This window comes from Pristiophorus japonicus, chromosome 14 (assembly GCF_044704955.1).
Source record: "Pristiophorus japonicus isolate sPriJap1 chromosome 14, sPriJap1.hap1, whole genome shotgun sequence".
In the NCBI taxonomy this organism is placed as follows: Eukaryota; Metazoa; Chordata; class Chondrichthyes; family Pristiophoridae; genus Pristiophorus; species Pristiophorus japonicus.
The window spans coordinates 48,211,927-48,284,015 of NC_091990.1; positions in this window are offsets into that span (position 1 = coordinate 48,211,927).

The window sequence follows — 72,089 nt, forward strand, 5'->3', positions numbered from 1 at the left end:
ACTAGCGAGTTTCCTGAGCCCCAGGAAACCCATGCTGAAGGTGTTAAATTCAAATTCCTGTTGAAATCATTTGAAATATGTCTCATTATCATCTGCTAATGATCGACCCACCTCCGGCGAGCAGGTTACCTGCACGCAATTCGTTAAACCCGGGCGTATTCGAGGCGGGTTGCTGTCCTGCTTGTAATGTTTACAATTTTTACTTGATACCCACCTCCAACCCATCCACCCTTGGGGGTTACAATTCACACCTTCAATTAAGTTACCACATATCAAGACAAAGAAAAAATAGAGGTAGCCAGCATGGAATTTAAAAGGAGCGATTACGTTTGAGAAACCTCATGGAATTCTTTCAGTTGCTAACAGACATGGGTGGAATCTAATGGATTTACTGTACATAGGCTTTAGCAAAGCTGTTGACAAGCTACTACACAGGAGATTATTGGAGAAGATTAAGGGATATACAGTTAGGAGCAGGAGAGCAAACTTGATTGAAGAGAGAAAACAAGGATGCTACCAGAAATGCAAGAGTATACATATCAGGAAAGATCTCTTTTCTCTTGAAAAAAGAAGAATGAGGGGTGACGTAATAGAGGTCTTTAAAATTATGAAAGGTTTTGATAGAGTGGATACAGAGTGAGTGTTTCCATTTGTGGGGCAGGGCATAAGGAGAGGCCATCAATTTCAGATAGTCACTATGAAATCCAATAGGGAATTCAGAAGAAAATTCTTTACCCAGAGAGTGGTGAGAATGTGGAACTCGGTCCCACAGGGAGTGGTTGAGATGAATAGTATATATGCATTTAAGGGGAGATTAGGTAAGCATATGAGGGAGAAGGGATTAGAGGATTATGCTGATAGATTTAGATGAGGAAAGACGGGAGGCGGCTCGAGTGGAACATAAACGCCGGCATGGACTTGTTGGGCCGAATGGCCTGTCTCTGTGCTGTATATCCGATGTAATCCTACATAAAACAGAGAGCAGGAGTTAATGGCAGTTCCAGATTCCCAGGAAGTGGTGTTCCATATGGTTCAGTTCTGGTCTATCAATGATTTGCCTATAGTCCTTGAGGTAGTGGTGTCAAAATTTGCAGATAATTCCAAAATGACTTACAATTACATTTACAGCACAGAAACAGACCATTCGACCCAACAGTTCAATGCCAGTATTTCTGTTCCACAAGAGCCTCCTTCCACCTTACTTTCTCTCACCCTATCAGCATATCCTTCAAATCCTTTCTCCCTCATGTACTTCCCCTTAAATTCATATATTCTATTTGCCTCAAACATGTGGTAGCAAATTCCACATTGTCACCACTCTCTGAATTCTTCCTGAATTCCTTACTATATTTCTTAGTGACTATCTTATATTTATGGCCCTTAGTTTAGGTCTCCCCTACAAGTGAAAACATCTTCTCTACATCTACCCTATCGAACCCCATCATAAATTTAAAGGCCTCTGTCAGATCACCCCTTAGTCTTCTCTGTTCCAGAGCCCCAGCCTGTTCAATTGTTCCTGATAGCTGTAGCCTCTCAGTTCTGTTATCATCCTTGTGAATCTTTTTTGCACCGAAATGTCACCCAATGATATGCCAATTTCTCCTCCCCCATACAAAGCTCACTTTTCTAAAGTCCATCACCATGGAGATACTTTTATCTTCTGCTGACACTTGAGTCCTGTTACTATTGGGACTGTCCTATTTATATTGCAGGGGGATTTCTCCAGTGGCTGCATCAACTTTACAATTGCATATGTGAAATCTTGCATGTGCGTATCTCTTCTAACCCATTATTATCTTCAGTGCCCAATGAGTGGGAAAGGTATCTACAGAAAGAAATTGTAAAACTGTTTTGCTGCCTGTACTGAGCTGGGGCAGAATTTCAGCTGCTCGATGCACTGAGGGAGACGTTTCTATTAGTTGTTCTTCCTCGAACAGTCACACTAACATTGAAGGTTGAAGAGGTGATGTTGTTGGAGGCAAGACTAACACCCATGTATTTTGGTATTGTGTGTTGTCTAACAATCCCAGCACTGCTGGATATGTTGCAACTGTTGACAGCACGGTAGACTCGGGGCGAATTTTCCAGAGGGGCGGCAATGGTGGAGGTGAGCGCTTCTGGGCGTGTGGTCAGCTTCCAGCGCCCCGCCGGGGTTTTCCGGGCTGGTTTTGCGGGGGCATGGAGCCGTACCGCCCGGAAGAGTTGAGCGAGTGTGCAACGCCCTGGTTGCAACACCTGCTCTGTTTTTTTGACCCGTGTGCCCCGTACGCCCCCCAGCACGCCCTGTTGGGACCGTCTATGAAAACGGGCGGTCCAACATATACCGACTGCTGTGAGATAAGTAATGTCCACCTTAGGTAAGTGTGATTGTTTTTTCTTTTCATTGTTTTTGCGATTTATGTTGTGGTGGGTGTGGGTTATGTATTGGGAATATTTTTGATGTTTTGTTTCTCCCCAGGCCTCTCTCAGAGCGCTCCCGGGCCAGCTGTTTAGCTCGGAATTTCCGCATGGTCAGCTGGCCTCGCGCCCAAAGAGAGTTGTGCAACGGCTCCCTTACCCCTCCGCCCAAACTCAGGGCCCAGCTGCCCAATTTTGACGACTGAGGTGCAAACTGTTCCCGGGCGCAAACTTTACCGCCCTGCTGCCATTACCGCCCTAAAATCAGCAAAGCCAAAAATCCAGCCCTTAATATAAGTGAGATATGAGATGAAGTGGTGTTAAGATAACTGAAAGTCACTTGGCATCCACCAAATTTCCGTCATTGAATCCAACAAGCAAGGCATAGTATAAAAGTCATGCACTGGACACCTCATTCACCAAGCTTTCTCAGTGAGCCCTTTAGGAACCAGAGCATTTTAAAATCTTACTTCTTCTGTACTCTACTTTTCTAATCAATCAAGAACATGACTTAATAAGTTTATCTTTCTTTGCTGCTCTTTGAAATGAAAGCCAAGTTACAATGCACGCAACGAACTTTGCTGGAGTTCTTTGAGGATGTAACGAACAGGGTGGATAAAGGGGAACCAGTCGATGAGGTGTATTTGGACTTCCAGAAGGCATTTGACAAGGTGTCACATAAAAGGTTACTACACAAGATAAAAGTTCATGGGGTTGGGGGTAATATATTAGCATGGATAGAGGATTAGCTAACTAACAGAAAACAGAGTCGGGATGAATGGTTCATTCTCTGGTTGGCAATCAGTAACTCGTTGGGTGCCGCAGGGATCAGTGCTGGGACCCCAACTATTTACAATCTATATTAACAACTTGGCAGAAGGGACTGAGTGTAACATAGCCAAGTTTGCTGATGATACAAAGATGGAAGGAAAAGCAATGTGTAAGGAGGACACAAAAAATCTGCAAAAGGACATAGACAGGCTAAGTAAGTGGGCAAAAAATTGGCAGATGGAGTATAATGTTGGAAAGTGTGAGGTCATGCACTTCGGCAGAAAAAATCAAGGAGTAAGTTATTATTTAAATGGAGAAAGATTGCAAAGTGCCGCAGTACAGCGGGACCTAGGGGTACTTGTGCATGAAACACAAAAGGATAGTTAGCAGGTACAGCAAGTGATCACGAAGGCCAATGGTATCTTGGCCTTTATTGCAAAGGGGAAGGAGTATAAAAGCAGGGAAGTCTTGCTACAGCTATACAGGGTATTGTTGATGCCATAACTGAAATACTGCGTGCAGTTTTGGTTTCCATATTTACGAAAGGATATACTTGCTTTGGAGGCTGTTCAGAGAAGGTTCACTAGGTTGATTCCGGGGATGAGGGGGTTGACTTATGAGGAAAGGTTGAGTAGGTTTGGCCTCTACTCATTGGAATTGAGAAGAATGAGAGGTGATATTATCGAAACGTATAAGATTATGAGGGGGCTTGAAAGGTGGATGCAGAGAGGATGTTTCCACTGATGGGGGAGACTAGAACTAGAGGGCATGATCTTAGAATAAGAGGCCGCCCATTTAAAACAAAGATGAGGAGAAATTTCTTCTCTCAGAGGGTTGTAAATCTGTGGAATTCGCTGTCTCAGAGAGCTGTGGAAGCCGGGACATTGAATAAATTTAAGATAGAAATAGACAGTTTCTTAAACGATAAGGGGTTATGGAGAGCGGGCGGGGAAGTGGAGCTGAGTCCATGATCAGATCAGCCATGATCTGATTGAATGGCGGAGCAGGCTCGAGGGGCCGTATGGCCTACTCCTGCTCCTATTTCTTATGTTCTTAGGTAAACTGACGCTTTGGTTAGTCTGAAGGGAGGAGCATCTTTCCTTAGGTCAGTGAAATGTAATTTGATGATTTGGGGACACTATTGTACTGCCAGATTGCTTTTCCAGCTACAAATCAGATACACTGGTCAGTGATAATGATACTGCCTCTGGCGACACATCTCAGAGACCATATATAACCAAATGAATGAGTTATCAGAAAGCACATTTAAAAAGGGAGGCACAGCTATCAAAAAGAAAAAAAAGAAAAGGGCTGTGTAGTTACCAGAAATTATTGAGAAGAACCCCATCTGTTTTAAAACACTGTGGGCCTGAAGCAAAGTAAATAGAATGTTAAACACCACAGCTAAAATAATCTCGGCTTCCTGTTTCAGCCTGAGCGCCAATGAATCCATATTAAGGGTTAAGGGGCAAAGGTGGGTCTATGGAGTTAGGTTACAGATCAGCTGTGATCTCATTGAATGGCAGAACAGGCTCGAGCAGCTAAATGGCCTACTCCTGTTCCTATGTTTCCCCCCCCCCCGCCCCGCCGCGCCGCTCCTCCACCTTCACACTTCTGCTGCTGAAAGCTTTGGATGTGTATCTCTGGCACTTCCAGACAACGGGGTAGAGTTTCCGCTTTAGGAGCAATCGGGAAATTGCTGCACTTGAAATGGCACTCGTTCGGTTTCGCTTCAAGTTGCTGCTAAAGGTCATTTGCATAATCACAAATGTAAAATCTACCATTAACCAGCACAATCAGGCAGCATAATAGAATGTATTTTTTTCTGTCTTTCCATGAAGAAGCATTAGTTGATGTATTTAATAGTAACCAGGTGCAGTTTTAGTAATGCAGCTGAAACTGGGTTTATCACAAAACTAAGCACTTTTAAGTAAGGGTATGCAGCCCTCCACCTGTGAGTAATCTGATTTAAAATCAACTGAAAATGACTTAAAAAAATGTACTGAGCCATTTAATAGTTTCATTGGGTGTACACTAGTCAGTTTCTCAGTAAATTCACTATTTCGTGATGTGAAAAAGCTTTTAAAATGTGCCTACTAGTGCCCAAGTGGCTAAGAAAATGAGCGTAATTCGAAGAGCCTTCCCTCACCAGCACAGTCAGTGGAATTTCAACCTGGAGACGTGGCTAGTTGAATCTTGAACCTGCGTAAAAGATCGCAGAAAACACGAACGTAAGGGGTTTTGGGCATAACTCACCTACGTTTAAAATTCCCCAACCTTTTACACTTGGAAGTACAGTTAAATCTTTACATATACCAAAAGGGAATTGCAAAAGGATATTGATAAAATGGGATAGAGAGCGCTAAAAGAAATGGAAGATGGAAATCAATGTCAGAAAGTGTGAGGTGACATACTTTGGTAAAAAAAATACTCGCAGTAATTATTCTGTGAATGGATGTAGGCTTGGTGCTGTTGGAAAGCACAGTGATTTAGGGGTACATCATCATCATAGGCGGTCCCTCGTTCCACATGAGTTCACAGATGTTTCAATGAAGGACCCGATGTTCCAGTCCCGAACTCCAATTGAAGGGGTGGAAGATACCTGTGCGTGGATTTTTTTTAACATGTGGTGACCATTGCACATCAGCCGCCACACGGGCTTAACAGAGCTCGGCCTTTATCCAGTGGCAAGGGTTAACCAGGACGACTGGAAACTTGCTCTGCTGCACGGACCTAGCGCGCACACATATTGCAGTATGGGCTGGCAGAGATTCACAGGACATCAAAGGTAGCATCTCAGGTTGATAAGGCCACACAAACGAAGACTACTTCCAGGTTTTATCGGGGCTGAAATTGTCCCCTTTTTTAAGGTAACGGGTCGGTAAGGCCTTGCTGACCGGGGCAGGCGGAGGGTACAACCCATCCACAATTGCCCCTGGGCCGGGGGCGACAGGAACGGGTTTCCACCGCACCCCGACTTTCCGCCCCGCCTTGCGCTCCGACCCCTTATTGGCCACATGCCGACCCCTTTTCCACCCCACGAGGGAGATTGATCCGCGGGAGCGTGGCCAACGCTGGTTGGTGCCCCTGACAGCATCGCGAGGCGGGAAGCTGCCAGTGGCTGGGTGGTGCGGCCGCCCTTAAACGGGAGGGTGCCATTGTCTTTTAATTGTCAGCAGACTCTGCAGTCGGCTGGCAATGGCGGCCGCGGGTTCGGCCGGACCGCCAACAAGTAGCCCCTTCTCTTGGCCCGGCCCGAACCCTTCCCTGGTGGCCCAGTGGGCGCCACGGGGGCCTCACTCGGCCTCGCAGCATCCCTCCCCTTTAAGTGATGGGGAGGGATGTTGCTACGTGTCAGCACGACGTGGCACGTCTACATCGTGCTGAGATCATCAGCGCCGTGCTGACGTGCTCAATGCAGCACTAAATGACACCGCCCGCCCTCCGCCCTGCTCTCGACTCTCTTCCGCCCTCAAAACCGCCCCATTCATTTTTTACAACATAAGGGCCGAATTTCGATCCATTCTCTGCCCCATCTATTCTGGCGGTAATTCTCCCTTTAATTCGAATTATCCACCCCAACTGGAGCGGAGGACAATTTCCACCCCACTGAATATAAAAGCCAAGAGGTAATGATGAACTTATATAAAACCTTAATACGATCTCAGTTAGTGTGCTGTGTGCAATATTGCGTACCACACTATAGGAAGGATATTGAGACTTTCGAGAGGGTACAATGCAGATTCACGAGGATGTTGCCTAGCATAATCAAATACAGATACAAAGACTTGAAAACTGGAGCGTTTTTCATTAGAACAACATTAATTATGGGAATATATGATATAAGTGTTTACAATTATGAAAGAATGGGACAAGGTAGACAGAAGGAAACTGTTGAAAGAAGTTGAGTGTTGAGATTTAGGGGCCATAGATACCGAGATTAAATGTGAAAGATTTGGAACAGAGGGTAGGAAAATCTTCTTTGCACAGAGAGATGTGAGGCTGAGGAATTCACTTCCAGGGTTACTGGTTGAGGTATTCAAAGTTAGATTGGATAGATGGATAAAGCGAAAGAGGATAAAAGAATAGGGGAACAGGGTGGGAAAATGTTATCAGGCCTCGAGGAGAGTAAAGGCCGACACAGACTGGTTGGGCTGAATGGTCTATTTCCGTCTAGTAACTTATATTTGCTTCTGTGTAAAGAAGGATAATATAAATAGGATGGGAATGAATTTTTGTCTCCCAATCCTCTTCTGCCGCGTTGCTTAATAACGGGGTGAAGTTCCACGGACACTGGCAACTCTCCAATAATGCACCTAAACAGTCATTTTGCATTGCAAGGAAGTATATGCAGGATATTCCACCTAGGGCTGCATCACAGTCAATTCCGGTCCTGTTCTCAATATCCACATATACACACTTTCCAGGGGCCATCTCTGAGCAAGACCAGGAGCTTAAAGGCTGCTATTATTTCTCAAACTAGTCCAGTGGTACAGAGGAAAGTGGGGTAGGGCTCAAATTATTCATTCTTGGGATCTGGGCATCAATGGTAATCTGGCATTTATTGACCATCCCTGGTTGCTCTTGAGACAGTGGTGATGAGCTGCCTTCTTGAACCGCTGCAGTCCATGTGACGTAAGTTAGGGATTTGCAGGATTTTGACCCAGCGACGATGAAGGAATGGCGATATATGCCCAAGTCAGGGTGGTTTAGAGGGGAACCTGGAGGTGATGGTGTTCCCATGCGCTTGATGCCCTGGTCCTTCTGGGTGGTAGAGGTCGCGGGTTTGATGAAGAATTGGAGGTCGACCTCAATCAGCTTACTCAGCACAGTCTGAGGATCAAAGTGGTGGGATCATCTTGGTCTGTATCGCTTTAGTTCCAGTCTGAGCTGTGCATTTATTCACTGAATCAATCAGGGAGATCGAGAATAAAGACGTTAATGTACAAGTAATTTAGTGAAGCTCATTGATTCATTTTAAATATAGAAGTGGAACTGTATTGATCTGTTTAACTGAGGCAAGGAATGCATGTTAATTAAGCTTATTTAGCCAAATGAAAGAACATTGGTTTGAATCCAGAGATAATGGATGCTGCGTACTGAAAGTAAATTGAGGTATTTGCCTGTGGGCAAGAGTAGGCTGACAGGTCAGGTAATCCATAAAAACTCTAAGGGGCCGAATTTGGTCACTGCCCATTTCTCGGCGGCCCCCGGGTGGCAATCTACCTTTTTGCCGCCCGCTGCCACCCAGGTCCCGTCGGGAGCCACTTTCGGCTTCATTGTGTAGGCGTCAGCGGCAGGCAGCGGTAGTTGGAGGCCTCTCCACTCGGGGATCTCCAGTGGGCTCCAAAGCGCATGTGCGACTTCGCGATTTTTTGTTGTTGTAGTTTTTGTCTTCCGACGTGTCGTCATTTCGGCACCCTTTCAGGCTGATTGCTCCACTGTGCATGCGCATAAAGGCACACCACTTTATTCCTCCTGTGAGTGTGAGAGGGGAAAGGAGAGTGTTGGCATTTGAGAGGAGAAAGTTGGAGGTTGGAGAGGGGGCAGTCTGAGTAGCAGAGGGAGCAGTCGTAGAAATTGAGACACACAAACTGTTGAGCAGCCATTCGTTTCATTATTGACGATGAGTGGCCAGAATGAAGACGAGCAAAACCTGGCCCAGAGCTCCCTGGTTTAGTGAGCAGCAATTGGAGGAGCTAGGAATGGAGGTGGAGTGCAGGTACAATGACCTCACCCGGGATGGTTGTGGCAAGCCTCCACCACCCCAATACCGATGCATTTAGAGGGAGGTCGGTGAGATCGTGAGCGCAGTGAGCAACGTTTAGCGGGATGAGGACCAATGCCGGAAACGTTGGAACGATTTGCTGGTGGCAGCAAGAGTGAGTAAAAATGTATTTGCTCCCCTCCTGTTCAACACCAAAAAGGTTATGCGCCAGATGTGTGTGTGTGGGGCGGGGTGTGTGTGTGGGTGTGTGTATGTGGGGGGCATCAGCAAGGGGGCTAAAGGCTGCAACGTTTCTTTGTGCAGAAGAAAAAAAGCATCCAAGGCAGCAAGCCTGCGTGGGACGGGAGGGGGAGCAGCAAAGGTGGTCGAATTGAGCAGGCTGGAGGAGTGTGTGCTGGTATTGGTGGGTGACTGCCACCGTGCAACCACAAATGTTGATGCAGATCCGATGCCACAGCATGGTAAGGTTATACTAATCTCCGGTGTGTGACGCTCATGGCATGAAAGGTCATGCAATGCTAAGGCAGTCACCATTTACCACACACTTTGTTGCCGAGTATTGGTGTGCCCATGTAGAGATGGAACTCCTTGGTGGCAGAATGTGAGATGGCACAGCTGACATCTCAGTTTGACCAGCACCACCCACATCCCCTTGCCCGCAACCCCCCACCTCCTACCCCCACCTACCCCAACACACCATAGACTGAAATATCATCCTATACTTGCAGATGATGAGTCGGACAGCATGGATCAAGGCACACCATCGACCTCTGGCCTTCAGAGAAGCCATCAGACCCCAACATTTCCCACGCTGACATCGCACCCAGCCCAAGACAGCAGATCCCTCCACCCCCCTCCCCCAGATCACCCATTTCCAACACTCCCACTACCTTTGCACAAAAGAAAGGAATTCAATAGAATCCTATTTTCTCTCTTTTTCCCCCAAAGACACGGAAAAGCCACCCAGAGACACGGAGAAGAGGAGAGAGAGGAGGGAGAAGGGCCCGTCTTTGTGGCCCCTGAGCTCGAGGAGCTGGAACAGGGTGACAGCAGCCTCCTGCCATGTGAGCCAACTGTTCACAGAACCTCGGCGCGGCCTCCAAGTTCCAGGGTTTTGGAACGGACTCCATACTAGTAAGCTCAACCAAGCGCAGAGGCCATGGAGCGAAGGCAAGCAAGGCGCCAGAACCCACCAGGTGCGAACAGCCAGCTGAGGATTCACCACGGCTCTCTGCAATTCTGGAGATGGTCCAGCTGTCACGGACGAGCGTGGAGATAGGTCGCGATATGCTCCAAACCATGACTGGGATAGCTGCCAACATGGCCACCTTCACCCAGCAGCAGTTCAAGCCCCTGAGCCCACACCCTCAAGTCAGACAGATCCGGAGGAGCAGGAGATCCCGGCGCCTTCGGTCACGCCTCCTACCTTCTCACCAAGACGCACACGTCTTCAGACATCCCGCTGCCCTCCTGCACAACCTCGTCAACCAGAGGCAGGGAGGGGCAGGGGAGCGGGACGCCGTGGTGTAGGCAGGGAGAGGAAGAGGAGCTTAGGCATTGCTTCAATGGGGGGAAAGGGAGTTGGTGGTGCTGGGTAGAGGGGTGGGTATTGGTGGTGTAAATGTTCCTAAATATAATAATGTTATATAACCTTTGTTATTGTGCACTTGTAAACACACTCACATTGCTGACCCTCTCTTGGTGAGTGTCTGATTTTAATGTCATGTGTGGTGCCTTGTGAGAAACACAGGTCATCTGCTTTATCAGGAATATCTTCCCAACCACATATGACTGCACAGTAGAATGGGTCCTGTCATCAGGCCATCGCAACATGCTTTATGTGCTGTGAGGATTTTTCGTTGTATCAGATTAATTACATCTCTCAGAATAGACTTATGTCCATCACCACAACAAGGCATGCTGGGTACAGGTCTTTTGTGATGAAACAGAACAGATTTTATGAAGTAGTTTCCTTGCAGTACAGAGAAAGACACATTAACAAGGTGATAGTGACAGTCCAATCGTTGAAACCTCAACGGGAGACCACTGAGTCAACGCGCCGCTTGTCTCTTGCTGTGTTCTATTGACCGCAGTCCTTCCTCACTTTGATCTGTAATTGTGCTGCCCCCAAAGTCGAATAGCTGTAACTTCATACCATTTTCCTCCTAGACAAATGTTGTCAGAGTGTGCAGCTGTCTCAGGCTTACACTAGATCATTCTAACCTCTCACCCTCAATGTGATATATAGTGCTTCCTTCAGAACTTCTTGAAGGACTGTGTCACAGAATTAATTAATCGGCTTGGATGGACAAAATGTGAATTCACTTATTCATAATTATTTGGCCACTGGGCTCCTCAATGAAGGTCTTTCAGAAAGGTAAAAAAAAAAAAGTTTCCATCAGCCGGGACACATTTCAGTCGCTTTTATCACATCCAAATTAAACCTGACCATCAGCAATAAAGTAAGGCAACATCCATCTAACTTTTTCCCAGCAGTCCCACTCCTGATGGTCCAGTATCTGCACGATCCCCGCGATGTGCAGCGCTGCAGCACTCGGAGGCCTTCTCCCTGCCGCCCGACTCGCAGCCAGCTCACGACCTGCTTTTTGCCAGCGGTCCTTCTGGCGGACGGCAGGTCGCTCTGATACCAGCATCCCTGACCAAAATGGCCGATTTGGAGCATCCGGCATGGGCGGGCGGCATGACGTCACGCCGGCGGATCTGTCCGCGACCAATCTCGCGCCGGGCGGAACCTGGATGGCAGATGGGCGGTTCCGGAGGAATCGGCCGAAAAACATACATGACCAGCGGATCCTCGGCGGCTGGGGGCGCAACCTGCACCAGATTCGGCCCCTCGAGCTTTCATTCCTTCATCTTCAATTATTCTTTGAAAGGAAAGTTTGTGTACCGTGCTACTCAAAAAGTAAAAGCTCGCGCCAAGATACAAAATGCTCTGTGATCTTATATTAATATTCCTTAAATAAATTAGAAGTTTAGGCTCAATCAAGTTTTTGATCTGGCAGAAAAAAGCTCTCGTCAGTGGCACGGAATGGTTTATTCGCCTCACACACTTACACAGGCCGGGGGAAAGTGACTGCCAACTTGCGCTGTGTTTTTTCGAGAGTAATCTGCTAACAGATGGGCAGGCAAGATGCTTAGTGTGAATGATTGAAATTAAAAATGATAGGGAATGAAATAAGAGGAATTAAAATAGGTGCTTTAATTTTAAAGGGGAGGGGCTTTACCCTGAATTACACATATCCGAAATGGTTCTGAAATTGGCATCTGACTGTATCTCTGCGCAGATGTCACTGTTTGGTGGTGGCTCAGGAGCTTGCCGCAATCCTGCAGCCCTGGTGAAGCTGAAGGTGTGAAGCTGCCTCCTCGAGCTTGTATTTCTTGCCAAAATGCGATCAGTGAGAGATATCAGGATTACACATTCACATTTTTCACAAAACTAAAATCTCACTTGATGTGCACTACAACTACAAAATGACAAATCCTAAAATCTAGCTGCTGCATTAGGTGACACTTTGTTTTATATATAGAAACATAGAAACAAAGAAAATAAGTGCAGGAGTAGGCCATTCGGCCCTTCGAGCCTGCACCACCATTCAACAGGACCATGGCTGATCATTCCCTCAGTACCCCTTTCCTGCTTTCTCTCCATACCCCTTGATCCCTTTAGCCATAAGGGCCATATCTAACTCCCTCTTGAATATATCCAATGAACTGGCATCAACAACTCTCTGCGGCAGGGAATTCCACAGGTTAACAACTCTCTGAGCGAAGAAGTTTCTCCTCATCTCGGTCCTAAATGGCTTACCCCTTATCCTAAGACTGTGTCCCCTGGTTCTGGACTTCCTCAATATCAGGAACATTCTACCCACATCTAACCTGTCCAGTCCCGTCAGAATCTTATATGTTTCGATGAGATCCCCTCTTATCCTTCTAAACTCCAATGTATAAAGGCCCAGTTAATCCAGTCTCTCCTCATATGTCAGTCCTGCCACCCCGGGAATCAGTCTGGTGAACCTTTGCTGCACTCCCTCAATAGCAAGAACGTTCTTCCTCAGGTTAGGAGACCAAAATTGAACACAATATTCCAGGTGAGGCCTCACCAAGGCTCTGTACAACTGCAGTAAGACCTCCCTGCTTCTAGACTCAAATCCCCTAGCTATGAAGGCCAACATACCATTTTCCTTCTTCACCGCCTGCTGTACCTGTATGTCAACTTTCAATGACTGATGAACCATGACATCCAGGTCTTGTTGCACCTCCCCTTTTCCTAATCTGCCGCCATTCAGATAATCTGTCTTCGCGTTTTTGCTCCCAAAGTGGATAACCTCATATTTATCCACATTATACTGCATCTGCCATGCATTTGCCCACTCACCTAATCTGTCTAAGTCACCCTGCAGCCTCCTAGCATCCCCCTCACAGCTCACACCACCACCCAGTTTAGTGTCATCTGCAAACTTGGAGATATCACACTCAATTCCTTCATCTAAATCATTAATGTATATTGTAAAGAGCTGGGGTCCCAGCACTGAGCCCTGCGGTACCCCACTAGTCACTGCCTGCCATTCTGAAAAGGACCCGTTTATCCCGACTCTCTGCTTCCTGCCTGCCAACCAGTTCTCTATCTACGTCAGTACATTACCCCCAATATCATGAGCTTTGATTTTGCACAACAATCTCTTGTGCGGGACCTTGTCAAAAGCCTTTTGAAAGTCCAAATATACCACGTCCACTGGTTCTCCCTTGTCCACTCAACTAGTTACATCCTCAAAAAATCCCAGAAAGTAGTAATTACAAAGAGGCCGAAATTGATGAACTTACTGCCGCCGAATGCCACCCATTGACGCCGATATTCCTCTGCTCGAACCGCCCAGTGCCACTTTCGACGTGGCCTGGAGCGGGCGGGAGGGGATAGCCGCTGGGAAGCACCTGCCGACATTGGCGGATGTGTGTAAGTGACCTCCCGCCCACCGAGATGCCAGATTGGTGCGAGCGGGAGTCGGCGGCAGTATGGCGGTGGGACCTCAGCGAGGAGGCTGCTTTGTCGTGAACGATGAGTGTCAAGATCCTGCAAAAAAGGTAAGTGAAATGTTGTTAAATTATTTCTTTACAGGGACTTACCTGGATGGGGTCCTCTGAAGGTCCTCAGAAGTTTCATTTTTTTTGTTGGTGATGATTTTTATTTTCAGGTCTTCGACCCTCCATGGGCCCGACTCCATCCTCGGCGACACTTGGGCGGCAAGCGCCTCTGCCGCCGAGAATGAGACGTCCCACCCACTGCTGTCCAGATTGGCGGCGGACATCATTGATTTGCCGCCCGCTGACCTTCGAGGGACCTTGGCGATGAAAACCCCGCCGAAAGTACTGTCCGGTATCTCGGTGGCCATCAGCAGCACTTTGGGCGGCACTTAGGTGTCCAGAGGCCTTGGCCAAATTCAGCTCCATAGAATTTTACTGCACAAATACAGGCCATTCGGCCCAATAGTTTTTGTGCTCCACACGAGCCTCCTCCCACTTTACTTCATCTCACCCGAACAACATATCCTGCTATTCCTTTCTCGCTCGTGCACTTATGTAGCTTCCCTTTAATGGTATCTATGTTATTTGCCTCAACCACTCCATGTGCAGCTAGTTCCACATTCTTTGGGTCAGGACATTTCTTCTGAATATTAGATTTTTTACTGACTATCTTATATTTATGGCCCCTCTCTTTCATCTCCATCACAAGTGGAAATAACTCAGCGTCACTTCAGACATGTTCTGCGCTGGTGCACCACTTCCCTTTGACACACAGGGTTAGATTCTGACTTTGTGTGATCGTGCGAGATAGGTGACAGCAAGTTGGTTGCCCGTTTTACATCTGTCCCTATTTTTAGTCCCAGTGAAGCCAAATCGGGAGAGATGTAAAATGGGCTGCCGACTCTCACCTGGTTTACACTATTGCGTGAAGTCAAGATCCATCCCATTGTGTGTTAACTGGGTTGCCAAATTAAGAGATGAGGTGACCTCAAAAACTTGCATGGTTCGTGCGTTTTTCTGTGGCAGTATCATTTCTGTGATTTACAACAATCTTCACTCATTAATATCGCTTAAGACAAATTAAGATTGCATGGCTTATTAATTACTTTCAGGGCCCAAAATTAATGACGGCCTCTGCCCACCCGAGTGCCGATGGCCGCCGAGGTACGTGACGGTTCTTTGGGCAGGATTTTCATCACCCAGGTCCCTCGAGGGTCGGCAGACAGCAAATGAGGGACTTATGTTGCCAATCTGGGTGGCAGCCGGCGTGAGCTGTGGAAAAAAACAAATAAGAAATGTTCTCTAACCTTTTTTCCATGATCTTCCCACTTACCGTCAGGGACAGAGCAGCCCCCAGCCAATGGTCCACCCCCGTTCTGGCGCCGACTCCCATCAACTCCCGCTCGCATCAATATCGCATCTCGGTGGACGGATATTGCAGAGAAATGTCGGCGGCAGTGGGCGGTAAGTTCACCAATTTCGGGCCCTAATTGTTATTTAATTATCTAAAATTTGGATTTTTTTTCAACATTTATTCAATTACTTCTCGCACAAATAATAATAATGCAATTAGTTAGTGAAGCAGGGTATGCCCTAATTGCCAAATCTGTCTGAGTCACTTTCTGTCTGAGTGCTGTGCCTTGTTTTATAGGTACGCACTTTAACTGTGACTATCAATTTAAGAGGCACTGTTTATGCTACCCTCAGGAGCAGATAACCCATGACAAACTCGCAAGAACACAAGAAATAAGAACAGGAGCAGGCCACTGCTCCGCCATTCAATAAGATCATGGCTGATCCAATCATGGACTCAGCTCCACATCCCCGCCCGCTCCCCATAACCCCTTATCCCCTTATCGTTTAAAAAACTGTCAATTTCTGTCTTAAATTTATTCAATGTCTCAGCTTCCACAGCTCTCTGAGGCAGCAAATTCCACAGACTTACAACCCTCTGAAAGAAGACATTTCTCCTCATCTCTGTTTTAAATGGGTGGCCCCTTATTCTAAGATCGTGCCCTCTAGTTCTAGTCTCCCCCATCAATGGAAACATCCTCTCTGCATCCACCTTGCCAAGCCCCCTCATAATCATTACGTTTCCATAAGATCACCTCTCATTCTTCTGAATTCCAATGAGTAGAGGCCCAACCTACTCAACCTTTCCTCATGAGTCAACTCCCTCATCTCCGGAATTAACCTAGTGAATCTTCTCTGAACTGCCTCCAAAGCAAGTATATACTTTGGTAAATATGGAAAACAAAACTGCATGCAGTATTCCAGGTGTGGTCTCACCAATACCCAATATAGCTGTAGCAAGACTTCTCTGCTTTTATACTCCATCCCCTTTTCAATAAAGGTCAAGATTCCATTTGCAGTTTTCCAAGCTGCTGGGACCTCCCCAGAATTCAGGGAATTTTGGTAAATTACAACCAATGCATCCACAATCCCTGCCGCTACTTCTTTTAAGACCCTAGGATTCAAGCCATCAGGTCCAGGGGATTTATCTGCCTTTAGTTCCATTATCTTACTGAGTACCACTTCCTTAGTGATTGCGATTGTGTTACGTTGCTCCCCCCCTATAGTCCCTTGACTATCCACTGTTGGAATATTGTTAGTGTCCTCTACCGTAAAGACTGATACAAAATATTTGTTCAGAGTTTCTGCCATCTCCATGTTCCCCATTACTAATTCCCTGGTCTCATCCTCTAAGGGATCAACATTTAATTTAGCCACTCTTTTCCTAAAGTGTAGGATACCTATAGAAACTATTGCTATCGGTTTTAATATTTTGTGCTAGTTTACTTTCATAGTCTATCTTCTCTTTTTAATCATGATTTTAGTTGTTTTTTGCTGGCTTTTAAAAGCTTCCCAGTCTTCTGCCCTCCCACTACTTTTGGCCACTCTGTATGCCCTTGTTTATAATTGGATACCATTCTTTATTTCTTTAGTTAGCTATCCTTTCCTCCTCACTGGAATATATTTTTCTTGAGAGTTGTGAAATATCTCCTTAAATGTACATCACTGTTTATCAAATGTCCTACACTTTAATCTATTTTCCCAGTCCACTTTCCTCAACCCTACCCTCATACTTCATAGAAACATAGAAACATAGAAAATAGGTGCAGGAGTAGGCCATTCGGCCCTACGAGCCTGCACCACCATTCAATAAGATCATGGCTGATCATTCCTTCAGTGCCCCTTTCCTGCTTTATCTCCATACCCCTTGATCCCTTTAGCCGTAAGGGCCATATCTAACTCCCTCTTGAATATATCCAATGAACTGGCATCAACAACTCTCTGCGGCAGGGAATTCCACAGGTTAACAACTCTCTGAGTGAAGAAGTTTCTCCTCATCTCAGTCCTAAACGGCCTGCCCCTTATCCTAAGACTGTGTCCCCTGGTCCTGGACTTCCCCAACATCGGGAACATTCATCCCGCATCTAGCCTGTCCAGTCCAGTCAGTATCTTACATGTTTCTATGAGATCCCCTCTCATCCTTCTAAACTCCAGTGTATAAAGGTCCAGTTGATCCAATCTCTCCTCATATGTCAGTCCAGCCATCCCGGGAATCAGTCTGGTGAAGCTTCGCTGCACTCCCTCAATGGCAAGAACATCCCTCCTCAGATTAGGAGACCAAAACTGAACACACTATTCGAGGTGGGGCCTCACCAAGGCCCTGTTCAACTGCAGCAAGACTTCCCTGCTCCTGTACTCAAATCCCCTAACTATGAAGGCCAACATGCCATTTGCCTTCTTCACCGCCTGCTGTACCTGCATGCCAACTTTCAATGACTGATGAACCATGACACCCAGGTCTCGCTGCACCTCCCCTTTTCCTAATCTGCCGCCATTCAGATTATAACCGCCAGGCAGTCGGTCGAGGAGGCGGGAGCTCGGAGCAGCGCGAGTCCGGGGTCATCGAGAGGCCTATAAAGGCCAGCGGGAGTCGGGCAGTTCGAGCAGTCGGTCGAGGAGGCGGGAGCTCGGAGCAGCGCGAGTCTGGGGTTGTCGAGAGGCGTACCGGTGCAGCTGCAATGGGGACAGAAGGCAAAAAAGTAAAAGAAATCGAAAGGTGACTTAACAGCCAAGGGGATAAGTGATTGGCTGGTGATTGGTGAGTAGTTTTTCTTTTTCTTTTCTATTTCAGTAAGTAACATTTAGCATTGCTGTTGCCAAATTAAGTTAATCTAGGGGTGATGTCATGGCAGGACAGCTCGGACACGTGTTATGCTCCTCCTGTACTATGTGGGAACTCAGGGACGCTTCCGGTGTCCCTGACGACTACGTGTGCGGGAAGTGTATCCGCCTCCAGCTCCTGACGGTCCGCATTGCAGCACTGGAGCTGAGGGTGGATTCACTCTGGAGCATCCACGATGCTGAGAATGACGTGAATAGCACGTTTAGTGAGTTGGTCTTACCGCAGGTAAAGGGGACACAGCCAGATAGGGAATGGAAGACCAACAGGAAGAGAAGTGCAAGGAAGGTAGTGCAGGGGTCTCCTGCAGTCATCCCCCTGCAAAACAGCTACACCGCTTTGGGTACTGTTGGGGAGAGCAGCAGCAGCCAGGTTCATGGCACCGTGGCGGGCTCTGCTGCACGGAGGGCAGGAAAAAGAGTGGGAGAGCAATAGTGATAGGGGATTCGATTGTAAGGGGGATAGATAGGCGTTTCTGTGGCCGCAACCGAGACTTCAGGATGGTATGTTGCCTCCCTGGTGCAAGGGTCAAGGATGTCTAGGAGAGGGTGTAGGACATTCTGAAAAGGGAGGGTGAACAGCCAGTTGTCGTGGTGCATTTGGGAACCAACGATATAGGTAAAAAATGGGATGAGGTCCTACGAGACAAATTTAAGGAGCTAGGAGCTAAATTTAAAAAGTAGGACCTCAAAAGTAGTAATCTCGGGATTGCTACCAGTGCCACGTGCTAGTCAGAGTAGGAATCACAGGATAGCTCAGATGAATACATGACTTGAGCAGTGGTGTAGCAGGGAGGGATTCAAATTCCTGGGGCATTGGAACCGGTTCTGTGGGAGGTGGGACCAGTAGAAACCGGACGGTCTGCACCTGGGCAGGACCGGAACCAATGTCCTAGGGGGAGTGTTTGCTAATGCTGTTGGGGAGGAGTTAAACTAACATGGCAGGGGGATGGGAGCCAATGCAGGGAGACAGAGGGAAACAAAATGGAGACAGAAGCAAAAGACAGAAAGGAGATGAGGAAAAATGGAGGGCAGAGAAACCCAAGGCAAAAAACAAAAAGGGCCACCGTACAGCAAAATTCTATAGGGTAAAAGTGTAATAAAAAGGCAAGCCTGAAAGCTCTGTGCCTCAATGCGAGGAGTATTCGGAACCCAGGAGAGGGCTCTGAGCTAGTTAGAGTGGGTGAGAGCTCAGATGAACAGGACCCCAAGAAAGAATGCCAAAGGCAGGAGGCAACAGAGCAGAGTAGCACTGGGGTAAGGGTAAACCACAAGGTGATAGGAAGGGACAATATGTATCAATATAAGGAGGCTGTAGGAGGGGTCAAAAGTAAAAATCATGGTTTAAAAACTAGTATTAAAACACTCTACCTAAACGCACGCAGCATTCAAAATAAAGTAAATGAGTTGACGGCACAAATCATTACAAATGGGTATGATTTGGTGGCCATTACAGAAACGTGGTTGCAGGGTGGCCAAGACTGGGAATTAAACATACAGGGGTATCTGACAATTCAGAAGGATAGTCAAAAAGGGAAAGGAGGTGGGGTAGCTCTGTTAATAAAGGATGATATCAGGGCAGTTGTGAGAGATGATATTGGCTCTAATGAACAAAATGTTGAATCATTGTGGGTGGAGATTAGAGATAGTAAGGGGAAAAAGTCACTGGTGGGCGTAGTTTATAGGCCCCCAAATAATAACTTCACGGTGGGGCGGACAATAATCAAGGGAATAATGGAGGCATGTGAAAAAGGAACGGCAGTAATCATGGGGGATTTTAACCTTCATATCGATTGGTCAAATCAAATCGCACGGGGTAGCCTGGAGGAGGAATTCATAGAATGCATACGGGATTGTTTCTTAGAACAGTATGTTACAGAACCTACAAGAAAGCAAGATATCTTAGATCTGGTCCTGTGTAATGAGTCAGGAATAATAAACGATCGCCTTGTAAAAGATCCTCTCGGAACGAGTGTGATTAAATTTGTAATACAGATTGAGGATGATGAAGTAGTGTCTCAAACAAGCGTACTATGCTTAAACAAAGGGGACTACAGTGGGATGAGGGCAGAGTTGGCTAAAGTAGACTGGGAACACAGACTAAACGGTGGCACAATTGAGGAACAGTGGAGGACTTTTAAGGAGCTCTTTCATAGTGCTCAACAAAAATATATTCCAGTGAAAAAGAAGGGCGGTAAGAAAAGGGATAACCAGCCGTGGATAACCAAGGAAATAAAGGAGAGTATCAAATTAAAAACCAATCTGTATAAGGTGGCCAAGGTTAGTGGGAAACTAGCAGATTGGGAAAATTTTAAACGCCAGAAAAGAATGACTGAGAAAGCAATAAAGAAAGGAAAGATAGATTACGAAAGTAAACTTGTAAAAAACATAAAAACAGATAGTAAACGCTTTTACCGATATATAAAACGGAAGAGAGTGACTAAAGTAAATGTTGGTCCCTTGGAAGATGAGAAGGGGGATTTAATAATGGGAAATGTGGAAATGGCTGAGACCTTAAACAATTATTTTGCTTCGGTCTTCACAGTGGAAGACACAAAAAGCATGCCAAAAATTGCTGGTCACGGGAATGTGGGAAGGGAGGACCTTGAGACAATCACTATCACTAGGGGGGTAGTGCTGGACAGGCTAATGGGACTCAAGGTAGACAAGTCCCCTGGTCCTGATGAAATGCATCCCAGGGTATTAAAAGAGATGGCGGAAGTTATAGCAGATGCATTCGTTATAATCTACCAAAATTCTCTGGACTCTGGGACTCTGGAAAGCAGCTAATGTAACGCCTCTGTTTAAAAAAGGAGGCAGACAAAAGGCAGGTAACTATAGGCCGGTTAGTTTAACATCTGTAGTGGGGAAAATGCTTGAAGCTATCATTAAGGAAGAAATAGCGGGACATCTAGATAGGAATAGTGCAATCAAGCAGATGCAGCATGGATTCATGAAGGGGAAATCATATTTAACTAATTTACTGGAATTCTTTGAGGATATAACGAGCATGGTGGATAGAGGTGTACCGATGGATGTGGTGTATTTAGATTTCCAAAAGGTATTCGATAAGGTGCCACACAAAAGGTTACTGCAGAAGATAAAGGTATGCGGAGTCAGAGGAAATGTATTAGCATGGATCGAGAATTGGCTGGCTAACAGAAAGCAGAGAGTCGGGATAAATGGGTTATTTTTGGGTTGGAAATCGGTGGTTAGCGGTGTGCCACAGGGATCGGTGCTGGGACCACAACTGTTTACAATATATATATAGATAACCTGGAAGAGGGGACAGTGTAGTGTAACAAAATTTGCAGATGACACAAAGATTAGTGGGAAAGCGGGTTGTGTAGAGGACACAGAGAGGCTGCAAAGAGATTTAGATAGGTTAAGCGAATGGGCTAAGGTTTGGCAGATGGAATACAATGTCGGAAAATGTGAGGTCATCCACCTTGGGAAAAAAAAACAGTAAAAGGGAATATTATTTGAATGGAGAGAAATTACAACATGCTGCAGTGCAGAGGGACCTGGGGGTCCTTGTGCATGAATCCCAAAAAGTTTGTTTGCAGGTGCAGCAGGTGGTCAGGAAGGTGAATGGAATGTTGGCCTTCATTGCGAGAGGGATGGAATACAAAAGCAGGGAGGTCCTGCTGCAACTATACAGGGTATTGATGAGGCCGCACCTGGAGTAATGCATGCAGTTTTACTGAAGGAAGGATATACTAGCTTTGGAGGGGATACAGAGACGATTCACTAGGCTGATTCCGGAGATGAGGGGGTTACCTTATGATGATAGATTGAGTAGACTGGGTCTTTACTCATTGGAGTTCAGAAGGATGAGGGGTGATCTTATAGAAACATTTAAAATAATAAAAGGGATAGAAAAGATAGAAGCAGAGAGATTGTTTCCACTGGTCGGGGAGACTAGAACTAGGGGGCACAGCCTCAAAATATGGAGGAGCCAATTTAAAACCGAGTTGAGAAGGAATTTCTTCTCCCAGAGGGTTGTGAATCTGTGGAATTCTCTGCCCAAGGAAGCAGTTGAGGCTAGCTCATTGAATGTATTCAAATCACAGACAGATAGATTTTTAACCAATAAGGGAATTAAGGGTTATGGGGAGCGGGCGGGTAAGTGGAGCTGAGTCCACGGCCAGATCAGCCATGATCTTTTTGAATGGCGGAGCAGGCTCGAGGGGCTAAATGGCCTACTCCTGTTCCTAATTCTTATGTTCTTATGTTATATTCTGCCTTCGTGTTTTTGCCCCCAAAGTGGATAACCTCATATTTATCCACATTATACTGCATCTGCCATGTATTTGCTCACTCGCCTAACCTGTCCAAGTCACCCTGCAGCCTCTTAGCGTCCTCTTCACAGCTTACACCGCCACCCAGTTTAGTGTCATCTGCAAACTTGGAGATATTACACTCAATTCCATCATCTAAATCATTACTATATATTGTAAAGAGCTGGGGTCCCAGCACTGAGCCCTGCGCCACTCCACTAGTCACTGCCCGCCATTCTGAAAAGGACCCGTTAATCCTGACTCTCTGCTTCCTGTCTGCCAACCAGTTTATCAGTACATTACCCCCAATACCATGTGCTTTGATTTTGCACACCAATCTTCTGTGTGGGACCTTGTCAAAAGCCTTTTGAAAGTCCAAATATACCACATCCACTGGTTCTCCCTTGTCCACTCTACTAGTTACATCCTCAAAAAATTCTAGAAGATTTGTCAAGCATGATTTCCCTTTCATAAATCCATGCTGACTTGGACCAATCCTATCACTGCTCTCCAAATGCACTGCTATTTCATCCTTAATGATTGATTCCAACATTTTCCCCACCACCAATTTCAGGCTAACCGGTCTATAATTACCCGTTTTCTCTCTTCCTCCTTTTTTAAAAAGTGGTGTTACATTAGCAACTCTCCAGTCTGCTTTATTTAAGCACAGCCTTAATCATTGCATTTTGATGTACCGTACATGTTTTGCTGGATTTTTCACTGACAGGGAACCCATGCAAACACTTTTTGCAACACACTGTTCACTGTAACATTCTGATATATTATGCACTATTTATTAATCTCTCAGTACCAGAAACCTATGTCAGAAATGCTCTATAGCCTGCAACTTCAGTACAGTTGTGTAACGTAACATCCCTTGCTAATAGGGAATCCATGCAAAACATCTTCTTGCCAGTAGCATCACGTTAGGTTTTACCACTTTGACCAAATTTCCACACTGATTACTTTCCCTCTAGTCCTTACCTAAAGACATTTGCAGTATACTGTAATGCAGTCCCAAGGGCAATGCCAATATTCATCTAAGAGTGTTGATAAAACATTCAGGGACGTCACAGCTGAACACTCAACTTCCACTTCTGGCTGGATAGCGAACAAGAGCGAGAACCCTGGATGGTCCCCTCTTCCCCCTCCACCAAACCCTGGGGTGCTGACATCAGTCATCCAGCCAACAGCACAAACTGGAATCTTCCTGCACAACTCAGTTATGAACTAAATGAGCCATCAAGGGGAAGTTTTTTTCTCCTTTGAGAGGCTTCAGGGAAATGGAAGAGAAGCGCAATCAATACTCTGCATTGAAAGCATGTTCAGCTCTGAGAGGTCACAGAAAAAGTCTCACTAGCTCTGGCATCCCATAACGTGATGAGCACAAGTTTACAACAACCAATCGGGAAATTCCTGGCATTTGTGTGCAGACTTTTCAAAGTGTTTTGTACATTATTGACCATTTAATTAAAACTAGATGTCTTTGTAGTGATTTTTTCTGTGCTGATATGCTACCATTTTTATGACAATGCGAAGCGGTTTCAAAGTGTGCATCAACACAAAATTGGTAGGAAAACTTGGAGATCATATCAGCACTTATATCATCATAGGCAGTCCCTCGAAATCAAGGAAGACTTGCTTCAACTCTAAAAGCAAGTTCTCAGGTGACTGTACAGTCCAATACGGGAATTACAGTCTCTGTCACAGGTGGGACAGGCAGTGGTTGAAGGAAAAGGTGGGTGAGGAGCCTGGTTTGCCACATGTTCCTTCCGTTGCCTGCGCTTGGTTTCTGCATGCTGTCGGTGACGAGACTCGAGGTGCTCAGCGCCCTTCCCGATGCATTTCCTCCACTTAGGGCGGTCTTTGGCTAGGGACTCCCAGGTGTTGGCGGGGGATGTTGCATTTTATCAAGGAGGCTTTGAGGGTGTCCTTGAAACATTTCCTCTACCCACCTTGGGCTCATCTGCCGTGTAGGAGTTCTGAGTAGAGCGCTTGCTTTGGGAGTCTTGTGTCAAGCATGCGAATAATGTGGCCAGCCCAGTGGTAAGTGCTTCGATGCTGGGGATGTTGGCCTAATCGAGGACGCTAACATTGGTGCGTCTGTCCTCCCAGGGGATTTGCAGTATCTTGCGGAGATATCGTTGGTGGTATTTCTCCAGCAATTTGCGGTGTCTACTATAAATGGTCCAAGTCTCTGAGCCATACAGGAGGGCAGGCATCACTACAGCCCTGTAGACCATGAGCTTGGTGTCAGATTTGAGGGCCTGATCTTCGAACATTTTTCCTGAGGTGGCCGAAGGCTGCGCTAGCGCACTGGAGGCGGTGTTGAACCTGATAATAGGTTCAACACCGATAATAGGTTCCCGAGGTATGGAAAGTGGTCCACCTTGTCTAGGGCTGTGCCGTGGATCTTGATGACTGGAGGGCAGTGCTGTGTGGCAGGGTCAGGTTGGTGGAGGACCTTTGTCTTACAGATGTTTAGTGTAAGGCCCATGCTTTCGTATGCCTCAGTGAAGATGTTGACTATGACTTGGGAGTTGAGTCTCTGAACATCTAAGCTCGCTAAAGCAAAAGTAATGGGACCAGCTCTCACATCATTTAACTCCAAATCTAGTGTCCATCGTAGCTCCCAGGATCTTTATAAACTCTGCTACAAAATCTTTTTAATGATATGAGAGAAGTTAAGCTTCACTTGACTGTCTCGTAACAGTGAAGATCAGCCAGCCAAGAGTGGAACTCCATGCTTACATTCAAGCATTTCGTGTACAGTACTCCTTTGTAGCTGAGGTCAGTGTGAGGTGGAGACCTGCAGTGTAGCATGGACCTGCAGCCTTTCCACTGCACTGCAGAAATACCAAGCTGAGACCTGTTTCTATGGTATAATGGCATGCACAGCCCCCATGAATGATGTGATTTATCTGAGGAGCTTGACTTATTATGCAATGCTGAATAATACATGCGCACCCTAAGCAGTTTGTAAATGTGGTTTCCTTCTGAAATGCATATGTAATACTCGTTACAGTGCAGATTACTGCTTGGTGCTTTGTAGCAGTGTTGATAGACACTCCATGCTAGTCTGTCTCACTCACACTGCTCCCTACTCAGTAGACAATAGAGCTCTCCCCACACATAATTAACCATGTGGACATGGCGCGTGATAGAACAGTCAGCTCTTTTGTAACATTAACAAGTTAAGGATGCCTGACTTGTTTAAATAAAAACTTTCTTTCCAAACTTCTCATTTATTCTGCTGTTGCTGTGAAGGTGATGATCACACAGCTGACACTAAATGCCAAATTTAAGCTGGTTCGGTTGCATTGGTAGAGGATGAAGAACCTACATTTGTACAGCACTGTTCACATCTTCAAGATATCCCAAAATTGTTTTGCAGCCAATGAAGTACTTTCGAAGTGTAGTCGTTGTTGTTATGTAAGCAAAAGCAGCAGCTAACTTGTACTAGCAAGGTGCCACAAACAGCACACAAGATAAATGAGCTGTGAACCTGACTGAGGTGATGGTGGTTGAGGCTGTATGTTGATCAGGACACAAGCAGAAGTCCTTGTTCTTTTTCAAACATAACCACAGTGACTACACTTCAAAAGTAATTCATTGTCTGTGAAATGCCTTGAGATGCCCTGAGGACAAAAAAGGCTCTATATAATGTTCCTTAGTACTACACTGGAGTGTCAGCCTCGGTTTTGTGCACAAGTCCTGGAGTGGATTTGCAGCCACAACCTTCTGACTCAGAGGCGAATGTGCTACCAAATGAAGCATGGTTGAAAGATAACATTTGTCAACAGTGCTCTCAGTGCCGTACTGAAATGCCAGCCGGGATTAAATGCTTAATTCCAAATTGTACATTTAGCATGATCGCAATGTCAAAACCTTTTCACAGTATGCCCTATACATTTACTATACTTGCAACTTATTTCTATCAAGTTCAGTCAGAAAGAAGATTAAATTATGGTAAAGTCAGTGAACATATACTTCTAACACGGTTGTACAGGGTTAAATGGCATCAATCCACACCTGAGCAGGATATCATTGCTAACTGACAAATACAAGGCATTGGGAGAATCATAACTGTGTGCATAAAGAACATGCTTATCAGCAAACGGAGGGAATATTCCTGCAGTGTATGTTGTACAGCATATAACAGATAAATAGAGATTAACCTGGGAATAACATGTAAGGGCTGAATACCTACATGGAGATTCCTGGTGAGAAGCAGCACCCACAGGAAGCGCTGGTGACCTCGAGATCTGGACTTCACATTCATTTTAATGAACGGTGGAAAATAATGGGCTGTGGTCCCACAAATTCACAACAAATGTGACAAATGTCAGCTTGATAACACAAGGGACAATCAGGCTGAATATAAAAAGTACAGAGCAGAAGTGAAAAGGGAAATAAGAGAAGCAAAGAGACAGCACGGGAATAAATTGGTGCTTAGCATAAAAAGGAATCCAAAGATCTTCTATAGGCATGTTACCTGTAAAAGGGTTGACAGAGGAGCGGTGGGGCACATTAGGGACCAAAATGGAGATCAATTGGTGGAGGCAGAAGATATGGCTGAGATACTAAATCAGTACTTTGCATCAATGTTTCCCAAGAAAGAGAACTTTGCAAAAGCTACAATAAAAAAGGAGATTGTTGGGATAGGGGATGAAATAAAAATAGATCAAGAGGCGGTACTAGAAAGGCTGGCAGTACTTAAAGTGGATAAGTCACCTGGTCCAGATAGGATGCATCCTAGATTGCTGAGGGAAGTAAGAGTAGAAATGGCAGAGGTGCTGGCCAAATCTTCCAGTAATACAGATAGATACAGGGGTGGTGCGAGAGGACTGGAGGATTGCAAGTGTTACACCCTTGTTCAGAAAAGGGGAGAAGGATAAACCTGGCAATCACAGGCCAGTCAGTTTAACGTCAGTGGTGGGGAAACATTTAGAAACAACCAACACCTCCAAGTTCACCTCTAAGTCACACGCCATCTTGACTTGGAAATATATCGGCGTTCCTTCATCATCGCTGGGTCAAAGTCCTGGAACTCCCTCTCTAACAGCACCCTGAGAGTACCTTCACCACACAGACTGCAGCGGTTCAAGAAGGCGGTTCACCACCACCTTCTCAAGGGCACTTAGGGATGGGCAATAAATGCAGGCCTTGCCAGCGATGCCCACATCCCAGGAACGAATAAAAAAAACCTGTATTGTTCTTTGAGAGAGCTGCCGCAGACTCGATGGGCTGAATGACCTCCTTGTGTGCTGTACTATTCTATGATTCTATGGCCAGAATTTTAAAGTTTTCGACTTGCCGGGAGCAGGGATGACCAGCAGAGTTCCGGGTTCCCCCACATGCAGTGGAGTTTTAACTGGATTGGAGGCCACAGGGGTCTGATCATTGATGGGGGGGGGGGGGGGGGAGGTGGTCTGATCCTGGGAGGTGCTCCGATCCCCGTCTCGCGGGCAGGTCTGATCCCGAGGGGGTCTGATTCCTGTGGGTCTGATCACTGGGGCGGGGGGGGTGGGGAGATCCTATCCCCGACCCAGGGGTGGGATTGCTTGGAATGGGCTGGTGGTCAAGAACTTGTGGGCCGGGGGGAAGCAATCTTGCTCCTCCCGGCCCACAAGGCATGCTCTCCGAGGCTGTCAATGCCTTGTTGCAATTGCCGGGAATCCCGAGCTCCAGTAATTCTGGCCGGCGACAGTTAAACCTGCACAGCAGGTTAAATCAGTGGCTTCCAGCCTCATTATCATATTTAAAGTGCCCACTCACCTCCTGGGAGCAAGTTGGCTGCCTGCTACACATCCTGCCTCCGTTAAACCCGGAAGTGGGCAGGTTGGAGGCAGTTTGGGGCCGGGATTCATATTTTTAATACTTTAAACTCTCACCCAACCCAGCCATTTTTTGGGGTAAAATTCCCACTTATGATTCTATGATTCAGTGATCTGTGCAAGCACCAGTCATTGCCAGGAGTGACCACCAGGAGTATTAACCCTGCTTTGGAGAAAATAACACTTGCCATACTGTGTATATGATACTGAGAAATACAACAACAAAAAGAAAGACTTGCATTTATATAGCGCCTTTTATGACCACTGGATGTCTCAAAGTGCTTTACAAACAATGAAGTTCTTTTGGAGTGTAGTCACAGTTGTAACTTGCGAAATGCAGCAGACACGTTGCGCACAGCAAGCTCCCTCAAGCAGCAATGTGGTAATGACCAGATAATCTGTTTTTGTTATGGTGATTGAGGGATAAATATTAGCCAGGACACTGCAGATAACTCCCCTGTTCTTCTTTGAAATCGTGCCATGGGATCTTTTACATCCACCTGAGAGAGTTGACGGGGCCTCGGTTTAACGTCTCATCTGAACAACAGCAACTCCGACAGTGCAGTACTTCCTCAACACTGCACTGGAGTGTCAGCCTAAATTTTTGTGCTCAAGTCCCAGGATTGGACTTGAACCCACAACTCTCTGACTCAAAGGCGAGAGTGCTACCAATTGAGCCATAACTGACCCTCAATACATCACATATGGGGCTCAAACTTTCCCAGGAGTTGCCACTTTTTTTTGAAGTTAGTAGCTTTTTTTGGAGTAACTTAAAAATCGCAAATTTCTCCATTTGACTTGCTCCAGTGTGAGTCAGTTAGTTAGGTTTTTTTCTAGTTTAGTTTATTCTCTCCAAAAGGGGGTGTGACAAGCCACTTACGCCTCTTCTGGCCATAGAAGCAAATTTTGCCAGCTGAAAGTTACGCCAAACTAATTTAGGCCAGTGTATGTGGCCACTTTTGTAGGCACAGAAAAACCTTACCTACATTTAAGAAATCAGCGCAGGTAGCCAGCGATAGGGGGGAGGGGGGGGAGAGCGGAAGGTGAGTTAGAGGATTCTAAAGCACTAAAAGCTTTCACAACATTAGCACAACATCACAACATCTTCAGCACAACAGCTGCACAACATCATCAAAAATAAATGAAAGATAAATCAACTACTGAAAATAAAGCAGTCCTACCTTGCCGACTGCAGAATGCACCGGCTAGCCCTGCCGCCAGGGCTAGGAGCGGCAGGCATGCATGACTGTAGGGGTGAGGGATTTTTACTTTTTACAGTTGTCCCTAAATGTTGCGTGGTCCTAATGGAGCATGATTCCGTTTTAATGCAAAATATCTTTTATTGGAAATTTTACAGTGCAGTTCAACAACAACAACAACAATAACAACAACAGCAAAGAAAGGCTGCACCTATCCCTCACCCATATCTCGGGGAAAGTGCACTTCCTCATAGCGTCGGTGATAGTGGTGGGGGGAGTTTGGGGGCCTGGCTTGTGTCTGACCGGTGGCTGGTATGTGGATTGAAGTGGGAGTGGCATTTGAGTATCTGGCCTTTGTGCCCTTATTGCAGAAGCTAGCTCCCTCATGGCATCTGCCATCGCTTGCACACCCTCTGAAATGCCCGCCATCACTTCCCGTCTCAGTGCTGAGATTTCACCCGGCAGTGTCGCTACCTCATCACGCACCCCACTGACGGCCGCACGAGTGATCTTGTGAGGGGATTGATCTCCTCACCCAATGACAGAACCTGATTAACCTCTGCTGAGGGCTGCATCTCAGGAGAGACTGGTCGGATTCTCCTTCCCCTCGTCGTGGGTCTGCCTAGTGGCACCCCTCCTGTGCAAGGCGCAGACTGGGACGGTGGGGGACTGGGTGTCCCAAGATGCATATCACGATCGCCACTGGGATGCATGACCTTGGAAGGTGTGAAACCATGGAATGTCGCCGAGGAGCTCATGGAGGGTTCTGGCAGTGTGATGCCCTGTACTATGGACTGATCCATATCGCGGTCAGCATTCTCCCATGAGCACCTCCTCTCCCCATCCACCTTGGTCTGGAGTGGATCTTCAGGATGTTGAGGAGTGTCTTCTTCTGCAAAATACTACAGAACAGTCAAATGGTTAGGAGCACAGGAGGGGGCAGGTTGGATGGCATGAGTAGTTCTGACGCATATCAGGCCAGTCAGCAGGTTGATTTGAAGGGCGACTATGCATTTTAATGACTCACTCTCACCCTCGCGTGTGGGTCCAGCTTGTGCAGAGCTGATTCTTTTTCTGCCGGTGCGACTCAACAAGGCAGCAACCCTCTGTTCCAGGGTTGATAGTTGGTGCAGATTTGGCGGCCCTCCTCCTGTTCTAAGTCTCTCCCTTTTGTTGTGGGCCAATTTCTTCTGCAAAGATGAAAATATTAATTTTCAGACATGGTGCGCTTCTGATGGGTGGGACACATTCAGATGGTCACATTTTTAATTGCAATTCAATTTAAAGATGAAGATATTACTTACACTCACTACTTGACCAAAGTCCTGCCATTTCTTCTTGCACTGGCTTCCAGATCTTGCGGTATTGACCCCTGCGGAGTATTGTTCTGCAACTAGGTTCCATCTTCTTCTCATTTCTTTGGGTGAAACTTTTGACGGACCACTCTTGCTGATGTCCAGCTCCAGCCATTTCTCCTCAATGACAGTCACTAATTTCTCCACTTCCTCATGGAGGAACTTCTTTGTTCGTCTTGCACACTCTTGCGCCATTCGTGTATTGAACTTACACTCAGGTAATGTTCAAAAATCACACTTCTCACCTTTCTTCCACCTATCCAGCACTCCTTTCCACTCCCTCAGCCAAACATGAATCAATATTTAAACCTTACTTTATATATGGTCCATTACCAATGATACTGAGGGCGCTCTCCCTTTAATTGGCCGATTGAAAAGCTTCATGTTGCTCTGCGCATGTGCGCACGCTGAAACGGCCATTGCACATGCTCAAACAGACATGCGTCCCCTGCCGGCACTCCACAAGATGTTGGGCCCAAGCCCCGCCCCCCCCCCGACGGCCACGATGAGCAAGCGCGGCCGAAGCTCCGCCCCCCCCACCGCAGGCTCTGCAATGCCACGTCAATGGATCCGGATGACGAGGGAGCGACCAAAGTGGAAGGTAAATTTTTGCTGCTTTTCTTGGCTTGGAAAGTCGGCCTGCCACCCCTAACTGCGCCACTCAAGGCGGGTGGGGAAATTTGGGCCCCATGGTATGTATCACATAGAGAACAACATACATTGAGGTTATATGCAGCATAGGTGTAATTTTCAAATTACCATTGGAACGTGAAACCAGCGAAGATCGGACACCTGTCGTGGAAACTGTCCAGTTTTCCTCTTTTGGATCAATGGAGCGAACGATTAGGCAGTTTCTATAATGGGCACCTGACCCGCACTGCCAGTTTTACACGCCATTCCACCACGTATCATTGTAGAAAGATCAATGTTTAATTGTTTATTATCAATAATCAAGCCATCTAAAGATAGGAACAAAATATTTCCACTCAGATTGATAATGAGTTACCAATTGGTTTTCAGAATATGAGTGCAGCTGAGATGATTGGGGTGAGTAACTACCATAAGACGAATGATGGAAATCTCAGCGGGTCAGGCAGCATCTGTGGCGAGGAACAGAGTTAACGTTTCAGGTCGATGACCCTTTGTCAGAACTGGCGAATGTTTGACATGAACAGATTCTTAAGGAGCACTGAAATGGGGGAGGGGAGGAAAGAACAAAAGGGAAGGTCTGTGATAGGGTAGAAGACAGTAGAGATTTGAGAGATAAAAACGATGATGGGCTGAATTGAGATGCTTATGGCAGAAGTTAAAAAAAATGAGTCTAGATAGGATGTGAAAGGCGGAATAATTATCAGCTGCCATGGGAAACAGAGAGAGAGGGTGGGGGCTTAAATAAAAAGGAGGAAAGTGAGAAAATTATGGGTAGATAGTTATGTTATTTCAGATTCTAGCATCTGCAGTATTTTGCTTTTGTATAAGATGAATGATGACAGACACATTCCACAAGGCAGCTTTGATTCCCACGGTAACAATTGCTGCGGTGAGGTTAGCGGTTTCGGCCTTTACCTGGTCAACCATCAGGTTATCAAGCGACAGCTGATAAGCAATCACTGCTCAGTTTCTACAGTGTAACCTGGGACACCTTGCTGAGATTATGCTACAGCCTGACAGTTGAACAGTACTTTGTGTTCTCCATTAAAGAAGGGTAACTTTGAAGGTATGAGGCATGAATTGGCTAGGATAGATTGGCGAATGATACTTAAAGTGCTGACAGTGGATGGGCAATGGCAGACATTTAGAGACCGCATGGATGAACTACAACAATTGTACATCCCTGTCTGGAGTAAAAATAAAAAAGGGAAGGTGGCTCAACTGTGGCTATCAAGGGAAATCAGGGATAGTATTAAAGCCAAGGAAGTGACATACAAATTGGCCAGAAATAGCAGCGAACCTGGGGACTGGGAGAAATTTAGAACTCAGCAGAGGAGGACAAAGGGTTTGATTAGGGCAGGGAAAATAGAGTACGAGAGAAGCTTGCAGGGAACATTAAGACGCACTGCAAAAACTTCTACAGATATGTAAAGAGAAAAAGGTTAGTAAAGACAAACGTAGGTCCCCTGCAGTCAGAATCAGAGGAAGTCATAAGGGGAACAAAGATATGGCAGACCAATTGAACAAGTACTTTGGTTCGGTATTCACTAAGGAGGACACAAACAACCTTCTGGATATAAAAGGGGTCAGATGATCTAGTAAGAAGGAGGAACTGAGGGAAATCCTTATTAGTCAGGAAATTGTGTTGGGGAAATTGATGGGATTGAAGGCCGATAAATCCCCAGGGCCTGATGGACTGCATCCCAGAGTACTTAAGGAGGTGACCTTGGAAACAGCGGATGCACTGACAGTCATTTTCCAACATTCCATATACTCTGGATCAGTTCCTATGGACTGGAGGGTAGCCAATGTTACCGCACTTTTTAAAAAAGGAGGGAGAGAGAAAACAGGGAATTATAGACCGGTCAGCCTGACATCGGTAGTGGGTAAAATGATGGAATCAATTATTAAGGATGTCATAGCAGCGCATTTGGAAAGAGGTGACATGATAGGTCCAAGTCAGCATGGATTTGTGAAAGGGAAATCATGCTTGACAAATCTTCTGGAATTTTTTGAGGATGTTTCCAGTAGAGTGGACAAGGGAGAACCAGTTGATGTGGTGTATTTGAACTTTCGACAAGGTCCCACACAAGAGATTAATGTGCAAAGTTAAAGCACATGGGATTGGGGGTAGTGTGCTGAAGTGGTTGGCAGACAGGAAGCAAAGAGTCGGAGTAAATGGGTACTTTTCAGAATGGCAGGCAGTGACTAGTGGGGTACCGCAAGGTTCTGTGCTGGGGTCCCAGCTGTTTACATTGTATATTAATGATTTAGACGAGGGGATTAAATGTAGTATCTCCAAATTTGCGGGTGACACTAAGTTGGGTGGCAGTGTGAGCTGCGAGAAGGATGCTATGAGGCTGCAGAGTGACTTGGATAGGTTAGGTGAGTGGGCAAATGCATGGCAGATGAAGAATAATGTGGATAAATGTGAGGTTATCCACTTTGGTGGTAAAAACAGAGAGACAGACTATTGTCTGAATGGTGACAGATTAGGAAAAGGGGAGGTGCAACGAGACCTGGGTATCATGGTACATCAGTCATTGAAGGTTGGCATGCAGGTACAGCAGGAGGTTAAGAAAGCAAATGGCATGTTGGCCTTCATAGCAAGGGGATTTGAGTACAGGGGTGGGGAGATGTTACTACAGTTGTACAGGGCCTTGGTGAGGCCACACTTGGAGTATTATGTACAGTTTTGATCTCCTAACTTGAGGAAGGACATTCTTGCTATTGAGGGAGTGCAGCGAAGGTTCACCAGACTGATTCCCGGGATGGCGGGACTGACATATCAAGAAAGATTGGATCAACTGGGCGTGTATTCACTGGAGTTCAGAAGAATGAGAGGGGATCTCATAGAAACGTTTAAAATTCTGACGGGTTTAGACAGGTTAGATGCAGGAAGAATGTACCCAATGTTGGGGAAGTCCAGAACCAGGGGTCACAGTCTAAGAATAAGGGGTAAGTCATTTAGGACCGAGATGAGGAGAAACTTCTTCACCCAGAGAGTGGTGAACCTGTGGAATTCTCTACCACAGGAAGTTGTTGAGGCCAATTCACTAAATATATTCAAAAAGGAGTTCGATGTAGTCCTTACTTCTAGGGGGATCAAGGGATATGGCGAGAAAGCAGGAATGGGGTACTGAAGTTGCATGTTCAGCCATGAACTCATTGAATGGTGGTGCAGGCTCGAAGGGCCGAATGGCCTACTCCTGCACCTATTTTCTATGTTTCTATTACTGGCCCATGTATTTAAGGATTCATGTGCATTGCTGGAAGACATTTCTCTACAGAGATCCACAGCATTGGAAACTTTCCCAGATCTGAGGAACGAAAGCTCCAGATCTCTTTAATACCAGCCTTTGTAATCTTATTCCAAAACTTTCAAGTATCTGATATGCATATTGTGGGTGTTCACACCAGAGCCAGTGTCAACTATCACACAGACGTTTAATATGAGCATATTTTGGCAGTTCTAACACAGACAGATGATGATCAAACTTCACATTGTTGCCATAGTGACTGAAATCTGGAGTCACATCCTGAATTCAGAGATAGGCTTTACACACGGACTTGTTCAAATTTGCCAGTACATGTAAATAAACAAGAATGACTACATCAGGTACATGGTATTCCATTATTCAGGGAATAAGATGAAAGGTTTGATCTACTCAAGATGACATGTTACTTCCAGAGACTCTGAGGGCACCTGAAGTACATTCTGAAAATCTAAGGACTTATCTCAATTCATATTTTATTTCACATCCTCACAGACTGCAAGACATCACTGGTTTTTCAAAAAGTCGTTTTCATTCAAAATTCAACAAAGTTGGAATGAGATGTCCAATGATGATGAGTACTGAAAAACCACTTTGCCTCAGGGTAAGACATCATACAGACAATTCATCGTACTTAAGCAAAGGAGTTAAGAGCTCTTTGACGTCAATGAATCCCATGAACCCTCCGGCCACTTGGTACATGTCGCAGGCTAAAAAATCTTACTTTGATTATAAGTTTAGTGCTTTCATTTCGGTCGAACGTAAAGTTAGTAACACTTTGTTTTTTCTCTTTCGGTGAAAGCAATCATCATAATGCCTTGGCAACAACTCAAGCTGAGTGCCGAGCTGTCCGCTCGCAGCATGGACACCGCATTCAAAGCGCTAACAGGGCGCACAAAAAAATCAGAGCTTCTTTTTGTAAAATCACCACATCTCCCCTTTAACTTTTGTTCCCCCACCCGCCCTCCCCTCCCGCCCCCGGCAGTACGCGATCCCTGAAGCTGTCGCTGTCATCGCCCCGTGCCCCGTGCAGCTTCAGGGTCAATTTAGGGTCGTGCATGGTGATGATGTCAGTATTGCCGGCGTAGCAAGATGGGATGCAACGGGTTACCGCCGTGACTAAACCCCCGCCGAATTTAGGAGGAGTCGTTAGCGGCGCCACGCCCGGTCACAAAGTCGTTTGCGTCCCGTTAGTGCCCCCTGGGGCTGCTAGCGGGAGGCGCAAATAACCTTAATTTCTAGGCCTTGGAACATTATCCTCCGTATATGTCAATCCTTTCCATATTAGTCTGGTGTGCTTGTCAGCTGCACATTCATTCATTTGAGTGCACTGGTTCCCATTAAAGTTGAGTCAGGGCTGACATCTTAAGTCAAGTTAATGTGAGTGTGGGGAGTTTGTGCAGCTGATTCTGTTGTATCTCCACTCACATCTAGTGCCTCCGTCAGTGCTGTGTAAACTTTAACCTTTCCGTCACAAACTGAGCCACAGATGTGATTGTGAGCCATCAAATCAATCTTCCTATTTACTCCAACCTGAGCAAAACTGGGAGAGCTTCTTTCGAATACCCTTTAAAAAGAACTTAACCAGCTTTCTTCGTTTCTTTTCCTTACAATGGGGATAATTTTCATAAGCACGTCATAGCACAAGACCAAGGCAGGAAACAAATACTTTACTGTTTAACTGTCAGTTCTGCACACTTATTCACCTACAATTTGTTTCGCATAATACTCCTGTGAATCGCATTGGGACATTTCACTACAATAAAGGTGCTATATAACTAAAAGTTGTTGTTGTTATATTGCATTTTTAATTAAGATTTACCTATGGAGGAAAATATAGCTCTTAACTAATTACAGTTAAGGTGATTATATATTGCTATATATATATATAGATAAGAACATAAGAATTAGGAACAGGAGTAGGCCATCTAGCCCCTCGAGCCTGCTCCGCCATTCAATAAGATCATGGCTGATCTGGTCGTGGACTCAGCTCCACTTACCCGCCCTCTCCCCGTAACCCTTAATTCCCTTATTGCTTAAAAATCTATCTATCTTTGACTTGAAAACATTCAATGAGCCAGCCTCAACTGCTTCCTTGGGCAGAGAATTCCACAGATTCACAACCCTCTGGGAGAAGAAATTCTTTCTCAACTCGGTTTTAAATTGGCTCTCCGTATTTTGAGGCTGTGCCCCCTAGTTCTAGTCTCCCCCACCAATGGAAACAACCTCTCTGCCTCTATCTTGTCTATCCCTTTCATGATTTTAAATGTTTCTATAAGATCACCCCTCATCCTTCTGAACTCCAAGGAGTAAAGACCCAGTCTACTCAATCTATCATCATAAGTTAACCCCCTCATTTCTCGAATCAGCCTAGTGAATCGTCTCTGTACCCCTTCCAAAGCTAGTATATCCTTCCTTAAATAAGGTGACCAAAACTGCACGCAGTACTCCAGGTGCGGCCTTACCAATACCTTATACAGTTGCAGCAACACCTTCCTGCTTTTGTACTCCATCCCTTTCACAATGAAGGCCAACATTCCATTTGCCTTCCTGATTACCTGCTGCACCTGCAAACTAACCTTTTGGGATCCTGAAATTCTGGCTGCACTTCAGTCCCACTCTCCTGATCTTTGGGCACCCTGTGCGGAGGGGAGCGGGTAGGTCCGAAGGCCTCCTCGTAGGACTGCTCCTGGGCACGGCCAAGGGTGCCATCAGCCGGTCCAGGCAGCGGGCGGTCGAGGGGGTCGTTCAACCTGACTGCCTGCCTCTCTTCCGCTCTTACATCCGGTCCAGGGTGTCCTTGGAGATGGAGCACGCGGTGTCCACTGGTACGCTCGCGGCCTTCCGCGAGAGGTGGGCACCGGAGGGACTGGAGTGCATCATCACGACCGGCAACCAAATTTTAATTTGATTTTACGTTTTAAAGTTTAATTTGTTTTAATTGCCGGTGCTTTTAGTGTCCCCTTCCCTTTTATAGGGGGCACTGGGAAAATTGTGATTTTAGTGCCCAAAAAAAAAAAGAAAAGCACAAAAAAAAACAAAAAAAGGAAAAAAAAGGGCCTTGTAAATGTCTGGTGTGTCACCCAGGTCGGGTGGCACGGTTTAATGTTTTATGTTTTGCAGGTAGACTCTAAAAGAGTTTCATGCACAAGGACCCTCTGCACCACAGCATGTTGTAATTTCTCCCCATTCAAATAATATTCCCTTTTACTGTTTTTTTCCCCAAGGTGGATGACCTCACACTTTCCGACATTGTATTCCATCTGCCAAACCTTAGCCCATTCGCTTAACCTATCCAAATCTCCTTGTAGCCTCTCTGAGTCCTCTACACAACCAGCTTTCCCACTAATCTTAGTGTCATCTGCAAATTTTGTTGCACTACACTCTGTCCCCTCCTCTAGGTCATCTATGTATATTGTAAACAGTTGTGGTCCCAGCATTGATCCCTGTGGCACACCACTAACCACTGATTTCCAACCGGAAAAGGACCCATTTATCCCGACTCTCTGCTTTCTGTTAGCCAACCAATTCTCTATCCATGCTAATACATTTCCTCTGACTCCGCGTACCTTTATCTTCTGCAGTAACCTTTTGTGTGGCACCTTATCGAATGCCTTTTGGAAATCTAAATACACCACATCCATCGGTACACCTCTATCCACCATGCTCGTTATATCCTCAAAGAATTCCAGTAAGTTAGTTAAACATGATTTCCTTTTCATGAATATTATATATATATATATATATATAATAGTGTAATGCTGGCCTTTTTGCAGGAAGGTTGACTGTTAAAGGTGGGTATAGCATATTATTTATCCAGAGGAGAAATACATCTAAATATTGAGGGGGTCTGTAATGCATTGATGTGCACAAGATTGGATTCCTCTACACCAGTAGGGATTCATAGAGGGTGTAGAAATTGGTCAATAATTTCACAGGGCTATGACACGTGCCCCATGGACATCTGAAAATTGGCCTCGGGCGATTTTCACACTTTTGTGGCGGCCACCGAAAGCAGGAGTCAGGCCCCTTACATACACTGGTTCGGCCTCAACTGGAGTACTGTGTCCAATTCTGAAGGTCGCACTTTAGGAAGAATGTGAAGGCCTTAGAGAGGGTGCAGAAAAGATTTACAAGAACAGTTCCAGAGATGAGGGACTTCAGTTACGTGGATAGACTGGAGAAACTGGGGTTGTTCTCCTTTGAGCTGAGAAGGTTGAGAGGAGATTTGAGAGAGGTGTTCAAAATCATGAGGGGTCTGGACAGAGTAGATAGAGAGAAACTGTTCCCATTGGCGGAAGGGTCGAGAACCTGAGGACACAGATTTAAGGTGATTGGCAAAAGAACCAAAGGCAATATGAGGAAAAACATTTTTATGCAGCGAGTGGTTAGGATCTGGAATGCACTGCCTGAAAGGATGGTGGAAGCAGATTCAATCATGGCTTTGAAAAGAGAATTGGATAAGTACCTGAAGGAAAAAAAATTGCAGGGCTCCGGGGAAAGGGCGGGGGAGTGGGACTAGTTAAGTACTCTTACAGAGAGCCAGAACGGGCTCGACGGGCCGAATGGCCTCCTTCTGTTCTGTAACCGTTCTATGATTCTCTGCTAATGAGGGGCCTAATATTTGTATTAGGTCCTTTTTGAGAAATCAGGCCAGTTCCGCTCATGTTTTCCGGGCGTGGAAATTGCTGGGCACCCACCCTACTGTGAGTTTCCACAGCTGCATTCTGAAATACATTTCGGACAATTCGTAGTTCTAATTACCTGTGTCGTATTTCATGTAAACCCTCCGTCACACTGCCCCACTCAGTCTTCTGAGAATTACACACTTGTCCACTGAGAGGGGGCCTGCATCTGTTTGTTATCTGCTCACAACCAGTAAAAGACACACGTGTAAATACCTGGCATTGGTTGACATGTTGGGCCAGCTCTTATAAGCCAACCCCTTACTCTGAGACTATGTCCCTTAATTTTAGCATTGCAGGCGCTTTTACACAAATGGTTAAACAGTGCTTGCTGCGTAATGCTAAAGGCTGTATGGTAAATATTGATGGCTAGGTCCTGGATGAGCTGCCAAAGAGCGTTGATGTTTTTTTTACTTTGTTATTGTTCTGCTGCTTGGAGACAGAGATTACTTGCAGGCATTTTATGTTTTTACTCTTCCATTTCTGATTTCTGCCTCGGTTTCTTTGAAGCCACTGAATTACTCTGAGGTAGGTTATCCAAAGGCACTGGCCAACTGGCACCAGCTCACCATATCGCAGCTTCTATCTGGATTTTCTGATCGACATTATTTGAACATTGATGGAAATATTGCTAGAATGTCAGCTGACTATTTGAATGCTGCATCCTGTAACGCAACATTGTACATGCATTGTTCAGTGAGATGAACACAAGAACGTAAGAATTAGGAGCAGGAGTAGGCCACATGGCCACTCGAGCCTGCTCCGCCATTCAGTAAGATCATGGTTGATCTTTGACCTCAACTCCGCTTTCCTGCCTGAACCCCATATCGCTTGATTCCCCGAGAGTCAAAAATCTATCCGTCTCAGCCTTGAATATATTCAATGACTGAGCATCCACAACCCTTTTGGGGCACAGAATTCCAAGGATTCACAAGCCTCTGAGTGAAGAAATACCTCCTCATCTCAGCCTTAAAATGCCAACCCCTTATCCTGAGACAATGCCCCTTAATTTTAGATTCTCCAGTCAGTGGAAACAATCTCTGGGCATATACCCTGTCAATCCCGCTCAGAATCTTGTATGTTTTAATGAGACCACCTCTCATTATTCTAAAATTCCGAGAGTACAGACCCAATTTAATCAATCTCTCCTCATAGGACAACCATCTCATCCCAGTGGTCAATCTAGTGAACCTGCGTTGCACTATCTCTAAGGCAAGTATATCCTTCCTTAGATAAGGAGACCAAAACTGTGCACAGTACTTCAGGTGTGGTCTCACCAAAGCCCTGCATTATTGTAGCAAGACTTCCTTACTCTTGTACTCCAACCCCCTTGCAAAAAAGGCTGATATGACATTTACATTCCTAATTTCTTGCTGTACCTGCGTGCTAACTCTCTGTGTTTCTTGTACGAGGACACCTAAATCTCTCTGAACACAAACATTTAATAGTTACTTAACATTTAAAAAATATTCTGTTTTTCTATTCTTCCTACCAAAGTGAATAACCTCACATTTCTCCACATTATACTCCATCTGCCCCCTTATTGCCCACTCACTTAACCTGTCTATATCCCTTTGCAGGCTCTTTGCATCCTCCTCACAGCTTCATTTTCCCATCTAGCTTTGTATCATCAGCAAAATTGGATACATTACACTCGGTCCCTTCGTCTAAGTCATTACTATAGATTGTAAATAGCTGAGGGCCCAGCACAGATCCCTGTGGCACCCCACTAATTACAGCCTGCATAGAATTACATAGAATTTTCAGTGCAGAAACAGGCCATTCAGCTCAACTGGTCTATGCTTGTGTTTATGATCCACACGAGCTTCTTCCCACCCTACTTCAACTGACCCTATCTACATATCCTTCTATTCCTTTCTCCCTAATGCATGTATCTAGATTCCCCCTAAAGGCATCGATGCTATTCGCCTCAACTACTCCAGGTGGTAGCAAGTTCCACATTCTAACCACTCCTTGAGTAAAGGAGTTTTTCCTGAATTCCTTATTGGATTTATAGTGACTCCCTTATATTTATGATCTCAAGTTTTGGTCTTCTCTACATCTACCCTATCAAATCCCTTCATAATTTTAAAGACCTCTATTAGGTCACCTCTCAACCATCTCTTTTCTAGAAGACAGAGCCTCAGCCTGTTCTGTGTTTCCTGATAGGTATAACCTCTCCGTTCTGGTAGTACTGGGAATCCTGATTGATTTTTTGGGGATCTCTGTGCCAGAGACCCTATGCCAATTTGATCATCCCTACTATTAAAGGAAAGAAAGACTTGCATTTATATAGCGCCTTTCACAACCTCAGGATATCCCAAAACCTTTTGCAGCCAATGAAGTACTTTTAAAATGTAGTCACTGTTTTAATGTAGGGAACTATGGCAGCAATTTGTGGACAGCAAGACCCCACAAACATCAATGAGATACACAACTAGATAATCTACTTTTAGTGATGTTAGTGCTCAGGGATAAATATTGTCCAAGACACCGGGAGAACTCCCCAGCTCTTCTTCAAATAATGTCATGCGATATTTTACATCCACCCGAGAGAGCAGCCGGGGCCTCATTTTAATGTCTCATCTGAAAAACGGCACCTCTGACAGTGCAGAACTCCCTCAGCACTGCACTGAATGCAGCAGAGAACAGATAATGGAAGCAGACTAGGGGATTGAACCTGCAAGCTTCCTGATATGTGTGACTCAGCACCATATCTAGCAGAGCATTTACCAACTGAGTCATAAGGAGGTTGACATTTTTATGCTGGTATTAAAAGCTCTCATCCATTTAATTTTACTGTCTAGTGGAGATACAAGGATGGTCATTGTACAGCCAATGCCAGGTAAACCAGTGGCAGTATGAATGAGTGTCCTCCAAAATCCAGGAAAAGCTATCCCTTCAGTTGTGTTCACTAGTTCCCTCCAGTTCAGCTAATTTATACTTAGGATTAATTTAGAATTCAAGGTTTCAATTGATCCGAAAATGTATTGACCAGTTAGAGTATAATGTACCCACCTCCATTAGTTGGCTTTTAAAAAAATGAAGTAACTTCATGCTGGTATGGAGCTTAATTTGTGGCAATGGCACGTTGAAGAAAGAAGACTCTTGTGTTATAGCTCTATCTGTGCACCATACTTGCATCTAGCAAGACTCCACACTGTAGTATCATGGAGCCTCACAAAATTACATTTCATGTATAAAACAAAATGTCACTGAATGCAGGAGCTAGATTTGAGGATTTGTAATTTTACATTTGTAGTTAACATCAAGGGGCCGAAATTGCCCTTTTTTTGCACCCCGTTGGCACCTCCAGGAGGAATTGGGTCATAGGTTTTGGGGTCAATCTGCTGGTAGTGCCGTGCCCCTCGGTTAGTGCCCCGGGCTGCTGGACAACAGGCGATGACATCAATGGCGTGCGCGCCGACACCTTTGCACCCCATGGGGGAAATTGCCACGTGTGGCGCGAAGCTGATGGATATCCTCTGTCGTGGTGCCCTGTAAGGGGAGGCACTGTGTGCCCAGGGCCACCATTTTATTTTGTCGGCCATTTCTTCGGTCGGTCCGACAACGGCATCCCTCGCCTCGATGCCGGCCCAGTTGAGCGCGTCCCTGGTGCCCCAGCAGCGACCACCAAAAGGCCTTCAGAATGCGCAGTGGCCCTGCCCTTTAACTGAAGGGAAGGAGTGTTGTAGTGCGTCAGCGCTACGCGGGACTTCTTCAACGCTGCGCTGGATTCACTGCCATGCTGCCGCCCCGGGAGCGCCCCACCAATGAGGTGGAGCGCCTGAGACAGCACTCCGCCTTGTTTCAGGGACACAAAGCCCAATTCCACACCGGGGGTAGGATTACTGGGCCAGGCGATAAAAGTCCCAGCCCCGGAAGGTTACCACCCTCAATCGGGACGCGGGGCAATTTCGGCCCCCAAGACTCTAGCTTTAAGAAAACTTCAGCGATGTAAATTTGTAATGCTGACATCCCCGACTGATAGCTTGATTAGAGAAAGAAAGGGAAAAAAGACTTGCATTTATATAGTGCCTTTCCTGACCTCAGGCCATCTCAAAATGCTTTACAGCCAATGAAGTACTTTTTGAAGAGTAGTCACTATTGTAATGTAGGAAACACAGCAGCCAAATTGCAAACAGCAATGTGATAATGACCAGATAATCTGTTTTTAGTGAAGCTGATTGGTCACTAAACCGGGGATAACTCCCCTGCTCTTCTTCAAAATAGTGCCAGGGGGTCTTTTATGACTACCTGAGAGAGCAGACAAGGCCTCGGTTTAACGCCTCATCTGAAAGACAGAAAGAAATAGATACTCTCTATTCAAGAACATTTATGAAACCATGTTTAATTGATCTGCATGCACTGTTTTTATGCTGTCTCCATTTTGTTCCATTTGATGCCAAGTTTTGTGGTATTATCTGCCTTCCTACTGGAAACTGGGGAGGGTTCAATGTTGATCTTAAACTGGTAAAAGAGGTTGTAGGAACAGTGCCCTGTAAATTGCCCAAATGGTGCCTTTGAGATTTGTTGGGGAAAAGCCATGTAAACTGTCGGAAATGGGACTAAAATGGAATTTAGCTTGAAAGTGGATTACTTAAATTAGGGTTCAGCTATTGAACCGAATGCTGGGAAATGGCTTAGCACAGGCTTTTTCAGCTAGGTCAAACCATGGAAGTTCCCAGGTAATCAAACTATAAAATTTCTAAGTTAATTATAACAGGAAGATTTGTGTATATACAAGGCATTGCTTAATGATATCATAAAACCATTTGGAAAGCTTAAACCATTTAGGTGAACACCTAGTAGGATATAAACATGTCACCTCTCTCCAATTAGTGTGGAATAAACCCTTGAGAAATGCAAGATGGCTAGGGAGTAGAGGAGGGCAGAACTCCACATTTTTGAGGATTGATTGACAAAAGAGGGGTGAGATCTACGAACACATGTGTCACTTGGATTGGTCCAGTGAATGTATGGAATGTAGGAGACACCTCTGAAATTATTTATCAGAATGATTCCAGGGACGAGGGATTGCGTTTATATAGATAGACAGACGCTGAGGTTTTTCTCCTTTAGCAGAGAAGTGTAGGGGAGGACGAAAACCCCCTCATTTTACCCAGAAGGAAAAGGGCTGTGGGATCAGTCTGTGCTGTGAATTGAAACCGATGGAAGGAAAACTTTGGGACACAAATGAATTTTATAGGGGCAGACGAGGCCTGAAGGGGATAAAAGGGGGTGCATTCATGGAGACACCCCCCAGTGTTTGGACTCATAGGAAAGGGAATTTAATTTGGAACTATCTACCAGAAAGTTTGAAATCCTAAAGTGCACATGGAAGAAACTACGAACTTTAATCGAATTTGGGATTTTTAAAAAGTGTATGTTGGGTCTGCAAGAAAAGGGGTGGGGTCAGTATCAAAAGGGCCAGTTTGGACATTGGAACCAATCAAATTGTTTGGGAACTGTATACCCTCGAAACTTGCCCCTTGAAAACATTAGCATTTAAACAATGCCACATACATATTCCAATACCTTTTTCATCAGGCATAGAAATATCTGGCTCAGGCCAGACTAGCACAATGGCTACAGGAGGCCAATGCAATCAACACCCACTCAAACCTTGAGTAGGTTAAGATCAGTGGGAAAAAAAATCTAAAACCCTAAAACTGCTGCATTTTTCAAAATCAAAAAGTCCACCAATAAGAAGAATCGACTTCAGCAGGAGAGGCGGACTGGATAATCTGGCTATAAAAAAGGGGTTTCTGACGTAGTGAAAAAGAAGTGATGATTTTCCCTGCCCTCGTCATCCAACAACCACAACCACAAGCCTCTCGACATGAGAATGTGAAAAAGGATTGCGAAAGTGGTAGATGGCTAGAGAAGGTAGCAAAAGGATGGAGATAGGGAATCATGGGTAAATGGCTGACCAAAGATGTCAAGCTGTGATAACTACAATGTCAGCACAAAAAGGGGTTACTCAGAGTTGTGGTCAAACACGAGTTACGCGAAAAAGCAAAAGTCAGACATGAGTCAGACGAGGGGCTGCTATATCCAGCCATGAAATAGGGAAATCGAAACAATAAACACATCCCTGGAGCCCTCCCTATTTGGAGAGTTGTTAGCCTGCAATTGGGTATGCTATGGGAGAAATCGACCAATGATTGTATAAACTAAGTGTCACTCAAATGTGTTCTGCTGTAACAATGTATAAGTGTTGAGCTTTTGTACTGTTTCGTAGCTTGTCAGGACAGGGGTGGACAAGCTCGACTCGAGTGTGTTCCCCTTTATCTTAACAGGTCCCAGCCGGGAGATTCTCTAATTCTCTAATAAAGGTCTTATGTTGCTAAGACTAAAAGTGTTCATGTGTCAGTGAATTCGCTGAAACAGATTGAAGGGAAAAGAATCCAGTATCAACAGACACTGAAGGAAAACCAGTGTCCGAAGACACCGAAGATAGAAGAAACAAACCACCAGACTGCGGAAGGCACAGTAGTGAGTATAACCTCTGGTCCCCAGAACTCCCAACTCAGTTAGGCCAGGAAAGGTGGGAGGTTGGGCATTGTACTGCTAAACTGGTGTAAAGATTTTCGTTGGGTCCGTTTTAGTGGGATTTAGGGGGATTATTTTGTTGGTGTATTGCTGTTTGTTGAGTTACACCTTGTCAAATAAATTGGAAGCCTAAAGTTCCTTTTGGAATCACCTTGTCTCAGTTCTATTGTATTGCATCTCCTGATCGTGAGTCTTATGTCAGAACCGTGTAAGGGAAGCTAGGAGCGCCTCAAAAATGCTCAACTGTGTGTCACAGGCTAGGGAAGAAGGGGTTAGGAGTGTTTGACAATCACAGGTGCCTCACAGGCTAGGCATAAGCTGTGGGGACGCACGAGTCTCAAAACCCCCTTCATAAGCTGTGGACACAGTCTCTCCAGGGGTGCTCTTGCAGCACTCAGGGCATAAGCTGTGAGGGCAGAAGCCCAGAGAGAGACACCCAAGGCACAACAACCCTGTGAAAACCCCTTACAGAGGGCTGACGAAAGGTCACCGATCTGAAACGTTAACTCTGTTTCTCTCTCCACAGAGGCTTCCTGACCAGCTGAGTATTTCCAGCATTTTCTGTTTTTATTTAAGGCTTTTTAAGAGGAGACTTGATAGAGGTGGTAAAATCATGAAAGGTTTCGATAGAGTAAATAAAGAGAAACTGTTTTCAGTGGCTGAAGTTTCGATAACCAGAGGGCACAGAGTTAAAGTGATTGGCAAAAGAACCAGAGGTGAAATGAGGAGGCACTTTTTTACACGAGTGGTTAGGATTTGGAATGCACTGTCTGATACGGTGGTGGATACAGATTCAATAGCAGCCTTCAAAAGGGAATTGGATAAACATGTGAAGGAGAAAAAAAATGCAGGGATATGGGGAAAGAGCGGGAGAGTGGGATTAACTGGATTGCTCTTTGAAAGAGCTGGTGACTCGATGGGCTGAATGGCCTCCTTGTGTGCTGTAGTATTCTATGATTCTTTGACTTTGTGAAAAATAGAGTGCTTTGCAGCACATACACAGTCTGTAACAACCTGTAGTAGTGTCAGTAGAGCAGCAAGAACAGAAGCTCTTTGTCTTTATTAGCACTAGTTTCTTGCAGATTTAGTTCGGAGACTGTTTTATTTTCTCTAGTCTCCTTTATAAGCATCGGCTCTCCAAGAGTTTGTTGGACATTAGCTGGACATTGTGTTTTAATTTTTCTCACTGCAGAAGCTGTTTGTGGGAGGGGCCCAGGTACGTCTCCATGTTGTACTTAGAATGATGGGCAGGTGTGGTCTGGGAAGACAATGGCCAAGATAAGGCAATTCATTGCAGGTGATGAGCAAATGGAGGGTCCATTGTTAAGCAATGTGAACTTCTCTGAGGTAGATCAGATGAACTGATCAGTGATCGAGCCATTATCTGGATGAGATAACCCCGAGAGGCGGGAGATACCAGAACAATAGAAAACCATTTGGCCCAGACCGGTCAAAAGCGAAAACCCATCACTGGCAAAACGGGAAGCCTCGAAACAAAGGGAAAAACTTTATTGGACCAGAAGAAGACACACAAACAGGAAGCTTCGGAACAAGAACAAACTTTATTCGGCCTGAAAAGGCAAACAAACTGGGAGTATAAAAGAGGCCGTGTGGCCACACATCTCTCTCTTGCTCTTGTTGTTTCGCCTCTACAAGAACAGAACTTTCTGTATGGGACAGAGAAAAGAAACCAGAAGAGACACGTTTTCATCAGGAGAAGCAGCAAGTAAGCCAATGAATTGGTGAGCATTATCTCTGCCCATGCATCTTTTAAGGTCACAGCCACTGTGTGAGGGGGTATCGTGTGTTCTCCCAACCAAATCTTAGGGGTTTATCAGGGGAGGTTTTAGACGTGGGTACTTCGCGATAGGGGTCTGTTTAGATGGGCCAGACTGTGTGTTGTACTGTATTTGTTTGTTTTACACACCAGGGTGTGTGTGGTTTTACTGGGTGTAGGTGTGTGTTTATCTTTAATAAAGCATTGCCAGAGTTGAGACCAAGGTATTCGTCCCTGACATTCATCTGTTCAGTACAGTAATCACTTCCAGTTCTAGAACTATTGTAAAGTGGGGGTGTGTCGAAAACACCTAAGGGATACCACTTATACCTTTTAGCAACTTTTACCAAGAAGATTTAGAAAGGATATTTTTACAAGTATATTCAGGACAGATAGCGAGTTATCAAAGTCAAATTAAATGTGTAAAAGAGCCAGTTACAGGCAGAGATTCGAGTGTTGCGAGTAATAATGTTAATAACTTATTTATATAGTGCTTTTAATGTTGTAAAATGAGTATTAAAAGAGCAATAAAAAAGTAATAAAAAGAGTACTCTGAGATTGAGAAAGGTGAGAGTGAAGCCAGCTCAGATATCAGTGCCAGTGTGTAGGGTGGGTTCAACTATAACCCAAGATCCAGGTGGAACAGATAAGCCCAGTGAGAGGCTCACTGACTCAACACTCCAGAAGCTAATGCCGGCATCTCAGGGAAGGAAAGAGAGTGACATCACCACGCCGTTCATAAGGACATGATCTTATAAGATCTGAAACCTTGCTAATCACCAATACCTAGACGATATTTATCCGGCAGACTGGCTATCCAAAGCTGTTAACTTCTCAGCTATTTAAGGAGTTACTCTTAGAGTAATCTTACCAATTTATAATCTCATATTCTGACCACTGTTATAATTAACACTTGTGTCCATTAATGTTGATTTATAGTGATATACTGAATTCCGTGTACAACCTCGGCTCCTGACTTTAGTAAGTAACGGTATCCATTATTGATCTATTCAAATTGCTAGGTAACTCTGACTATATTTATTCATATCTATTAAGTGTTTGTGTAACCAACTTTAACCTTAAGTTGTGATTTTGTAGCTAATAAATAGTTTTATAGTACATGACCAGTTGTCTGTCTTTAATGATTTTCCAAGAAAGAGTTAATTTATTCACTTGGAAGCTTGTAAGAATCCAATCAACTGTTGAAAACTGAAAGTGAAATTTAATCTGAATTGTTTAGTGGAAGGACAGTTCAGTGAGCTGACTCAGGCATTGCTCATTCCTAGATCTAAAACGGAGGTAAAGCCCCAGACGGTTCTTCAGTGAGGAGAAAGTTGAGGGGGTTTAAGATTCCTGATAGAGTGGATAGGAAGGTCCTGTTTCTCTCAGCAGAGAGACTCTCGCTTGTTGGAGATTGTCATTGCCTGGCACTTGTGTGGCGTAAATGTTACTTGTCATTTATCAGCCTAAGCCTGAATGTCGTCCAGGTCTTGCTGCATGCGGGCATGGACAGGATAGCTCTTTTTCGGTCGGCACAGACACAAAGTGCCGAATACTCTCCTTCTGTGCTGTAATTTTCTATGATTCTTCTGGTTCTTTGCCATATATTTATCCGGATGCTGAAACTCAGTATTTTTACAAAATGTGGTGCAAAGCCTTGTAGAGACTAACCTGGCGGGATTTGAGTTGTGTGTGCATTGTGAAACATCTAAAAATTTGCTGCTCACTCTTACAAATAAAGTGTCTGATCCCTATTACTGTCACTCCACTTCGTTTGAATGGGGAGGCAGGTTTATTCTAACTATTAACATTGAGTTCTATTTTCTGTTGCAGTTAGTCAGGATTATCCAGCTGTTAGATGCTGTGTCTTGCAAATTATAGGAAAGCACGGTGGATTGCATTTTATTTCCTGCAAATATCTATTTAAAGTAATCTGACAGTCCTGTAGGATTGCCATATTTTGTAACGTCCTATGTTTTAATGGTACTTTGCTTAAAATTAGGAACTCTTTGGATTAATCTTTGAGCGTTTGATTTGGGTAGTTTTGGAGGAAAAGGGAAGAAGCAGATTTCACTGTTTGTAGATGGGAGTGAGCTAACAATTCCGTCTAATGAAGTCTGCAGAGAATATCTTGTCAGACATCATGTTCATAGGGTTTAAGTTTTGGAGGCTAAGCTGGAATTATTTACCAGTAGTTCGGACAGAAAAAGAAAAACATGGTTCGATCCTCATGCTCTATGAGTTAGTCATGTCCAGATGAGTGCCAGTGGAGACATTTCCCAAATGCGATCATTTGCTTGACAGAACTACCTAAAACTAAAATGATCGACTATTAATGGTGCATAAAAACAGAGGCAGCAAGGAATCTTTTCAAAACCTGCTTTAGAATTGCAGACAATTTAAAAAGTGCTGTTTATTAATGTTAAGTTTGTCTGGGATGCGAGTGCAGTACTTTCCTCAACAACAACTACTATTTTCATTTCTATAGCACCTTTAATATGGTAAAATGTCCGGAGGCACTTCATATTTTTCACTCCAGTCATATTTGGTTCAGATTTACAATTAAAAAAAATTGTAGCTCAATTTCCAATACTGAAAATTTATAGATTTGGTTCAGTCTTAAGCATTGAAGATAAAAACAGAAGATGCTAGATATTTTTGAGGATGTAACTAGAAGGGTAGATAAAGGGTAACAAGTGGATGTAGTATATTTAGATTTCCAAAAGGCATTTGATAAGGTGCCACATAAAATGTTATTACGCAAGATAAGGGCTTGGAGGTAATGTATTACATGGATGGAGGGTTGGTTAATGGACAGAAAACAAAGAGTAGGGATAAATGGGTCTTTTTCAGGTTGGCAAGCTGTAACTAGTGGGGTATCGCAAGGATTAGTGCTGGGGTCTCAGCTATTTACAATCTATATTAATGACCTAGATGAAGGGACCAAGTGTAATGTATCCAAGTTTGCTGATGATACAAAGCTAGGTAGGGTAGTAAGGTGTGAGGAGAACACAAAGAGTCTGCAAAAGGGGTATAGATAGACGAAGTGAATTTCTTCACTCAGAGGGTTGTGAATCTTTGGAATTCTCTGCCCCAGAGGGATATGGATGCTAGGTCTCTGAGTATATTCAAGGCTGAGAAAGGTAGCTTTTCGGAGTCTAGGGGAATCAAGGGATATGGCGATCAGGCAGGAAAGTGGAGTTGAGGTCGATGATCAGCCATGATCTTATTGAATAGCGGAGCAGGCTCGAGGACCCGTATGGCCGACTCCTGCTCCTATTTCTTATGTTCTTATGTTCTTATGAAATACTCAGCAGGTCAGGCAGTATCTGAGGAGAGAGAAACAGAGTTAACGCTTCAGGTTAATGACCTTTCGTTGGAACACCGACGACAGGTCCATTAACCTGAAACATTGGCCCCAAGTTTCCACATGATTTGCTCCTGATTTTTAGGAGCAACTGGTGTAGAACGGAGTATCTTAGAAATCGGAATTCTCGTCATTTAGTTTGCTCCAGTTCTAGTCAGTTAGAACAGTTTCACTTTGAAACAGAATTTTTTTTTCAAAAGGGGGCGTGTCCGTCCACTTACGCCTGTTTTCAAAGTTTCGTCAGTGAAAACTTACTCCAAACTAACTTAGAATGGAGTAAGTGAAGATTTTTATATGCTCGAAAAAACCTTGTCTACACTTTAGAAAATCAGGCGTAGGTTACAAATCAGGTGTAGGGAATGATGGGGGGGGGGGGTTAAAGGGAAGTTTACAAACATTAAACACTTCAGTTTTACAAATAAAGAGCCATCATCAATAATAAATGATAAATACATCAATAAATCAACCAATAAATCAATCAAAAAAAATTAATAAGAAATAATTTTTTTTTAAATCAATAAATAAAACATTTTCTACTTACCGACTGCAGCACCGGGAGCCCTCCAACAGCATGCTGGGATGCCCCCATCAGTGTGTCTCTGTCAGTGTCTCTATCTCTCTGTCTGTCTGTGTGTCTCTCATTCTCTGTCTGTCAGTGTCTGTGTTTCTGACAGCGAGGGGAGGGGGAGGAGGGGGGTAGAGGGAGAGAGGGGGGAGCAGAGGGAGGGAAGGGGGAGAAGGGGAGGCATGGGGGAGAAGGGGGAGGGGGGAGAAGGGGGAGGGATGGGGAGAAGGGGGAGGGATGGGGGAGAAGGGGGAGGGATGGGGGAGAAGGGGGGAGGGGGGAGAAGGGGATAAAGGGGAGAAGGGGGAGAAAGGAGATGGGGGAAAGGAGATGGGGAAAGGAGATGGGGGGAGAAGGAGATTGGGGGGAAGGAGATTGGGTGGGTGGGAAGGAGATTGGGGGGGGAAGGAGATGGGGGGAAGGAGATTGGGGGGGGAAGGAGATGGGGGGAAGGAGATTGGAGGGGGGAAGGAGTTTGGGGGGGGAAGGAGATTGGAAGGGGTGAAAGGAGATTGGGGGGGGAAGGAGTTTGGGGGGGGAAGGAGATTGGGGGGGGAAGGAGATTGCGGGGGGGAAGGAGATTGGGGGGGGAAGGAGATTGAGGGGGGGAAGGAGAAGGGTGGGGGAGAAGGGGGATGGAGGCTGAATGGGCCGGGCCCGAGACTTCGGGCAGGGCCCATCCCCAGCACCAAATTTACAGGTAGGTGGCATTGGGTCGGGGCGGGTGGGGTGGTGGAAGGGAGGTCCGTTCGGTTCGGGTCGGGAGGAGGGAGGGAGGGAGGGAGGGAGAGGGAGGTCAGGTCGGGCGGAGGTAGGTATCCAGTTCGAATCCAGTCCGGGGGCTGTGGGGGAGCGGGTGTCGGGTCTGGTCCGGGGGCGGGGGGAGGGGGGGGAGCAGGTGTCGGATCCGGTCCGGGGACGGGAAGCGGGAGTCGAGTCGGATCGGGAGGAAGCAGGAGCTGGCCGTGGGAGGAATCTTATTCACACAGCCCCAGTGAGGCCATTCGGCCAGGGCTCGGGGCTGTGTGCTTCGGCCCCTCCCACACAGTTTAGGGCGTCTGGAGCTACTGAACATGCGTGCCCACTGTAGTGCGCATGTGCAGAGGTCCCGGCACTGTTTCCAGCGCAGGGACCTGGCTCCGCCCCCTACAGCTCCTGCTGCGCTGCGTCGAGGGCCAGAGGACCTGCAGAGAATCTGGAGGGATTTTTTAGGCGCACTTTGTGGCGCGAAAAACGGGCGTCCAAGTCAGGACTGTGCCGTTCTAGGCGCGGCTCGAAACTTGGGCCCATAAACTCTGTTTCTCTCTCCACAGATGCTGCCTGAGCTGCTGAGTATTTCCAGCATTTGTCTGTTTTTCTTTCAGATTTTCAGCATCCGCAGTATTTTGCTTTTGTTTAAGCATTAAAGTAATGGATTGATAACTGGATCCCCATGGATTATAAAGCAGGCAAAATTTACAAGTGAGGGTAAAATAAACTTAAAATAAAATTTAGATCCTTCGGCCTGGGCTTTCCGCTATTTTGCAACCCGTTCCATGCCTCGGCGGGGTGACAAATGGTGTTTCTGGGCGTCAAACGGGGCGGCCAGGATTTAGTGTCTGGGCAGAAGTCTCGGCACTGGTTTTGCGGTGGCATAAAAGCTTACCGCTCGACCTCCGTTTGGACCGTCAGGATGATGTCAATCGTCATGCAAGGCAGGCTGTGCTAGCGTGCCGGGTGGAACTTTCGGGCATAATGCCTGATTTAGCGGCCGCCCCAGGACCTGACCAAAAGAACAGGTGGTCCCAGGGTGCAGCAGGTGCAATTGGCGTCATATTTAAAGGGAGGCTGGAGGATCTTATATTGCAATTGTCAGTGACTGGCACTGTAAGATTCTGCAAAACCAACCACGGAGACATGTGGCAGGGAGAATGGGAAGATGCCATGTTTAAAATGATCAACTGCAGCCACCAGCCTGTAAACCGCGGAGGATGATGGGACTCTGGCCACCCTGTGCAGTAACAGACTGTGTTGCAGGGGCACAGAACCGGATGGGGGATGAGCCAGCTACCGTAAAGGGGAAGAGTGTACATTCGGTTCTTCCAGGAAAATGGATACAAGGCAACTTTATATTTTAAAAGGGCATTTCTCCAGCTTTTCGTGTAAAACCCTCACAGAAGAGGCAACATGTCCAGGCAAAATCTCCCCAGTAATACACAAGGCAACACAAAGGGTATCAGTTTGAATAATTAAACAAAGGCCCACAGCTCTGATGCAATCATTTTGGCCAGCCCAGACAGAGTGGCACCTCTGTCGAGATAGTGAACAATCATCTTCATTCACCCCATCAGCAAGTGACAGGATACAGGAGGTGTGGCTAATCTCCCATTCCAGACCGATCGATACACATCGAACTGCCATTCACACCCCATTTTATTCAAGGAAGACCCAAGACAATGGCATGCAGTTTTGGCGCGAAGATGAATGGACTATAAGAAAAGCTGCAAAAACACACAAAAAGTTTGGAGGTTGGAGGTTGGAGTCAGCTTTTTGCATTGAGTTGTAGAGTTGAGTTAAGAAGGTGGGAGCCAGTTTTCGTTGTGGTTGAGTTGAGTTAAAGGGGAGTTGAGTCAATTCTTCACAGGGCCCTCGTTCTGGGGAAGGTGTGCTTAACTCCAGCAGCTTTTTGCTTAGGAGCCAACTGAGAGACAAATTGAAGAAACCAACGCAACATCGAGGAGGAAAACCGAACCGACCAGCAATGTAAAACCCACCCCAGAGGGACCCCGAGCTGAAATAAGTGCCCCCAGAACCCCGGAGTTGATAGGATTGTGAGTATAGCCCAAACCCCCTCACAGACTCAATTTAGGATAGGGATTGGTAAGAAGGGTGGAAGTGGGAGGTGGGATTGTGTGTGGGTGGAATGTTTCAACCTCTTATCTTCCTCTTCCCTGTTGTGAGAATTTTTCGTGTTGTTGAGTGAGATTGTGCCATTACCGCTATTTACAACCTGTTCCTATGCCCTCTATCTTTGTGGTTACTATTCTAAATAAACAACATTAGCTATTTTGTACTCTTACACTGTGTCTGGTGCCTCGTTATTCACCCATCCTCATAAATCGCACGTACAGAACCTCAGGGGAGTGTTGATTCGAACCCACACCCCAAGCTCCCCTTGCACACGGTTGCATGCAGAACGTTGCATGAGTCAACAATTTAAAGCGCCACCTTTATGTGACTTTACCCTTTGTTTTCAAGGTCAGTAAGAGAGTTCAATGGGGGTAATGTTGGTTCGGCAGCAAATCATGCTGGTTGCTATTGCCAGGCGGCTTCAAGCTGGAAGAAGGGTTATTGTCCATGGTTTACAACAGAATCGAAGAGGTCGCAGACATTTGGGGAGGAGGCCTTAGCCCCCACAGGTTTACAGAGAACATCGCTCATACCTCCACATTTCTGATGCGCAGTGCGTTCAAAGGATGCGCTTCAGAAAAGAAGTGTTGACAGAGATATGCCAGCTCCTCCAGGCAGACCTACTGCCCACTAGCGGCAACAGGACTGCACTGCCCGTCGAGGTGAAGGTTAAAGTGGCAATAGACTTCTATGACTATGGCTCCTTCCAGGCAGCAGAGTGCATCTCGCAGCACGCTACACATTGCTGCATTTGCCAGGTGACAAGGGCACTGTACGGACACATAAAGTTCCCAATGAGCAGCGATAGCCAGAATGAGAGGGCTGTATCGTTTCGATGATTTGCTGGCTTCCCCAAGGTTGAGGGAGCCATTGACTGTACACACGTTGCCCTGCGAGCACAAACACAGAATGCTGAGGTCTTCCGAAACAGAAAGGGATACCACTCCCTAAACATTCAGCTGGTCTGTGACCACACTCAGCGCATCCTCACAGTCAATGCCCACTATCCATGGAGCACACAAAATGCTTTCGTCTTGCATGAGAGCAGTGTCTCATGCATGTTTCAGTGACAAAGACAAGATCAGAGAAGGCTCAGGACCCCCCTTTGGAACCCTGCCACAGCAGCCGAGCAGTGCTATAATGAGAGCCATGCAGCCACCTGCAACATCATTGAACAGACAATTGCCGTGCTGATGCAATGCTTCCGATGCTCTGGAGGAAGCCTGCAATACCCCCCTCAACAGGCCTCTGAGATTATTGTAGTGTGCTGCATGCTATACAACTTGGCTTTCATGAGGGGACAGGCAGTGCCAGTGGGGTTTTCAGGACCACCTCAGGAGGAGGAAGACAAGGAATATGAGGAAGAGGAGCCTGCCGAGGAACCCATAACGCAACCACCACAACCACAAGGGAGGCAGCGTGGAGACGTGGCAGCTGCAAGAGCCTTACGTCATCAGCTCATCATTGACTGGTGTTCTTTAACGTTGAATGGTGTAGGCATCGGCTCCCCAATGATTGTTGGATGTTATGTGGACATTTAATATTTCTCACTGCAGAAAAACAAAAGCTGGAAGCCTTTTGAGGGAGGGGCCCAGGTACTTTTCCATGTTGTACTTGAAATCCACGTCTGATGGGCGGGGGTGGTCTGGGAAGTTACAATGGCCAGGATAAGGCAACTCATCACAGGTAATGGGCAAAGAGGGTCCATTGTTAAGCAATGTGAACTCGTCAGAGTTAGATCAGATATGAACTGATCAGTGATCAAGCCATTACCTGGATGAGATAACCCCGTGAGGCGGGAAACCAGAACAATAGAAAGCCATTAAGCCCCAGACCGATTGGAAGCGAAACGACATCATTGGACTCAAAACAGGAAGTCTCGAAACAAGGAAAAAACTTTTTTGGTCCAGAAGAAGCCACACAAACCAGAGGCCTCGAAACAAGGAAAAACTTTATTCGGCCAGAAAAGGCAAACAAACTGGGGATATAAAAGGAGCCGTGTGGCTACATCTCTCTCTTTTGCTCTCGTTTGCTTCACTCCTGTAAGAACCAAGCACCCTGTCTGGGACAGAGAGAAGAAACCAGTACGGAACCAGAAGAGACATGTTTTCACCAGGAGAAGCAGCGAGTATGCCAACGAATTGGTGAGCATCATCCCTGCCCACGCATTTTTAAGATCACAGCCACTGTGTGAGGAGGTGTGTGTTCTCCCAACCAAGCCTTAGAAGGGTTTTAGTGGGGAGGTTTTGCTGCAAGAACCATAGGGGTACACCCAGCCGGTCGGTACAGATTCGGGGGTACACTGTGGATCCAAGCAGAGAGTTTAGATGTTGGGTACTTCACGATAGGGACAACTTAGACATGCCAGGGTATTGGATTGTATTACATTGTCACTGTATTTACTTGTAGTTTTGCTGCATTGAGATAACTTTAATAAAGCATTGCCAGTTGAGACCAAGGTATTTGTTCGTGACTCATTCATCTGTTCAGTACAGTAATCACTCCCAGGTCTAGAACTATTATAACGTGGGAGTGCGTCAAAAACACTGAAGGGAAACCATTTACAATGGAAGGTGCCTCTCCGCTTTATGGCATCATGTTGGCTATTCTCCAACTGATTGTATAAATGAGACACAAGACAGCAATGTCAAAGGGCAAACAACAATTTTTACCAACATTGAACAGTCTCAATATCCCCCTCAGCCACAAAACAGTAAATAATACAATGCTTAAACACTTAGGGAGACATAACTGATCCCTGCAATCAGCAACATCTAAATTAACAACAAACTGCATGCTGCAGTGCACAACATGTAAAGAAACAATGCTTCTGGCCTGGAAGGCCCGGCTTTCGACTGGGACACCTCTTCCTCGACATTACCAGTCATGGGTGGATGGAGTGTCAACCGTGTATGGTGCAGGGTTGGCGAGTGAGTGGCGAGATCCAGAATGCTGTCATCCTGAGGACTGACACCACCTCCCATTTCCCTGGAGCCACTCTCCGACAGGGTTGGGCCTTAGCAACCGGAACACGATGTCAAGGAGCAATTGCTGGCCTGCCTTGGCACCGTCACTTCCCCGTGGGACAGTAGGGAATGCAGAGAGCATGAAGGGAGAGATGGACTGCATCACCTGCCCAAGCTGAAGCAGAGCTTGTGTCTGCAATGTGCCCGACTCTGCGGCATGATCAGTGGCAAGCGCCACACACACTGAAATGCCACTGTCGCTGCTCGAGGCCACCAGCCTCTGTGTGTGGGCAATGGTGGCCTCGCTGGACTCACGGCTCGCAGTGATAATCTGCAATGCTGCCTCCACAACAGTCGCAATGAGCTTGTCCATGCTCGCTGGGATCCATCCCAATGCATCAATAAGGTCACGGTGCATCACTGCGCTCTCCCTGGACATTTCCACCAGGTCCACTTCAATGTTTGCATCTGTGAGCAGACGGACTTTGCTGACTCACCCTCCGGAGAGCTGGCCTGCGGGATTCCACCGCGGTACTGCGTTGCTGCCCACCACTGGGGCCAGGAGCCTCCCATTCCTCAAAGCCGGGGAAGTTCGCGTCATCGCCAGAAGTCCTTAATCCTGAGGGTGCGACTGGTGGGCTCGGATGCTCTGCTGGAGCATTATCCTCCAGTGCCTCGTCGTCGGCCGCATGGCCTGAAGTGGAGGCCTCCCTCAAGGGATGCTGCGCCTCTGGTCACCTGGAAGTAGAAAACAGAAGACGAGTGGTTAGCAGCAGGGGAAGGGGCAGGGTGACATGAGGAAGGCGGCACAGCACAGGTTCATTTAAGGGCCGCTGCAAAGCCATAATATCTGGTATTCAGTCGCACGATCAATTTACATACCCTCACTACCCGAAGGGGGCTTAGCATCGCCCCCGGCAACTGTCCGACCTGGGACTCCGATGAGGGCAGCGACCCTCTGCTTTACGTCGGTCAGAGAAATTGTTTGAGATGGACCCCCGCCTGTCCGCAACTGTTCCCTCCTGTTGTGGGAGTGCTTTGACTAAAAAGATAAAAATAGACAGGGTTCCAAAAGGGTCTCTGTGCTATTGTGCCACATATGCCTGCACAGTAGAATAGATGATACTGTGTGAATGTTCTGCAGGCCTCCATTCAATCTGTTTTGATCTTGCATGTGCTTCATCAGCATGTATTTGCTGGTTAGAAGCATCTACCATGGCGGATGTAAGTGGTCTTTCACAAAGCGATAGAAGCAGTTGAAGTGCATTGCGAGGGACGATATTAATGATACAAATTATGTGCATAGATCATTAAAAGCCAATGGTTGCCGATGTCAGCCTTCATCTTTGTTTTGCATTGTGAAAGGCCCCCCACTGAGTTTGAGAGAGACCAGATACATGAAACACTTCACATAGTGTGTGCAGGGCCGGCGCAAGGGTAATTGGTGCCCTCGGCAAACTGTTCACCTGCCGCCCCGCCAATCCCCTCCACCTCAACTCAATTTATCCGAGATGTACTGGTCTTCGTCGGAGGTGGAGAGGCAGAGCAAGCTGCTCGATCGCCGGGACCAGGATCCCTGTAACCTAACTCTGTGCAAGACCTGACCAAACCAAGTGATCCCAGTGGGCAGGGCCATCAAAACAGCACCTTCTCGGTGGGGGCAAATGCTTTTCGCTCAGCGATCTGTTCACAAAGGATGTGATCGGGTGCCCAGAAGCAGTGGAGTTTGCGTCAAAGCCCGCTGGTGACAGTGGAGCGACGCTGACGGGGGATGGACCGAGTGGGCTTGGTAGATCCCTGATGGATCTGGGTGGGATGCCCACCGCATTGGACTGGGTGTGATTGCTGGAGAGCGTTGCCTCCCCCCAACCCACCGGGTCCCCTTTCCTCTCTAACCACACCCAGTGGGATCCCAGGCACTGCCACATCAGGGTGCCTGCTTATTTATTTATTTTAAGGGCAGGTATTTTCCGATAGCTTTTTATAAGGTAGAGTCTCTGCTGGAGGACTGGCTTAGCTCATCTCCATGTTTGTACTATAATGTGCGAAAGGCGGGAATTAAAGAACCTGCTAAAGGGGGATTAAGTCGAGTGAATCCAAAGGAGAGAGGGGTGGGGACAAGCCGAGTGAAAGACCATCAACGGGAACTTTCTTACAGAAATGTCAAATCGTGTTGTGCACAAACTTCTACATCCACCCCTTCCCCCCACTCAACATAAACCCCCATTCCCAATCTCACAAGGGTGCCTGGGTTAGGTACCTTTTCGGCCAAATTAATCAGGGTAGCTTGATATTTTAATAATGGATCGCAATGAGTATGTTTTCTTTCCGTTTTATTTTTGTGTATATGTTTTAATGTGCGCTCACTGTTGTTTCTCTGTTAATGGCTTGCTTTTAAGTTTGGGGCGATATGTGTTTTCCTCAAAAGTTCCTCTATAAGAGCATAGACAACTAATACAAGCAGCTCGTTACACTGAGCACCCTGATTACTAGGCACAAGGTGTCCCTTTCCTCACAAGGCTGGCGCTATTAGACTGTTTGGAATTCAAGTACATGAGTACCGATGTGATGCATCGCAGCTTCACCAATCTTTCACATAATTCCTCCAAACATGTGATTTTTTATTCCCTGTCATGTCATTCCGACTGAAAGAAAGGCAAATACGAAATAGTACAGGAGTGAAATAGAGCCCCAGAAGCGACACAATATCGACGATTACCCTTTAACTAAACTAACAGCCGGGAATGGAAACAACCCAGCTTGAGATCGCAGATAAACACCTGCCCGAATAACCCAATAAAATTAGCGCTCAGAAACCATATAGAAGAACCCAGCAAGTAAAACAACAGAATCACCTTGGGGTGGCTGGAGACATTCGGGAATGGTCCCCAAGATATTGTACATAATTACCCATAATCTGCCTTCAAAATACCGTCAACCCATTGCCCCGTTTCAATGAGATCCTTGTCCCAAGTTGCTTGTTCCATTTAAACGCACAGGGAAGGGATTGTGGTCAACTTAACCTAAACTAACAAGTATTTGAAAAGTGTGTGAGATTTTGTGTGGGAAAAAATTCTCCTTAAGATCCTGTTACATAATAGTCAAGATTTGGAAGTTATCCCATGTTATCTGCCATGCATAGAAATCTGGATTCAGGTGAAATCTTGGTTCAAGCGTAACATTCTTGGGCAATTTAATGATGCCCCTATCAGGATTAAACAGTGGTGTATCTCGAGAATTTGGAGAAACGTGTCTGGTGTAAATAGGGATCTGTTTTTGCATTTGATTGTACATTAAAGGAGTCATGATTTATGCACGATCAAAGCATGGTCCAAAAATGGGGTTGGTTATGTGGGACCGCTGTTGTGAAAAGCTAATTGGTCTAATAATAAAAATCAACAACAATATCATATCAGAAGAAGCCACGTTGTTTTTTTGCTGTTTCTGAACTGTCCCTGGTCCTGAAAGGCAGCAGCAGGCACCAACTCCGGGGCGGGCTTTTCCTTCTGTGCGTCATCCGCAGGAGAAGAAACTGACATCGTGGGGAAGTTACGTAGATATCAGGAGATGCAGGAGCAGGGACGTGAGATAGTCTGCCCGAGTCAGCCTTTCTCTGCTGAGTCAGCGGTTGAACAATCCCGTTAGCCCGTGAAACTTCAGCCAGGCTTACACAGCTTCTCCGGGACTAGAACCATTTAGATTAAAAAGCACTGTAGATTAAAAAGGTGCCATCCCCACTGACCAAGACATTCAAATAAAATAACTGATCTCATTAATATGGCCAACCATTCAAAGCTCAACGCTCTGTATTGTTATTTTAAAAGTGTAACTTGTGTTGGAAGCAACTGTTTAGGTTCAGATGAATTGTTCCCCTGAGTTTGCTCGACGCAACAACCCGTGAAGCCACAAAGTAAACTGTTCGCAAGAACTGATCCACGCCATTTTTTGGCGCCCCTCCAAATTTTGCCGCCCTAGGCGAGCGCCTAGTTCGCGTAATGGTTGCGCCAGCCGTGAGTGTGTGAGATTATTGTTACAAGTAATGGAGGCATGCATAGATGCAAATGCTACTCACCCTGATGAACCTAGTGAGGTCGTTGAACTTTTTTTCGAGACTGTGTGCCAGCCCTGGGCACAGTCTCTGCAGCGGATACCACCTGTGCAATGTCCCTCCATATTCTCTTAAACATAGGAGGGAATGGTCTGGCTCCCCCTGTAAAATGGAGTGAGGCCCACCTCCTCTCCACCATGCTCACTAAGGCCTCACTAGCCTCCCGGCTGAAGTGCCTGGCATTCTGCCTTCCTTCCTGCTCCTCCATCGCAGCAGAAGTGGATGAAGTGGGCCGGTTTAAATGCACATGCGCGCACGATATTTGCGCACCTTGCATTTATGTTTGCGACCGGAAAAGAAACCAAGAGGGGGAAACAAAAATTCAACGCACATGTGCACAACGCCAAAAGTTTCGGCTCCGCTGCACAAAGTCAGTCGTGCAACGCCTGATTTAACGCCAACGCTCCTCCACGTCACTTTTTGCCAAAAATTCATGACGAGTGCACAAACCATTTCCCGGCACAAACTTTTGCGCACCGCTGCAATTTGCCCCCCGAAATGCTAAAAGCCAAAAATCCAGCCCAATTTCATGTTATGTCACGCAATATTCAAGTAGAATTGTTATATATCTGGTCTTGAACTTGATAGTCTAGTTTCTGAGTGAGATGCCTAGAAATGGCTAAAATGTACACTGGACATCCAAAGTCTACTTTAAAAAAAAACAATCTCTAAAAAAAATCTAACTGCTGTGTCATATAAGGTTTAATAATGTTGTTAGGTTGGCCTTGAATTTTCAACAGTAGCAAACCAAACATCAGAACTTAAGCGATGGTTCAATCCTGTCCAACTCCTCTCTGCTCCTTGCCTGGTTTTGGGCTTGAGAAAAGGTGACAATGTAGAATCAGAAGATGCTGATAGTGTTATCCTTCTTAGGTGACATTTAGTTTAACATATACATATCATTTGGGGAGCATTAGAAAGCATTAAGCATACATGCCAGACTAGAAACTGACAAAAGCTGACCAACAGCTTGAAAAAAAATTGCCGCAGACCCATAAAAGCTGACAGGCCCGAAACAACACCAATTTTGGCCTATTACATAGAATTACATCGAATATGCAGCACAGAAACAAGCCGTTCGGCCCAACCAGTTCATGCCAGTGTTTATGCTCCATTCGAGCCTCCACCCACCTTTCTTCAACTTACTATCAGCATAGCCCTCTATTCCCTTCTCCCTCATGTGCTTATCTAGCCTCCCCTCAAATACATCCACACTATTCACCTCAACCACTCCCTGTGGTAGTGATCTCCACACTCCCAGCACTCTCTGGGCAAAGAAGCTTCGTCCAAACTCCCCATTTGATTTCCTGGTGACTATCTTGTATTGATGGCCTTAGTTTTGCTCTTCTCCACAAGTGTAAAGTCTATCAAAGTACTTCATCATTTTAAAGGTCACGGCTTATCCTTTTCTTTTCAAGAGAAAAGAGACCCAGGCTGTTCATCTTTTCTTGATAAGCATAACCTCGCAGTTCTGGGATCATCCGTGCAAATGTTTTTCTGCACCCTCTCCAGTGCCCGTGTGTATATATTTTTTATTGAGGAAAATGCAGAGTTAGCTCTATCCAGCAACCATCAGAAAAGCATATTTGTTGTAAGAACGAGTAAAGTCTTAGGGCTAGAAATTCGACAACTATGTGACCGGGCTTTTACCGCTATTTCACCGTCCGCGTTGAAAACCCGGCCAGCGGGATCTTCGGTGACCTTTTTGTGGTGGCGCTTCCACGTACCGCCGGGAAGAGGAGCGCCGATGTGCAACACCCAAAATAGCATTCGTGATCGATATTTGGTTCTCTCAGGACCCCTATTCTGCATCTAGAATACCGACAGGGAAAAACCTGTGGTGCAGCCCTGCCAGCAGCGGTAAGTATGAAGACCTGTGAAAAAGGCAAGTTAATGTTTTTATTTTTTAATTCTTTTTCAGTGATTTAGTAGGTAAGGGTTTTGTGAATGTTTTGTGAATTTTTTTTTTCCAAATTTTTTTGTTGTTGTTTTACACCCCTCCCCCTCTCTCGCAGCGCTGTCGGCCCCGGACTAAAGTTGCCGAAATTCACTGTTTGCGCTGTGAATCCTCGTGCACCGCCAATTTTTACTGCTGTGCAAATTAAAGGCTGAAAATCGAGCCTAAAATGGTAACGAAGCAAAAACGGTAACTTTGGCGAAAATATACTGTTTTCACTGAAAACCGAATTTCTAGCCCATACTATTTGCTAGTTATGTTGTTCATAATTGCTCACGGCCTATGACTGATTAAAACTAGAAGTTAGGCTGAAAGTGCCGTGTAACATGAGCTTGTCATACATTAGATAAACTTAATATTCCATTGTTTTTATTGCAAGAGAAAAACCTAAACTACTCAGAAGTACAGTATGCAATAGTGGTGGACTTAAAACTTACTGAATGGAGATATGGACAATGAAGACACGGGGGATGGGGGAGTGAAGACGATTTTCAACTGCTGCTTGTCCGATTCTCACTGGAAAATTGGACAACTGCCAGAGGAAAATCAGGTGGGCACCCCTTTGATGCCCAAGGCCCACTTGATTCAATTTTCAGGCAGGCCTTGAAATGGATTCAAATTCTGCCCTCTTGAACATCCCTGATTATAATTGTTCAACCATCAGCTGCTTGGGCCCTAAGCTCTGGAACTCCCTCTCTAAACCTCTCCACCTCTCTACATCTCTTTCCTCCTTGAAGACGCTCCTTAAAACCTACCTCTTTGACCAAGTCTGCCGTAATTTCTTCTTATGTGGCTCAGTGTCAAATTTATCTGTTTTGTCTTGTAGCACTGCTGTGAAGTGCCTTAGGACGTTTTACTGTGTTAAAGGCGCTATATAAATAAAAGTTGTTGTAGTTGTTGTTGATGCCTAACACTCCCGCCCGAAATTGGTGGAAGGCTGTTTAAGTATGCCATTGGGGTCCTATGCAGGTTGCAGTCCAGTTAGATGAAAGTGAGACTAGACCCTGAAAATGGTGCCTTAGGGCAGGTGCTGTAGACACACTGCCAACCTCATGCCCATTTTGAGTTAACAATTTCCACCAAGATTTTTTTTCTGGAGGCATTCCCAGAAAATATTGTTGCATTTCCTGGCATTTGGAGTTCACTGTCATTTTTGCTATTAAGCCAAAAAGTTACAAAAAGTTACAGAAGTTTTAAATTTGAAAATAAAAGTAGCTGTAGAGACTTCAATCCAACTTCACAGAGTTTAATAAATCTGAGCCCAGATACACCCCATTGGTGAACTGGAATCTTTCCAACACATGCCTGCAACACATCTGTAACTTTCAGAAACCATCTGCTTATCTGAAAACATTTCTCGCTCAAATTTGTTCATAAGCAACAGTGGGAGAAAATGACATCTGATTGATTGAATGCTTCTAACAGCCTACAGTCCCACTATCCAACCAACTGGCTTATCAGATACAGACAACCTCCAGCCCAGTGAATAATCTGGAAAGTAGCCAATGTAACACCTTGTTCAAGAAGGGAGAGAAGGATCAAGCAGGTTATTCTAAACCAGTTAGTCTAAATGTGAGTGGTGGGCAAACTCTTAGAACCCATAACTCATGATCAAATTAATAAGCATTTAGAAATCCATGTGTTCATCAAGGGCAGCCAAGTTGAATTTGACAAAGTTAATTGAGGTTTTTGAAGACGTTATTGATTGGATAGATTTAGTAGATTTAGTTTATATAGCTTTTCAGAAGTCATCAATAAGAGGGTCGTTGTTAAAATTCAAGCAAATGATCTAAATAAAAATTTAGCAGCTTGGGTAGAAAATAGGTTGATAGACAGGGTGGTAACTTGGCAGAGCAAACCACCCTCCCTTTATGCAACATCCCCAATTTTTGTCCCAGTGACATTGAAAATTACCCACAAAGAGTTGGTGTAAATGGATCTTGCTCGATTGGAGAAGAGTTGGAAAAGATGTAATCCAATGGTTAGGACTGGGCCTACCTAGGTTCTTGACATATTCAGATGATTTAGATTTAGTTATAGGGAATTCTATCTCAAAATTTGCTGTCAACACAGAAATAGATAGTTTGGCAAGCAGTGCCAAGGATTGATATGTTTAAGGAAGACATAGACAGGCTAGCAGAATAGGCAGACAGGGAGCATATATAATTACATAAGAACATAAGAATTAGGAGCAGGAGTAGGCCATTCAGCCCTTTGAGCCTGTTCTGCCATTCAATGAGATCATGGCTGATCTTCTACCTCAACACTTTCCTGCACTATCCTCATATTCCATGATTCCCTTAATATCCAAAAATATACTCAAAGATTGAACCTCCACAGCCCTCTAGGGTAGAGAATTCCAAAGATTCACCACCCTCTAAGTGAAGAAGTTTCTCCTCATCTCAGTCCTAAATGGCCGACCCTTCTATGCAGAATAGTCTGAGGTAGTACATTTTGGGAGAAAAAAAGCAAGAAACCGTAATATATACTCAAAGGATATATACTGAAGAGTGTGGTTGTAAGGGAGATCTAGGGTTTAAATACATATGGGGAGAAATTAAAGTCGCCACTGGTTTTTGGCGTGAAATGCACAGAGCGATCTGAATGTGTGCCTGAAGATGTTGGCCTGAGGACTGATAGAAATTGGCCCTCGGGCTTCATCCGCATGATGCTGGTGAGCTGTGGGCATCGATCGGGCTTCCTGTTTTGGCCTGACCATTTCTGCCGCTCATTGTCACTGAGCTGACCTCCCGGGAGGGTGCGAGGGTTGAAACAGAGGGCCCCATAGTACTTTTGCTGAGCTTGAGGAACTGGCTCTGCAGAAATGAAAGTATTATAAATACTTTAGGATCGCTGGTTCGGCCGCTCAAGACCTGGAACCACTGTGTGGAGGATGTGCGGCTCAAGCTCCGCCCGCTTGCTGACCAATTTCGACCGGGGTCCTACGTTCGACTGTTTGGACCCCGACTTGCATATGCAGGGCGTCGATTGCCTGTTCAGGCGGCAATGGGCGCCCTGCACATATAGAAGTTGCCAACTTCCAATTTGTCAGCCGACGCACTTTGGCGGGGAGGGGGGTGGGGGGAAGGCCAGGTTCACGAGAGACTGTGACTCAAAATTCCTTCCCCCCACAACATTGATTCAATGCTCAAAAAACAAGCGGAATGATGTTCAATTTCTCCCATATAACATCATGCAACGGTGAATACAGATAAATAAAGCAGTAAAAAAGGGCCAATAATATTTTGGGTTTTATAAATATAGCACAGAAGCACATAAATTATGATACATTTGTACAAGGCAATGGAATAGGCCACAGTTAGAGTACAAAGTACAGTTTTACACGTGAAAGCCATAGAGAGCGTACAGTGTAGATACACCAGAATGATGAGAACATGTCATTGTTTGGAAAGACCCGAGTGTTTGGGACTATTTCCATTGGTTGGAGAGTCAGTGATGGGGGAATTGGGCGGGCATCAAGTTAAGATTGTCACTAAGGAAGCGGGGTCAGAGGTTATGAGGAATGCTTTGTCACAGGGAATGGTTGAAGCAGAGACCCTTTGCATTATTTAAGAGAAAATTAGATAAATATTTGAAGCAGAATAAGATACAACGTTATGGGGAGAGGAAAGCAGTTGGATTAGTGATGGCTTGCTTTAGCAAAGAGACAACAGAGGCAGGAAGGGCCAAATGGCCTCTTTCTGTGTTATAAGCCTCTTTGGTTTTGTGATTACACAAATTAAACCTTTTGTGAAAGTTATTTCAACCCAACGATGCCCTATTGTCTAAAAACTATATGCTAATCTGTGTTGTTCTTTATAACATAAACAGGTAGAGTTCATGGAGCACCGCATTATTGGGTTATTGGCAAATCTGTTCTTGCTGACAGTAATGTTTGCCCAGGAGTGACCAACAGTGATGCTGGGATTTATTCCTTTGTATTTTGCAGGGAATTGGATCATTGATTTAATAACAATGCTATAATTGGTTGTCACAACATTGGAAAGAGCTCTATTTATCTGCTTTATTGTTTCATATATAACTTACTCTAATAATATGTTTCCATATAATCACTGCTACACTAAACTTTTGGCTCTTGTCCCTACTAAGCATCAAATCCCTCTTCTTTCTGCTGCTTCCTCGCCATGTTGAAATCAAAAGGAAGAAAGAAAGACTTACATTTATATAACGCCTTCCACGACCACCGGATGTCCCAAAGTGTTTTACAGCCACTAAAGTACTTTTTGGAGTGTAGTCACTTGTAATGTGGGAAACGCGGCAGCCAATTTGCACACATCAAGCTCCCACAAACAGCAATGTGATCATGACCAGATAATCTGTTTTTGTTATGTTGATTGAGGGATAAATATTGGCCAGGTCACTGGGGATAACTCCCCTGCTTTTCTTCGAAATAGTGCCATGGGATCTTTTACGTCCACCCGAGAGAAATACGGGGCTTCGGTTTAATGTCTCATCTGAAAGACGGCACCTCCGACAGTGCAGCACTTCCTCAGTACTGCACTGGAGTGTCAGCCTAGATTTATGTGCACAAGTCCCCGGATTGGGAGGTAAACCCACAACCTTCTGACTCAGAGGTGAGTGTGCTACCCACTGAGCCACAGCTGACACACCATTGCCTACAGTAGCAAATTATTTTTCCAGGAGTTCAGATCCATGGAATTTCTCACCTCTATCAGTCATAGCTTGCTCCTGAATCTACCAACCTCAGATAACCATTGCTTCTTCACAACTTTCTTCTCCGCTCCTATTTCCACCCTTGGTAACAGGCCTTAGCTCTTCACCCAAGTTTTGCAATAATAAACCACAAGATGAAAGGCATGTGTAATGGTAATTATGAACCCAAGGCAGTCAGATATCAGGGTTGTTATATATGTGGACTTGTATTTACTCTGTACAGCCACCAGAGGGCTTATCCCCTGGAGTCCCAAGGGATCCCATAATCCCTTGGGAGCACAGGTATTTAAGGAGGCTTCACAGGTTGGAGAGGCACTCTGGAGACCTGCAATAAAAGACTAAGGTCACACTTTACTTTGAGCTCACAGTGTTCAGCCTGACTCTCCATACACTACAAGGTTCTTTACCATGCCAGCAAGTGATTTAGAACTGACCTTAGTCTCATGCCAAAACAATTTAGAAAAATGGAAATATGCCTTCTGTCTAAGCAAGGCAATAGAATTTAACTTCAACAAAGGTTTGGAAATTCAGTCGCGCCTCTGTGGTGGTGTTAACCCGGGCAGGATGGTAACTTTTGCGCTGGGAAATGGTTTGCGTCTCCAGCCGCAAAATTTACCAGCTGGGCCCTGAGTATGGAGCGGAGCGCTAAGGGAGGTACTCCACACCTCTTCTAGGGTGCTCGGCCGGCTGAGCAACTGAAAATCCCGAGCTAAACAGCTGGCCCCGGAGCACTCTAAATGACGCTTCCGTGGAAAAAAAAAATCTGAAAGAAACCCACCAAAAACATTCCCAATACTTTACTGTCGCCATATCAACATTAAGCGCAAAAATAAAAAATAAACAACAATCGCAGTTACCTCAGGTCAACATTATTTCACTGTGGCTGCTACAGCTCGGACCGCCAGCTTTCACAGGCAGTCCCACTAGGGGGCGCCATGGGGCGCTACGGGTCGGGTATGAACCAAATATTGAGCCGGTGTCGCAACCAGGGACGTTGCACAGCGGCTCGCCTCTCACGGGCGGTACTGCTCCGCATCCCCCGCAAACCCAGCACCAAATATCCCGGCGGGGTGCTGGAAGCTGGTCAGCCGCCTGGAAATGCTTTCCGCCACTAATACTCCCCTTCCGGGGGAAAAACAAAGGAGCAACAAGCTGAAAATGCAGCCCGCTATCTTTGTCTACACAAGAATCATAGAAACGTACAGCACACAAGATGGCCATTTGGCCCATCGGCATGTGAAAGAGCTGTCCCATTGGCCCCATCCCCCCGCTGTTTCGCCACAGCCCTGCAACTTTTTTTTCCGACTATATATCCAATTCCCCTTTGAAGGTTACGATTGAAATGCTACCGCCTCCCTTTCAGGCTGTGCATTCCAGATCATAACAACTCGCTGTGTAAAATAATTTCTCCTTATCGCTCCCTGGTTCTTTTGCATTAGAGTGAAATTGAATTAATTAATGGTGCGGGCTATTAAAATGTAACAATAAGTCATTGCTTTATAAAGGTAATTTAGAAATGTCTTCATAGTAAACAGTAAGATTACAAAGCATAACTAGACAGCTAAATAGAGATGATCCCATGATGTGTGAATGAATGCTGCTCGGTTCCATATAAAGCAGACCGTGTTTTGATTCCTGCAATTAAAGGTGACAAAAGGCCACTTTGTTTGTGAAGAGTCAGGGTGAATTCGACTTCAACGCATTAAGAAATGGCAAAGCTCTTCTGCAGTTATTTGACCTGTGGGTATGTGATAGTATCTCAATGCAACTAGTTCCATGCTTAGCCATCCAAAAGAAGACAAACACCCCTCAGAGTTGGGACCCCGATCCCCAACTGTCCAGCACAGTGTTTATGCTGTTGTACACAAGCTGTTATTTTCATTTCTAGAAGAGAAATTGCATCTTTAGTTGCTGGCAGCATGGATCTATGTAGTCATTCCATCCCTTCTGCATCACCATTCTGATGCCAAGAGCACACTACAAGAATATGTAAATGTTCATTTATAGACCCTCAAATCTGTTGGTTCCTATTAGCTTTCTAACCGACACAGTTGCTATTATCATGTCACCTCATCAGCTGATCCCAGTACTTCTGTACCGCCATTTCACATAGAGTTTCAGCTGCAGTCTTTATTTTAGTTAGGAAACAATTAGCAACTATCAAAATCAATACTTAAAACTTCAGTTTGTATTTCCTACATTGATGCAAGTTGTGTAGCCAGAATACGTCCATAATATAACACAAAATAAGGGTGGAATGAACAAAGATCAATTGGTTTCTCAAGATGCTCTTGCAGTGCACGAAAGAGAGGGGAGAAAGAGGCCTAGAAATCATTGTTAGTGTGTTAATATTTGATGCATTCTATACCATTCCTGTGTGCACTCTTTTAGCAGCAATTACTTTCAATGGTTCAACATCTTTATTAAAATAATAGACAAATGAATATGGTAAGTGTTCACCTGCTGGTATTGCTAAGTTAATGGGATAGAAAGTCTTCTGCTCACCGCCACTCCATAGTGCCTTGAAATGGCATTAAAATGGAGGTCACTGCTCTTTCAGCAGCAAGTGGTGGGTCCCGCCATATACCTCTCCCCCTTGCGCTGCCAGTAACTGGCAGTGCCTTGGAAAAAAATGGTGGCGTGATGTGCAATACCGACTTAACATCACCAAAGCAAACATCGACCCTAGTGTTGAATTCAGTGCTGTGTCCTAAGCATTCCAGGCTGACAGTGGTGATGTCTGCATCTCTTAAAAGGACACACAGATAACATTAGGTGAGTTTGAATGTAAGGGTTTGGAATGAATTTTTTTTGATTTTGTTGAAGTGGTGGCTTGCTGCAATAGATGTGAAAAGTTTTTTAAGTGTGTTGGGATTGCTGCTGGACGCTTGCAAGGGCTCAGATGGTAAATGAATGCCTTTGAGAAGACAGAACACGCTGTGAATGTTCAGCAGGTCAGGCAACATCCGTGGATAGAAAAAACGCGTTTACATCTCAGGCTGAGATACTGCTTAACCAGCTGAGTATTCACAACATTTTATGGTATCATTTCACAATAACAGCATCTGCTTGCAGAGGGAAGAGGAAGACGCAGAAGAGGAGGAAGCCGAAGCGGAGGAATCATATGGATGGATGCATCCCAGACAGCCCCTTTGTGACTGGGATATCCGGGATGGAATCCTCTGTTTGCTAGACAGGCTGCCTCTTCTTGTTGATCCACTGGCTGGGCGGGCTGCGTTTCTTGGGTGTGTGAAATGAGGAAGGCACAAGTATGGAGTTATGATGATGGGAGGGCGGGAAAGCATGAGGTGCATGTGAGAAGGAGAATAGCATCTAAGGATACCAACATCTTGCATCCTTTCAGTCCCATCGCTGGCCAAGGGTTCAGCCGTGCCCCTGCCAAGAATGGCCTGCACCATCTCCTCCAAGTGAATGAGATGAGGCTAAGAATGGAAGATGTGCTTTGCGATTGGTGAAGATTGTTGATAGGTGAGTGCTTGGGGGTTGTGCATTGAGCAGTGTTTGAGGCTAGTGATGCAGTTGGTAGGAGAGGGCTTTTGAAGATGCATTTGCGGACCTTGACCAGTAGTCTGAGGTCATGAAGCTTCTTCGGACACTGGAGCCAGATGGTGGGGGAGACACTGCTGGGAGTGACGGCCTTGGTGATGTACTCCCACATTCTTCTTTCTATAGGGCCTCCTTGCCTTTGTGGGTAGAGGGCCTATCTTCCAGTGTTGACCCCTGCAAAAGCTGGAGTGCTGTGTGCAAGATTCTGGGTGCTACTTCCCCAGCTTGCTGAGC